The sequence below is a fragment of the Arachis ipaensis genome, chromosome B9, assembly GCF_059453495.1.
Source record: "Arachis ipaensis isolate K30076 ecotype BB chromosome B9, ASM5945349v1, whole genome shotgun sequence".
In the NCBI taxonomy this organism is placed as follows: domain Eukaryota; kingdom Viridiplantae; phylum Streptophyta; class Magnoliopsida; order Fabales; family Fabaceae; genus Arachis; species Arachis ipaensis.
This window is the reverse complement of record NC_142444.1, coordinates 95,227,587-95,299,675: the sequence shown is the minus strand read 5'-3', so window position 1 is coordinate 95,299,675 and position 72,089 is coordinate 95,227,587. Positions and strand designations below refer to the sequence as shown.

General features: G+C 40.1%; 2 non-coding genes across 2 annotated transcripts; one reads left to right on the top strand and one right to left on the bottom strand.

Annotated features, from left to right (window-relative positions):
- Positions 1-24,637: 24,637 nt before the first annotated feature.
- On the bottom strand, positions 24,638-24,741 carry LOC148545533 (small nucleolar RNA R71). Its single transcript, XR_015900573.1, has one exon. It is a non-coding gene; the product is annotated as a small nucleolar RNA R71 (small nucleolar RNA).
- Positions 24,742-35,997: 11,256 nt separating this feature from the next.
- LOC148545532 (small nucleolar RNA R71) lies at positions 35,998-36,105 on the top strand. Its single transcript, XR_015900389.1, has one exon. It is a non-coding gene; the product is annotated as a small nucleolar RNA R71 (small nucleolar RNA).
- Positions 36,106-72,089: the final 35,984 nt, after the last annotated feature.

Below are 72,089 nucleotides of genomic sequence, written 5' to 3'. Positions count from 1 at the left end.
TACGGGATGATTTGGAGATCCCGCCTCCTGCGAATCCTTCATTTATCATATGGACATGTCTTTCTAGCGTACGAGGTGATCGCTCAGCTTGTCTGACATCTTCATCTCTTCGTCTTTTTCTTTGCTCATCATCTCGGGTGGCCAGATACCGATTTAGTTTTCCTTCTCTTACTAATTTTTCTATGATATTTTTTAAGTCGAAGCATTCGTTGGTGGAATGCCCTCGGACCCGATGATATTCACAGTATTCGATCCAATTTCCTCCTCTTCTTTTGCCTTTGAGTGGTCGAGCTGGGGGTATCTTTTCTGTGTTACAGACTTCTTTGTAAATATCCACAAGGGACACCCGAAGAGGGGTGTAATTATGATACTTTTTTATTTTTTCACCCGTTTGATCTTCCTTCTTCTTAGATTCTTTATCTCGGTAGGTGAAACCAGATTTCGAGGCTTCTCCAAGTCGGGAATTTTCTTCCATGTTGATGTACTTCTCTGTCCGCTCTTGCACCTCGTCTTAAAGTTCCCTCTCGTAGGCCGTTGATGAGGCCCATGACGGCAGCCTCTGTTGGCAAGCTTTGTATGTCTAGGCATATTTTGTTGAATCTTTCCATGTAGTTGCGAAGACTTTCCCGATCTCATTGCTTGATACCCAGTAAACTGGGAGCGTGCTTAGCCTTGTCTTTTTGGATGGAGAATCTGGCCAGGAACTTTTTGGCCAGGTTGTCGAAGTTTGAGACGGACTTCGGAGGTAGGTTGTCGAACCATCTAATTGCTGTCTTTGTGAGAGTCGTTGGAAAAGCTTTGCAGCGAACGGCATCTGGAGCGTCGGTGAAGTACATTCTGCTTCTGAAGTTGCTGAGATGATGGTTGGGATCTGTGGTGCCATCATACAAAGTCATATCCGGAAGTTCAAAGTCTTTAGGGATTTTAGTCATCATGATTTCTGGTGCACGAATTGTAATTTACACTTTTCACAACTCGTACCACTAACCAGTAAGTGCACTGGGTCGTCCAAGTAATACCTTACGTGAGTAAGGGTCGATCCCACGGAGATTGTTGGCTTGAAGCAATCTATGGTTATCTTGTAACTCTTAGTCAGGAAAACAATAAAATAATTCACTTATCAAATTTGATTGCAAGGAATAAAAGGGCAGAACACAAATTATACTTGTATGCAGTGATGGAGAATATGTTGGAGTTTTGGAGATGCTTTGTCTTCTGAAATTCTACTTTCCTCTGTTTTCTGATTCACGCACGCACGTCCTTCTATGGCAAGTTGTGTGTTGGTGGATCACTGTTGTCAATGGCTACCATCCATCCTTCCAGTGAAAAGGGTACAGATGCGCTGTCACCACACGGCTAATCATCTGCAGGTTCTCAATCGTACCGGAATAAGATTTACTATCCTTTTGCGTCTGTCACTACGCCCAGCACTCGTGAGTTTGAAGCTCATCACAGTCATTCAATCCCTGAATCCTACTCGGAATACCACAGACAAGGTTTAGACTTTCTGGATTCTCTTGAATGCTGCCATCAATCTAGCTTATACCACGAAGATTCTGATTAAGAGATCTAAGAGATATTCATTCATTCTACGGTGGAACGTAAGTGGTTGTCAGGCACGCGTTCGTGGAGGAATGATGATGATTGTCACGTTCATCACATTCATATTGAAGTGCGAATGGATATCTTAGATAGGAACACGCATGTTTGACTGGAAAACAGAAATATTTGCATTAATTCATCGAGACACAGCAGAGCTCCTCACCCCCAACAATGGAGTTTAGAGACTCATGCCGTCAAAAGGTACAAAGTTCAGATCTAAAAATGTCATGAGGTGCGAAATAAACCTCTAAAAGTTGTTTAAATACTAAAATAGTAACCTAGGTTTACAGGAAATGAACAAACTATGATAGATGGTGCAGAAATCCACTTCTGGGGCCCACTTGGTGTGTGCTGGGGCTGAGACTTAAGCTAATCACGTGCATAGGGCTGTTTTGGGCGTTCAACGCCAGCTTTGGATCCCTTTCTGGCGTTGAACTCCAACTTGTAACTTGTTTCTGGCGCTGGACGCCAGGCAGCAATATGGAACTGGCGTTGAACGCCAGTTTACGTCATCTATCCTTGAGCAAAGTATGGACTATTATATATTTCTGGAAATCCCTGGATGTCTACTTTCCAACACAATTGGAATCGTGCCATTTGGAGTTCTGTAGCTCCAAAAAATCCACTTTGAGTGTAAGGAGGTCAGAATCCAACAGCATCAGCAGTCCTTTTTCAGCTTGAATCAGATTTTTGCTCAGCTCCCTCAATTTTAGCCAGAAAATACCTGAAATCACAGAAAAACACACAAACTCATATTAAAGTCCAGAAATATGAATTTTGCCTAAAAACTACTGAAAATAAACTAAAAACTAACTAAAACACACTAAAAACTATATGAATTTAACCCCAAAAAGCGTATAAAATATCCGCTCATCACAACACCAAACTTAAACTGTTGCTTGTCCTCAAGCAACTAGATAAATAAAATAGAATAAAAATAATTTTAAGAAGCAATAATATCTCAGAGTTTTTGAGTGAAGCTCAGATTCTAATTAGATGAGCGGGACTAGTAGCTTTTTGCTTCTGAATAGTTTTGGCATCTCACTTTATCCATTGAAGCTCGGAGTGATTGGCATCTATAGGAACTCATAATTCAGATAGTGATATTGATTCTCCTAGTTCAGTATGTTGATTCTTGAACACAGCTACTTTATGAGTTTTGGCCGTGGCCCTAAGCACTTTGTTTTCCTGTATTACCACCGGATACATAAATGCCACAGACACATAATTGGGTGAACCTTTTCAAATTGTGACTCAGCTTTGCTAAAGTCCCCAATTAGAGGTGTCCAGGGTTCTTAAGCACACTCTTCTCCTTGCTTTGGACCTTGACTTTAACCGCTCAGTCTCAAGTTTTCACTTGACACCTTCACGCCACAAGCACATGGTTAGGGACAGCTTGGTTTAGCCGCTTAGGCCAGGATTTTATTCCTTTAGGCCCTCCTATCCACTGATGCTCAAAGCCTTGGGATCCTTTTTATTACCCTTGCCTTTTGGTTTTAAGGGCTATTGGCTTTTTGCTCTTGCCTCTTAGTTTTAAGAGCTTTTGGCTTTTTCTGCTTGCTTTTTTTTTTTTTTTGCAAGCTTTGTTCTTTGCTGCTTTTTCTTGCTTCAAGAATCATTTTTATGATTTTTCAGATTATTAATAACATGTCTCATGTTCATCATTCTTTCAAGAGCCAACATATTTAACAGTCTTAAACATCAAATTCAAAAGACATATGCACTGTAGCATTCATTCAGAAGACAGAAAGCATTGCCACCACATGTAAATAATTAGAATTTATCTTATTAAAAACTCAAAAAATATTGCCTCTTATTCTAAAGAAATTCTTCTATTTTATTCATGTTCAATGATGATGATAAAATTAAATTATAGCTTAATTGGGGATAAAATCAAAAAATAAAGATACTAATTACTACTATATGACTCCTAAGGTAAAACTAAAATAAAAACAGTTATCACAGAGTTAAGGCTAAGATTGGAATTTAACAACCTTTGTTCTGGGAAGTGGATGTTCCTCTAATCTGCGGGGTTCTTGGTCCTTCAAGAGATAATTTCTGGCACTTTAATTCCCTTAAATCACGCCCTTGCTCCTCCTGTTCTTTAAGCAAATAGCAAAGAATGTTACTTTGTTCCTTCTGTTCTTTCTGTATTTGTTCCATAGCTTCTTGCATCTTGGTAATAGACATTTCAAGATACTCCCAGTATTCAGATTGAGGGATTTCTGGGAGAATTTCCTGTGTTCTCTTCTTGATGGGGTCATCCTGTGCTTGTTGTTTTTCCAGTGATGCTTTGGTGATTGGCCGCTCAACTGAGATATACTCAGTTATTCCCATCCTTACTCCAGCGTCCTTGCAGAGCATAGAAATCACGCTTGGATAAGCCAACCTGGCATCTTTGGAATTTTTGTTTGCAATTTTGTAGAATTCAGTTGAAATCAGTTGATAAACTTCCACTTCTTTTCCCATCATGATGCAATGGATCATCACTGCTCTTCTAATAGTGACTTCAGAACGGTTGCTTGTGGGCAGCAGAGAATGCCCAATGAAGTCCAGCCATCCTCTGGCGACTGGTTTGAGATCTTCTCTTTTGAGTTGAATTGGGACACCCTTCGCGCTGGTGGTCCACCTGGCTCCAGGGATGCATATATCCTCTAGAATCTTATCCAGGCCCTTGTCTGTTCTCATCATTCTCCTGTTGAAGGAGTCTGGATCATCTTTTAGCTGAGGTAGCTTTAAGATTTCCCTGATCTTGTCAGGGTGGGTATGAACAATCTTTCCTCTGATCAAGGTCCGATAGTCATAGATAGCAGATCCAGATAGTCTTTGCCTGTCTGTATGCCACATATTAGCATAGAACTCCTGGACCATATTCCTTCCCACTTTCGTTTCAGGATTGGCTAGGATCTCCCAGTTCCTGATTCGGATTTGCTCCTGGATCTCCGGATATTCGTCTTCTTTCAGATCGAATCTAACTTCCGGGATCACTGATCTTAGACCCATTATTTTGTAATAATGGTCTGAATGTTCTTTAGTTAAGAACTTCCCTTGATTCCAAAGTGGTTTTGGAACACTCTCTTTCTTGCCTCTTGGAGTGGGTTGTTTTCCTTTAGGAGCCATGATCTTAGTGATCACGGATAGGCACACCAAACTTAGAGGTTTGCTTGTCCTCAAGCAAAAAGAAAAGAAAGGAGAGGGAGAGAAGGAGAGCTAGGTGCAATTGTAGATGGGAGGGGAGGGAGGCCGAACCCATATTTAAAGGGAGGGGGGTGGGTGATTTCGAAAATACAAAGAAAGATAAGATAGAAGATATGATTTAAGATTAAAAAGATATGAAAGATATTTGAAAAAGATAGATTTGGATTTTTGAAAAAGATAGTATGGAGATTTGAAAAAGATATTGATTAGTTGAAAATATTTTTGAATGAAAAGAGATAGATTTGTTTTGAAAATTTTGAAAAAGAGTTGAATTGGATAAAAAAAAAAAGGATTTGTGCTTATGGATTAAGATATATTTGATATTTTTAAAATAGGGTTTTTAGAAATTAGGGATTTTAAAAATCGGGGTTCTTAACATGTTTATGCAAGAAATCATGAATTGAAATATGAAAATTAAATTTAGAATGAAAAATGTGAAGTAAAAAACGAATTCACCTCCTCCCTACCATCCTGGCATTTGAACGCCCAAACGCTGCATGTTTTGGGCGTTTAACGCCCAAATGCTGCCTCTCCTCGGCGTTCAATGCCCAGCTGCTGCTTCTTTCTGGCGTTGAACACCAGGAACTCCTTTGTCACTGGGCGTTTTTCTGAACGCCCAGGACGCTGTAAATCTGGCGTTAAACGCCCAGAAGGAGCTTCTTTCTGGCGTTCAACGCCCAGAAGATGCTTCTTTTTGGCGTTTAACGCCCAGATGGCTATCCTTACTGGCGTTCAACGCCCAGTGGATGCTTCTTTTGGGCGTTGAACGCCCAAAACAGACTTTTACTGGCGTTTTCTTACCAGTGAGCTCTTTTTCTCTGTTTTGTGTGCAGAATCCTTCTGTAACCCTGTGAACTTATGCAATTAACTCTTTACCTTAGTATCAGTAAACTTTATATAAACAAATAAAATCAAGAATAGGGCAAAATGCTTAGAGGAAGTGATGCCCCATGGCTGGGTTGCCTCCCAGCAAGCGCTTCTTTCTTGTCTTTAGCTGGACCTTGCTGAGCTTTTAATCTAGCTTCAGCCTTGAACACTCTTGCTCAACATTGCCTTCAAGATAGTGCTTGATTCTCTATCCATTAACAATGAACTTCTTATCAGAATCAATATCTTGAAGCTCTACATAACCATATGGTGATACACTTGTAATCACATATGGTCCCCTCCACCGGGACTTCAGTTTCCCGGGGAATAGCCTGAGCCTAGAGTTAAATAATAGAACCTTTTGTCCTGGTTCAAAGAATCTTGATGACAGCTTTCTATCATGCCACTTTTTTTATTTTTCTTTATAAAGCTTGGCATTTTCGAAAGCAGTGAATCTGAATTCCTCTAGCTCATTTAGCTAAAGCAATCTTTTTTCTCCAGCTAATTTGGCATCAAAGTTTAGAAATCTGGTTGCCCAGTAGGCTTTATGTTCCAGCTCCACGGACAGGTGGCATGCCTTACCATACACAAGTTGGTATGGAGAGGTCCCTATAGGAGTCTTGAATGCTGTTCTGTAAGCCCACAGAGCATCATCCAAGCTTCGTGCCCAATCCTTTCTACGGGTACTTACAGTCCATTCCAGGATTCTTTTTAGTTCTCTGTTAGAGACTTCAGCTTGCCCATTTGTCTGTGGGTGATACGGAGTCGCCACCTTGTGGCAAATCCTGTACCGGACCATGGCAGAGTCAAGTTATTTGTTGTAGAAGTGAGTGCCCCCATCACTGATTAGTACCCTGGGAACACCAAACCTGTTGAATATATGTTTCTGGAGGAACTTCAGCACTATTTTAGTATCATTGGTGGGTGTGGCAATGGCCTCAACCCATTTTGATACATAGTCAACTGCCACCAGAATATAAGTGTTTGAGTATGATGGTGGGAAAGGCCCCATGAAATTAATACCCCATACATCAAACAACTCAATCTCCAAGATTCCTTGTTGAGGCATGGCGTAACTGTGAGGCAAATTACCAGCTCTCTGGCAACTGTCACAGTTACGTACAAACTCTCGGGAATCTCTGTAGAGTGTAGGCCAGTAGAAACCACATTGGAGGACCTTGGTGGCTGTTCGCTCACCTTCGTAATGACCTCCATATTGTGACCCATGGCAGTGCCATAAGATCCTTTGTGCTTCTTCTTTAGGCATACACCTACGGATTATGCCATCTGCACATCTCTTAAAGAGATAGGGTTCATCCCACAAGTAGTACTTTGCATCAGTAATTAATTTTTTCTTTCGTTGCCTACTGTACTCCTTGGGAATGAACCTTGCAGCTTTGTAGTTTGCAATGTCTGCAAACCATGGTGTTTCCTGAATGGCAAACAAATGCTCATCCGGAAATGTCTCAGAGATTTCAAGAGAGGGGAATGACGTCCCTTCTATTGGCTCTATCCGGGACAGATGATCAGCCACTTGGTTCTCTGTCCCTTTTCTGTCTCTTATTTCTATATCAAACTCTTGCAGAAGTAACACCCATCTTATGAGTCTGGGTTTTGAATCCTGCTTTGTGAGTAGATATTTAAGAGCAGCATGATCTGTGTACACAATCACTTTTGATCCTACTAAGTATGATCTAAACTTGTCAATAGCATAAACCACTGCAAGCAATTCTTTTTCTGTGGTTGTGTAATTTTTCTGGGCATCATTCAAAACACGGCTAGCATAATAAATGACATGCAGAAGTTTGTCATGCCTCTGCCCCAGTACTGCACCAATGGCGTGATCACTGGCATCACACATTAGCTCAAATGGTAATGTCCAGTCTGGTGCAGAAATAACTGGTGCTGTGACCAGCTTGGCTTTCAGCGTTTCAAACGCCTGCAGACACTCTGTGTCAAACATAAATGGCGTGTCAGCAGCTAGCAGATTGCTCAGAGGTTTTGCGATTTTTGAAAAATCCTTTATAAACCTCCTATAGAATCCTGCATGCCCCAGAAAGCTTCTAATTGCCTTAACATTGGCAGGTGGTGGTAATCTTTCAATTACCTCTATTTTTGCTTGATCCACCTCTATTCCCTTGTTTGAAATTTTATGCCCAAGGACAATCCCTTCAGTCACCATAAAGTGACATTTTTTCCAGTTTAAAATTAGGTTGGTCTCTTGGCATCTTTTCAGAACTAGTTTCAGGTAATCAAGACAGGAGCTGAATGAGTCTCCATATACTGAGAAGTCATCCATGAAGACTTCCAGAAATATTTCCACCATATCAGAGAAAATAGAGAGCATGCATCTCTGGAAGGTTGCAGGCGCATTACACAGCCCAAATGGCATCCTTCTATAAGCAAACACTCTAGATGGACATGTGAATGCTGTTTTCTCTTGATCCTGGGGATCTACTGCAATCTGGTTATAGCCTGAGTAGCCATCCAGAAAGCAGTAATAATCATGACCTGCCAGTCTTTCTAGCATCTGGTCTATGAATGGTAAAGGAAAATGATCATTTCTGGTGGCTATATTGAGCCTTTTGTAGTTAATACACATGCGCCACCCTGTAACTGTTCTTGTAGGAACCAGTTCATTCTTTTCATTATGAACCACTGTCATGCCTCCCTTTTTGGGGACAACTTGGACAGGGCTCACCCAGGGGCTGTCAGAAATAGGATAAATAATCCCAGCCTCCAGTAATTTGGTGACCTCTTTCTACACCACTTCCTTCATGGCTGGATTTAGCCGCCTCTGTGGTTGAACCACTGGTTTAGCATTATCCTCCAATAAGATTTTGTGCATGCATCTAGCTGGGCTTATGCCCTTAAGGTCACCTATAGACCACCCAAGAGCTGTCTTGTGTGTCCTTTGCACTTGAATAAGTGCTTCCTCTTCCTGTGGATTTAAAGCAGAGCTTATGATCACTGGAAAAGTGTCACCTTCTCCCAGAAATGCATATTTCGGGGATGGTGGTAATGGTTTGAGCTCGGGTTTAGGAGGTTTTTCCTCTTCCAGAGGAAATTTCAGAGGCTCTTTCATTTCCTCTGAATCCTCCAAATCAGGCTGAGCATCTTTAAAGATGTCTTCCAACTCTGATTCGAGACTCACAGCCATGTTGATCTCTTCTACCAAAGAGTCAATAAGATCAACTTTCATGCAGTCTTTTGATGTGTCTGGATGCTGCATGGCTTTGACAGCATTCAACTTAAACTCATCATCATTGACTCTCAGGCTTATTTCCCCCTGTTGGACATCAACGAGAGTTCGTCCAGTTGCTAGGAATGGTCTTCCTAGAATGAGAGTGGCACTCTTGTGCTCCTCTATTTCCAGCACTACAAAGTCAGTGGGAAAGGCAAATGGCCCAACTCTGACAATCATGTCTTCAATCACGCCTGATGGGTATTTAATGGAGCCATCAGCAAGTTGGAGACATACCCGGGTTGGTCTAACTTCTTCAGTTAAACCAAGCTTTCTGATAGTGGATGCAGGTATTAGGTTGATGCTTGCCCCAAGATCACATAAAGCTGTCTTGGTGCAATTACCTTCTAATGTGCATGGTATCAGAAAACTCCCAAGGTCTTTAAGCTTTTCAGGAAAGCTTTTCAGAATGACTGCACTGCATTCTTCAGTGAGGAGAACTCTTTCAGTTTCTCTCCAATCCTTCTTATGACTCAAGATCTCTTTCATGAACTTGGCATAAGAAGGTATTTGCTCAAGTGCCTCTGCAAATGGAATCTTTATTTCAAGAGTCCTGAGATAATCTGCAAAGCGAGCAAATTGCTTATCCTGCTCCTCTTGGTGGAGTTTTTGAGGATAAGGTATCTTGGCTTTATATTCCTCAACCTTAGTTGCTGTAAGTTTATTTCCTACAGAAGTGGTTGAAGAAGCCTTTTTAGATGGGTTGTCATCAGCACATGTGTGTGTCTGATCCCTCACTGGCAATCGAGTGCCAGAGTTAGAAGCTGGAGTGACGTTAGACGCCAGCTCCTCCTCTGTTCCTGGCGTTTGAACGCCAGAACTGTGCTTCTTTTGGGTGTTCAACGCCAGATTCTTGCTTGTTTCTGGCGTTGAACGCCAGTCCTGAGCATGGTCTGGGCGTTCAGCGCCAGCCTTCCACCCATCTTATGGCGTTTTGGTGCCAGAATTATTTTTCCTTGGGTGGTTTGCTCATTTCTTCGTTTCCTGCTACCTTGAAGTGGGGTATTTAGTGCTTTCCCACTTCTTAATTGAACTGCTTGGCATTCTTCTGTTATTTGTTTTGACAACTGCTGCTTTGTTTGCTTTAATTGTACTTCCATGTTTATATTAGCCATCCTTGTCTCTTGTAGTTTATCCTTGAATTCAGCTAACTGCTTTGTTAGAAATCCAATTGCTGATTGAATTCAGTAGCTTGCTCTGTAGGACTGAGTTCAGCAGTCACTGTTTTAGCCTCTTCTTTCATGGAAGAGTCACTGCTTAGGTACAGATGCTGATTTCTAGCAACTGTATCAATGAGCTCTTGAGCTTCTTCAATTGTCTTTCTCATGTGGATAGATCCACCAGCTGAGTAATCTAAAGAGATTTGAGCTCTTTCTGTAAGCCCATAATAGAAGATATCTAACTGAACCCACTCTGAAAACATTTCAGAGGGGCATTTTTGTAGCATCTCTCTGTATCTCTCCCAAGCATCATAAAGAGATTCATTATCTCCTTGTTTAAAGCCTTGGATGTCCAGCCTTAGCTGTGTCATCCGTTTTGGAGGAAAGTATTGATTCAGGAATTTTTCTGTCAGCTGTTTCCATGTCCTTATGCTAGCCTTAGGTTGGTTATTTAACCACCTCTTGGCTTGGTCTTTTACGGCAAATGGAAACAGTAATAGTCTGTAGACATCCTGATCTACTTCCTTATCATGTACTGTGTCAGCAATTTGTAAAAACTGTGCCAAAAACTCTGTAGGTTCTTCCTATGGAAGACCAGAATACTGGCAGCTTTGCTGCTCCATGATAATGAACTGAGGATTCAACTCAAAGCTACTGACTCCAATGGAGGGTATGCAGATACTACTCCCATATGAAGCAGTAGAGGGGTTAGCATATGACCCCAGAGTCCTCCTGGACTGTTCATTTCCACTTAGATCCATAATGGAGAAAGGGAGATGATGCAAAATAAAAAAATTTATTTTTATTTATTTATCTATTTATTTAATTATTTCGAAAATAAAATAAATTAAAATAAAATAAATAAAAATAGGTGAAGATTTTCGAAAAATGAGGGGAGAGAAAGTGATCAGGAAGTTTTGAAAAAGGTATGATTTGAAAAAGATTTTAAATTTTAAAAAAAAAATCTGAATTTTAAAAATAATTTTCAAAAATTTTGTTTTTTTTTAAAAATAGAGAGAAAAGATATTTTTGAATTTAAAGAGAAAAGAGAGAAACAATAAGATAGCCCAAGATTTAAAATTTTTAGATCTATTGCTCCTTGTTTTCGAAAATTTTGGAGGAAAAACACCAAGGAACACCAAACTTAAAAATTTTAAGATCAAGACACAAGGAAAACTCAAGAACACTTTGAAGACTCACAAGAACACCAAACTTAAAATTTTTAGAAAACCAAAATAAATTTTCGAAAAATAAAGGAAAATCAACAAGAAAACACCAAACTTGAAGTTTGGCACGAGATTTAATAGAAAAAATATTTTTGAAAAATTTTTGAAAAGAAAATAAAAGACTCTGACCCAAAAGACAAAAATTTCCTAATCTAAGCAACAAGATTCACCGTTAGTTGTTCAAACTCAAACAATCCCCGGCAACGGCACCAAAAACTTGGTGCACGAATTGTAATTTACATTTTTCACAACTCGTACCACTAATCAGCAAGTGCACTGGGTCGTCCAAGTAATACCTTACGTGAGTAAGGGTCGATCCCACGGAGATTGTTGGCTTGAAGAAATCTATGGTTGTCTTGTAACTCTTAGTCAGGAAAACAATAAAATAATTCACTTATCAAATTTGATTGCAAGGAATAAAAGGGCAGAACACAAATTATACTTGTATGCAGTGATGGAGAATATGTTGGAGTTTTGGAGATGCTTTGTCTTCTGAAATTCTACTTTCCTCTGTTTTCTGATTCATGCACGCACGTCCTCCTATGGCAAGCTGTGTGTTGATGGATCAACGTTGTCAATGGCTACCATCCATCCTTCCAGTGAAAAGGGTCCAGATGCGCTGTCACCGCACGGCTAATCATCTGTAGGTTCTCAATCGTACCGGAATAGGATTTACTATCCTTTTGCGTCTGTCACTACGCCCAGCACTCGTGAGTTTGAAGCTCGTCACAGTCATTCAATCCCTGAATCCTACTCGGAATACCACAGACAAGGTTTAGACTTTCCGGATTCTCTTGAATGCTGCCATCAATCTAGCTTATACCATGAAGATTCTGATTAAGAGATCTAAGAGATATTCATTCATTCTACGGTGGAATGTAAGTGGTTGTCAGGCACGCGTTCGTGGAGGAATGATGATGATTGTCACGTTCATCACATTCATATTGAAGTGCGAATGGATATCTTAGATAGGAACACGCATGTTTGAATGGAAAACAGAAATACTTGCATTAATTCATCGAGACACAGCAGAGCTCCTCACCCCCAACAATGGAGTTTAGAGACTCATGCCGTCAAAAGGTACAAAGTTCAGATCTAAAAATGTCATGAGGTGCAAAATAAACTTCTAAAAGTTGTTTAAATACTAAACTAGTAACCTAGGTTTACAGAAAATGAACAAACTATGATAGATGGTGCATAAATCCACTTCTGGGGCCCACTTGGTGCATGCTGGGGCTGAGACTTAAGCTAATCACGTGCATAGGGCTGTTTTGGGCGTTCAACGCCAGCTTTGGATCATTTTCTGGCGTTGAACTCCAACTTGTAACTTGTTTCTGGCGCTGGACGCCAGGCAGCAACATAGAACTGGCGTTGAACGCCAGTTTATGTCATCTATACTTGAGAAAAGTATGGACTATTATATATTGCTGGAAAGCCCTGGATGTCTACTTTCGAACGCAATTAGAAGCGCGCCATTTGAAGTTCTGTAGCTCCAGAAAATCCACTTTGGGTGCAGGGAGGTCAGAATCCAACAGCATCAGCAGTCATTTTTCAGCTTGAATCAGATTTTTGCTCAGCTCCCTCAATTTCAGCAAGAAAATACCTAAAATCACAGAAAAAACATACAAACTCATAGTAAAGTCCAGAAATATGAATTTTGCCTAAAAACTACTGAAAATAAACTAAAAACTAACTAAAACACACTAAAAACTATATGAAATTAACCCCAAAAAGCGTATAAAATAGCCGCTCAACAATTTCCCTAGTGAATGGATCTTGATCCTTCCGAGAGTTGTCCTCAGGGGTGGTTCGAGTAGCCTTTGCTTTGAGATCTGCTTCAAGTTGTAGGAGTTTATCTTCTAATTTTCGACGTCGCCTTACCTCTCTTTGTAGATCCTTGCCAACTTCTTGCTGGTGCTGGCTTTCTTTTTCGAGTTGCTTTAGGCGATCTTGAAGTGCTTCTATTACTCCTGGATGTGATGAGTTTTTGTCTCTGTTAGATTCTGGAGTATCCTTTGGTGTGGCATCCGTATTTTTGTGCAGCGTTCTGTCCTCTAGATCTGAGTTGTGGTCGTTGTCATGGTCGTCCGCCATGGTGATGGGATGACTTCCAGGTTTCCCGGCAATGGCGCCAATGTTCCGAGGGTTACCTGAAACTGTAGGTCGATCTCGGATGAGATCTTCTGTACTGGTCGGAGATGACCTGTCCGGCTGGCTGGTTGCGGCCGGAGCTGTTGTGTTCGACTTGTTGGACTGACTGCACCTCTGATCCTTGGTCACCGGAGGGTGGGGGGTACCTGCAAGAGACTCTGATGCTTAAGTTAGCATGGGTATTAAACAGGTTTTTAGTAGAATCAGAGTATGAGTTATACCTATGTGCTCCAGTGTATTTATAATGGTGTGCTGTGACCTTTTTAGATAAGATAAGTTAGTTATCTTATCTTATCTTATCTTATCTTATCTTATCTTTGGTTAGGTCAGCTTATCTTCAAGGGAACCGCCCTTATCTCTGTAGGCTTGGACTGCTTGTGGATTTGGGTCGTGTTCCTCTATTTGGGCCCTTTATTGGGCTTTCCTATCGATTGGCCGAGCTCTTTAGAAGAAGAGGTCAGATAGTCTGACCTGAAGAGGTCGGTCGCTTTGTCGCCAATTATCCCGGGTCGGATAGCTCGACCCAGGGTATGAACACCGACCTTGTCGAAATCGGGCGATGAATTATGCTTTCATCTTTGCCGACTTTTATCGTGATCGGGCGGTGAATTTGGTTTTCACCCTGCCGACCTTGTCGTGATCAGGCAGTAAATTTTTGCGCTCAGATTAATGCATCGTGGAAGGAAATTTTTTGGGAAATCTGCAAACTTTATTTAGATAATAAAAGTAAGATATGAATAAGAGTGTGTGCACGTTAGTGCTTACCCTTCTAGGTCGGACAATCTTTTAGATCTCGGCCTGGCACCCTTCTTAGATTGTAGGCATGCCATGACCATGGTAGCTCTCGTCCCTCGAGGTCAGACACTTTGTGGTGACCTTTCCCCAGTACCTCTGAACACTTGGTATGGTTCTTTCCAGTTGGCTGCTAGCTTCCCTTCTCCTGACCGACCTGTTCCGATGTCATTTTGGATTAGGATGAGATCGTTGTTGGCGAAACTTTGCTAGATTACCTTCTGATTGTATCTTGAGGCCATTTGACGCTTTAACGCTTCCTCCCTAATCCGAGCTCTTTCTCGGGCTTCTGGAAGTAGGTCAAGTTCTTCCCTTTGGATTTGGGAGTTGACCTCTTTATTGTAGAGGATCATTCCAGGGGATCCTTCTTCGATCTCTACTGGGATCATTGCTTCCATTCCATAAGCCAATCGAAAGGTTGATTCCCCCGTGGTGAAGTGTAGAGTTGTCCGATATGCCCATAGGACTTGTGGGAGCTCTTCAGCCCAAGCTCCCTTTGCGTCCTGTAGTCTCCGTTTTAACCCAACTAGTATGACTTTGTTGGCAGCTTCTACTTGTCCATTGGCTTGTGGGTATTCTACGGATGTGAATTGGTGCTTTATTTTCAAGTCAGCCACCAACTTCTTGAAACTCGTTTCTGTGAATTGAGTGCCATTGTCTGTGGTGATAGAGTAAGGAACTCCAAACCTTGTAACAATATTTCTGTACAAGAATTTCCAACTTCTTTGAGCAGTGGCATTAGCTAGGGGCTCTGCCTCAATCCATTTTGTGAAGTAATCCACCCTTACAATGAGGAACATGACTTGTCCCGATCCTTGGGGAAATAGTCCGAGGAGGTCGAGTCCCCACTTTGCGAACGGCCAAGGTGATGTTACAATGATGAGCTCCTCGGGTGGGGCAATGTGGAAGTTAGCATGCTTTTGATGTAAAGCTTTGACTTTGTATTTGGATTTTTGCTCTGTTGTTGCCTCCAAAGGGTGCCCCTGGACATTCATGTGAGTCTTGGGGTTTCCCTTTTACTGCTGTATCTGACACCTGATGTTTTGCTGTTATTGTCCGAGTGGTTTCCTTATTTGCCTGAGTTATTTGGTAGTAACCCCATAGTTAACCTATGTCTTCTCGAAAAAACATTGCTGAGATGTCTACTAAGATCCCGGATGGTATGTCTGATTGGCTGGATTCCATAGTTTTAATGCGTGTTACTGTGGCTGACCCTGAGTACTGTGTGTGACATAGGAGGTTCCATAGAATTTGTAAGGATAGGGATGAGGAGAAGAATTATGAGTTGGTATCACCGGACGCTAAGGAGAGGGTTTGTTTTCCTTCCTTGACTTCGGGGGAACAACCATTTTTCTATGCTTATGACTACTTTTTCAGTCAGTTGAATATTACCATCCCTTATACCGCCTTCGAGATCGAATTGTTGTGGTCTTGTAACGTAGCCTGGATGAGGCTTCTGTTATTGCCCCCTGGTTTGGTGTTATCTAGTTTTGAAAATGCATCAGCTCGGGTATTCCGTTCCCGAGGTATATGTCGAACCTCATATCCCCCAAATTGTCCGAGCTGTTGGTGGTGTAACATCTCGGGCATTTTGTTTCTGAGGTATATGTCGGACCTCATATCCCCCAAATTTTCCGAGCTGTTCTCTGGTTTTGTCCAGGGTCCCCTGAATTATCCGAGCTGTTCTCTGGTTTTGTCCAGGTATTTTTTCATGGTGGGATCCTTAGCTTGGTAGCTCCCTTCTATTTGTGAGGTGACTACTTGTGAATTACTGAACACGGTAAGCTTTTGAACTCTTACCTCCTTAGCCAGCCTTAAACCAGCCAGTAGTGCCTCGTATTCAGGTTGGTTATTTGGCTCGATTTGGGTTCCCTGATCACTTTCTATAATTACACCTACACCACTCCCGATTTTGTTTGAAGAGTCGTCCACGTAGAGATTCCATTTTGTGGGAGTTCTCGGGGTGTCAGTGTACTTTGTGATGAAGTCGGCCAGATACTATGATTTGATGGCTGTCCGAGCTATATATCGAAGATCAAATTTGGATAACTCGACTGCTCACTATAGGATTCTTCCAGCTAAGTCTGTTTTTTGTAGGATGTATTTTATGGGCTAGTTGGTCCGAAATCTGATAGTGTGAGCTTAAAAGTATGGGTGGTGTCGTCGAGAAGTGAGTATAAGGGTATAGGCAAAATTTTTCTATCTTTTGATAGTTTAGTTCGGCGCCTTGTAGAGCTTTGCAGATGAAGTAGAGGGGTTGTTGTCCACTTTCGTCTTCTCTGACTAGTGCTAAGGCTATTGCCCAACTTCCCACTGCGAGGTATAATATGAGTTCTTCACTTTCCCGTGGTCTGGTAAGAATGGGTGGTTGCCCCAAGAATTTTTGAAATCTTGGAAGGCTTGTTCGCACTCCGTTGTCCTTTTCAAACCTCTCTTCCTTCCTTAATATACCTCTTTGAGGTGTCTTTTGCGAGATGATTTGGAGATCTCTCCTCCTACGAATCCTCCATTTATCATTTGAACATGTCTCTCAAGGGTGTGAGGTGGCCGTTCAACTCGCCCGACCTCTTCGGTGTGAGGTGGACGTTCAACTCGTCCGACCTCTTTGGTGTGAGGTGGATGTTCAACTCGTCCGACCTCTTCATCCCTTCTTCTTTTTCTTGGTTCATCCGCTTTATCGGCTAAGTACCGATCTAATCACCCTTCTCTTGCCAATTTCTCTATAACATTCTTTATGTCGAAGCACTCATCGGTAGGATGTCCGTAGATTCGATGGTACTCGCAGTATTCTGTCCTATTTCCTCCTCTTTTTTGCTTTTGATCAGGCGAGGTGGTGGAATCTTCTCCGTGTGGCATATTTCTCGGTAAACATCCACTAGAGACACCCGAAGAGGGGTGTAATTGTGGTATTTTCTAGGCTTCTCACCGGGTTGATCTTCTTTTTTCTTGGACTCTTTATCCTTATCCGTGGTGGGTTAGGAGAATTCGGTTTTTGAGCTCTTTCCTAGTCTAGAGTTCTCTTCCATGTTGATGTATTTCTTTGTCCGTTCCTGTACCTCGTTCAGAGATGTTGGGTGCTTCTTGGATATTGAGTGGCTAAAAGGTCCTTCTCGTAGGCTATTGATGAGACCCATGATAGCTGCTTCTGTTGGCAGACTTTGTATGTCCAGGCACGCTTTGTTGAATCTTTCCATGTAGTTGCGAAGACTTTCCCGATCTCCTTGCTTGATCCCTAGTAAGCTCGGGGAGTGTTTGGTTTTGTCCTTCTAGATGGAGAATAACAGATTGCATCTGAGGCCTCCATGAGATACATCCTGCTTCTGAAATTGCTAAGATGATGGCTTGGATCCGATGTGCCATCATACGGGGTTATGTCGGGAGCTTTGAAGTCCTTTGGGACTTTAGCTTTTATGATCTCTTTGGTGAATGGGTCTTGATCTTTGTGGGGGCTATCTTGATGACTAAATCGAGCGGTCTTGGTTTTGAGATCGGCTTCGAGCATTAAGAGCTTGTCCTCTAGCTTTCGACATCGTCTTGTTTCTTTCTGAAGGTCTCTTTCGGCTTCCCGTTGCTGTTCAGCTTCTTGTTCCAGCTATTTAAGGCGATTCTGTTGCTCACGGATGGCTTCCAAAATTTCTGTGTTTGGGGGTTGCTTATCTCCCCCGTTTTGAGGTGTGTCTTTGGAGGTGGCGTCCGTGTCTTTGTTTGGCGTTATGTCCACCAAACTAGAGTTGTGATCGTTGTCATGGTCGTCTGCCATGGTGATGGGATGACTTCCAGGTTCCCCGGCAATGGCACCAATGTTCCGAGGGTTACCTGAAACTGTAGGTCGATCTCGGATGAGATTTGTGGTGGTGGCCAGAGCTGTCGTGTCTGACCTGTTGGACTTGGTGGTGCTGCTGATCCTTTGTCACCAGAGGGTGGTGGTACCTGCAAGAGACTCCGATGCTTAAGTTAGCACGTGCTTTAGGCAGGTTTTTAGTAGAATCAGAGTATGAGTTATACCTGGGTGCTCCAGTGTATTTATAGTAGTGTGGAGTGACCTTTCTGGAGATAAGATAGTTATCTTATCTTATCTTATCTTTGAGTGAAGTCATCTTATCTTTAAGGGGAACCGCCTTTATCTTTCTAGGCTTTGGCTGCCTTTAGATTGGGCTGTGTCCCTTTGTTTGGGCCTGCTTGGGCTTCTTATGGCGATTTGGCTGAGCTCTTTGTGAAGAGGTCGGTAATGGGCCAACCTTCCAAGAGGTCGGTCATGGGCCAACCTTCTAAGAGGTCGGCCAACCCGGTCCTTTATAGCTCGAACCAATGTATGAACACTAACCATCTTGATTTCAGCTTCCCTAGGAAAAATTTGAGCCTTGAGTTGTATAAGAGAACCTTTTGGCCCTCTACAAACTCCCTTCTTGATAGCTTTTGATCATGCCATTTCTTTGTTTTCTTTTTATAAATCTTGGCATTTTCATAGGCTTGAATTCTGAATTCATCTAACTCATTGAGCTACAGCAACCTTCTTTCTCCCGTAGCTTGATTATCAAAGTTTAACATCTTTAGAGCCCAAAATGCTCTATGTTCAAGCTCCACTGGTGGATGACAAGCTTTTCCAAACACTAATTGGTATGGAGACATGCCAATAGGTGTCTTAAAAGCTATTCTATAGGCCCATAAAGCATCATCCAACTTCTTAGACCAATCTTTCCTTGAGTTCCCAACAGTCTTCTCAAGGGTCCTTTTGAGTTTGTGGATGGTATGGGGTGGCTAGCTTGTGCTTAACACCATATTTAAGGAGGAAGGTCTCTAGTTGCTTGTTGCAAAAGTTACTTCTCCTATCACTTATAAGAGCTCTTGGAACCCCAAACCGACTAAATATATTTTTTCTCAAGAAGTTGATCACTACTTTGTTGTCATTTGTTGATGTTGCTATGGCCTCTACCCATTTGGACACATAGTCCACAGCCACTAATATGTAATTGTTTGAGTATGAGGGTGGGAAAGGTCCCATGAAGTCAATCCCCCAAACATCAAATAATTCCAACTCCATGATGAATCTTTGTGGCATCTCATTCTTCTTGGGTAGGTTGCCAGCTTTTTGACACTCATTACACCTTGTCACAAACTCCTTTTCATCTTTGAATATAGTAGGCCAAAAGAATCCACACTGCAACACCTTGGCTGCAGTCCTTTCTCCACTAAAGTGCCCTCCATAAGTAGATCCATGGCAATGCCAAAGAACCTCTTGTCCTTTCTCATGAGAGATGCATCTTCTTAGCAGTCCATCAGCACACTTCTTGAAGAGGTAAGGGTCAACCCAAATAAAATGCTTGGCATCATTGATGAGCTTCCTTCTCAAGTGCTTATTGATGTTGGAAGGTAACTCTCCAATGGCCTTGAAATTGGCTATGTCTGCAAACCATGGAGCCTCTTGGAGCATCATCAATTGCTCATCTGGGAAGCTATCATTTACACCAGGGCTGTGTGCTTCATTGTCCATGTGTGGGATCCTTGATAGGTGATCTGCCACCTTATTTTCTGCTCCACTCCTATCGTTGATTTCAATGTTGAACTCTTGGAGTAATAGGATCCATCTGGTCAATCTAGGCTTGGACTGTTGTTTGGTTAGCAAGTATTTGAGAGCTGCATGGTCAGTAAACACAATTACTTTAGAACCAATAAGGTAGGATCTGAATTTATCAAAAGAAAAACTATAGCAAGGAGTTCCTTTTCTGTGGTGGTGCAGTTTCTTTGGGCTTCATTAAGAACCTTGCTAGCATAATAGATGATATGCACTAGCTTGTCTCTCCTTTGTCCTAATACAACACTAATCGCAAAATCTGATGCATCACACATCAGTTCAAAAGGCAAGTCCCAGCTTGGTGGTGCTATAATAGGAGCAAAGGAGAGCTTACTTTTAAGCTCATTAAAAGCTTGCATACATTCTCTATCAAACATGAATGGTACATTAGAGACAAGCAAGTTGCTTAAAGGTTTGGCAATTTTTGAAAAGTCTCTAATGAACCTTCTATAGAAACTAGCATGTCCCAAGAAACTCCTAACTGCTTTGACATTGCAAGGTGGGGGTAATTTTTCAATCACTTCCACCTTGGCTCTATCTACCTATATGCCTTTTTTAGAGATTTTGTGGCCAAGGACTACCCCTTCGGTAACCATAAAATGGCACTTTTCCCAGTTTAAAAATAGGTTAGTCCCTTGGCATCTCTTGAGCACCAAGGCAAGTTGGTGTAAGCAATTAGGAAAGGAGTCACCAAACACTAAAAAAACATCCATGAAAACCTCAGTAAATTTCTCAATCATATAAAAAAAATGGACAGCATACACCTTTGGAATGTGGCAGGTGCGTTGCACAAACCAAAGGGCATGCATCTGTATGCAAAAACACCATAAGGACAGGTGAAAGATGTCTTTTCTTGGTCCTTAGGATCCACTACAATCTGGTTGGGAGCTCCTCTCAAGGCGGCTTGTGCTTGAACTCATCTTGGAACTCCCACCAATGCTTGGTTCTCCATTGTGCCCCAAGATTTCTTATTTGTTGCACCAAGTGTTGATGGAGTTCTTCACAAGCTTGGGCTCCCAAAGTTGATCCTCGTCTTGTGATCTGGGATCCCACACTTTATTTTTACACCCGTCTTGAAGTTGATCATCATTATTAGTCCATCCGGGTGGTGAGTAAGGTGAATTCTCTATGAAGTGCCTAACAATCCTCCTAGACCCATCTAATTGAGCACTATTCCAACCTTGGTATCCAACTCTTGAAGTATCAACCATAATGAGCCTTGATTTGCAACGCCAACCACGAAACATCTTTCTTTTACGCTTCATCCCACAAAGCATCCTAAGTTGACCATCCGTTTCAAGCAAGCCATACACAAGTGGGACAATAAAGCTAATAGAAATGAATTTTACCCACTCAAGTGAAGGAGTAGATGGCAACCTAGGTAAAGAAGCTTCTAAGGGTCTTGACAAAGCGTAACCAACCCCCGTTCTTCTATTTCTAAGGATCTCCACCTCCTCACAAGATCTCTTAATCTCAATCCTTTGCTCAACAATTTTATCTAAGCTTTTTCCCTTACTCAAATCACAAATGGGAGGGTGAGAAAATGTTACCTCCACAACGCTTTCAAATCCAACGGGAGAAGGTTCTTCATGCTCAAAAGATTCTTCACCACTAAGCTTTGATGCTTGGTCTTCATCACCTAGGGAACTCAATTCTTGCTCTATCCCATCCAATTCTTCATATGGAATGTGATGCCAGGGCATCTTGGCCAGTTTCACTGACCTTTTCTTTACTGTTTTTAGGGTAGTTTCATGCATTTCTTTAGGAAATAAGCTAGTTTTGGGTAGATATTCACCTACACCTTGATTCAAGCATACATTGTGCATTTTACATTATTTCATGAGGATTTTGCATGAATATAGTGACAAATTGTATGCTGCATTACCCATGACTTGGACTAGAACTTTGATGCACTCTGTTGCTTAATTTCAGGACAAAAGGAAGCAAGGAAAGGGAGGTAACTTGCAAGGTTAATGAGAAAAGTGATTGCCAATAACACTCTCAAAGCCATCATTGCCCACGTTAAGAGTCACGTTAACTAAGTTAACGTGCACTCTAACGTGGAGAAGGGAAGTTGAGCCAACATTAGTGACACTTAACATTGTGACTAACGTTGGCAAACACTCATGAGTGGCCACGTTAGAGCCCACGTTAACCTAGTTAACGTGACCTCTAACGTTAAAGGGGGAAGAGAAGCCAACGTTAGTGACATTCAACATTGTCACTAACGTTGGCCTAAGGATGCAACACACCACGTTAACTCCCACGTTAACTTGGTTAACGTGGGAGCTAACGTGAGAAGTGAGAGTTGTCGACAACGTTAGTGACACTCAACATTGTCACTAACGTTGGAAGCAATCACACAACCCCCCAAGGAGCCACGGTAACCTCCACATTAACTTAGTTAACGTGGAAGCTAACGATGAGGAATGAATGATGAGCCAACGTTAGTGACACTCAACATTGTCACTAACGTTGGGATGGCTAAGAATGGCCACGTTAACCTAGTTAACGTGGACTCTAACGTGAGATCTAGGGGTACATTGGAACGTTAGTGAAAATGTTAAGTGTCACTAACGTTCTCAAAGTTTGGCAAGGCCACATTAACCTAGTTCAAATAGGGGCACACTGGAACGTTAGTGACAATGTTGAGTGTCACTAATGTTCTCGAAGTTTGGCAAGGCCACGTTAGAAGCCACGTTAACCTAGTTAACGTGGGCTCTAACGTGAGGCAAAGGGGTACATTGGAACGTTAGTGAAAATGTTGAGTGTCACTAACGTTCTCGAACTTATACTTTCACTAAATGTTAACACCCCTAATGCCCTGAGCTAAAGTCTCTGCCCACTTAGCACTTTCTCTCTGCAAGTAAAGCCAAGCCCAAATGAAGAAAAGAACTGCTTCAAACTCAAGATCCAAAGGCCCAAGACTTGAAGAGCAAACTAGAAGCTAAGAAGAGTAGTATATATAGGAGTAGCTTTGAATTGAAAGGGAGTTCTAAAAGTTGGAAAAAGAGAATTACTCTCTGTATTTTACTTTTCTCTGCAATTTCTAGTTCTATGATGTATTCTCCATCTTTATTTTCATTTTCAAGAGCTATGAACAACTAAACCCCTTTCATTGGGTTAAGGAGCTCTGTTGTAATTTGATGGATCAATACTAATTTTCATTATTCTTCTTCTATCTTTTCTCTTGATTTTACTTGAAAGCTTTCGATCTTCATCCCATTGAGTAGTTATCTTGGAAGAGAAGCTATTCAAACTTGGATCTCTTTTGAACCTTGAAAGAGGAATGAAGAGATCAAGCTAGAAATGCTTTCTCATGCTGGACCAAATTGGGTTTGGATGGGTATGTGACTATAACCCTCTCAATACTTGATTTGGGAAATGCATGTGGTATAATCAGTGACCATACTTCATCTCTTCTCATGAGCAATTGACCAAGGAATTGGCTATTGATCAAGATTTGAGAGATTGAATTGCAAGAAATTGTAATTCAATCACTTAAGATTGCCAAGGGGATCAATGAGTGCATTGATTGAGGAAGAGATGAAAATGAACTTGATCCGGAGAATTGCAACATCTCCTAAGCCCAATGAACTCCCCATCTCTGATCTTACCCATTCTCTTTAATTTCTGCCATTTACTTTTATGAGCAAATCCCCCATTCCCATTTATAATTTTGCAATTTATTTTCAGTCATTTACTTCCAGTCCTTTAATTCTAGCATTTACTTTTCTGTTATTTACATTCCCGCCATTTTATTTTCTGCAACTCTCAACCCAAATTCTAGATTCGCTCAACTAGAACATTCTTCTAATTAAAGTTGCTTGATCAATCAATCCCTGAGTGATTCGACCTCACTCTATTGTGAGTTTTTACTTGACGACAAATTCGGTACACTTGCCGAAAGGAGATTTGTTGAGAGACAAGTTTTCCGTGCATCAAGTTTATGGTGCCATTGCCGGGGATTGATTGTGCATCAACAATGATTAAATTGGAAGATCACTAGATTGAGCATTTTTATTTTTGTGAATTTCATTTTCTGTTTGAGTAATTTACTTTTTGTTTTCGTTAAACTTCTTCCCTTCCCCCTCTACTCTGTTGTTTTACTTTGTTATTTTCAATTCTGTTTGCTAACCCACTAACTGTTCGATATATTGCATCACCCACAACTAACAGTAATTCTGACACAAATACTTTCTGCACCTATCTTTTCTTGCTTGCACTTGATGGTTGTATGACAGGGAGAAGAACCGGGGCTTCAACTTCCTTCGATTCTGAACCTGAGAGGACCTTCCTTAGATTAAGGAGGGAGGCAAGAGGAAAGAAAGTGGTTGGTGCTGAGGAAGAAGAGGAATTCTTTGAAACAAACATGGAAGACAACATGGAAAACCATCATGAAGAAGAGGATCACAACCATGGGGGAGGAGGTAGAGCAAATCATGCTGGAGAGGATAGAAGAGTTTTGGGCTCTTACATCAATCCAAACCCAGGCAATTGTGGAAGTAGCATCCAAAAGCCAACAATCCATGCCAACAACTTTGAACTTAAACCACAGCTCATCACCCTTGTTCAGAACAACTGCTCGTTTGGAGGAGGTGTTCAAGAAGATCCCAATCAACATTTGACCACCTTCCTGAGAATATGTGACACAGTAAAGTCTAATGGTGTTCACCCTGACGCCTATAGACTGCTCCTATTTCCATTCTCACTTAGGGACAAAGCAGCCAAGTGGCTGGAATCCTTCCCAAGGGAAAGCTTGACAACTTGGGAAGACGTGGTGAACAAATTTTTAGCAAGATTTTACCCTCCTCAACGAATCAATAGGCTGAGAGCTGAGGTCCAAACTTTCAGGCAACAAGATGGTGAGACTCTATATGAAGCATGGGAGACGTTCAAGGACTTAACAAGGAGGTGTCCACCTGACATGTTCAACGAATGGGTGCAGCTACACATTTTCTATGAAGGACTCTCTTATGAGTCAAAGAAGGCCGTAGACCATTCATCCGGAGGATCTTTGAACAAGAAGAAGACTATTGAGGAAGCCATAGATGTTATTGAAACAGTAGCAGAGAACGACTACTTCTATGCTTCCGAAAGAGGGAACACAAGAGGAGTAATGGAGCTAAACAATGTAGATGCTCTGTTGGCCCAAAACAAGCTCATTACCCAGCAGCTGGCTGGCCTCACCAAGAAGATGGAGATGAACCAAGTAGCAGCAATCTCCACTTCATCAACAACCCGAGAAGGAGTGAATGAAGAAGCAGAGGGGAGTCAGGAGCAAGCCAACTACATTGGGAATTCACCAAGAAAAAACTATGATCCATACTCCAAGACCTACAACCCTGGATGGAGAAACCACCCAAACTTTGGGTGGGAAAGTGAGCAAGATCAAAACCAAGACCAGAGACGTTACAACTCCAACAACAGCACTTCTCCACACGCCTATCAAAACCAAAACAGCATATCTGCCATGAATCACCCATCAATTGATGACAAGCTCTCTAAGATCGAAACCTTAATTGAAGGAGTATGCAAAGACATTCGAAACAGTAAAGCATTCAGAGAGGAAGTGCAGTCAAACATGCAGAATCAAAATGCTGCCATCAAGAAACTGGAGACACAAATCAGCTATCTGTTTAAGCAGCTTCCTAACCACAACTTTTGCTGTGATGCCCATTCAAGAAAAAGGGAGGAGTGTCAAGCTATCACACTTAGGAGTGGGAAGGAACTGAAGGAATGTCCCCAAAAACCACAAGAAGAAGGCTCAAATGAAAAGGGAGAAAAGCAAGATGGAGTTCAACCTCCCACGCCAAGTCTGCAGAAAGTAAAAGGGATACCACAACTGAACATCTCAAGAGCTCCATATCCCCAACAATTGAAGAAAAGGGAAGATGACAACCAGTTCTTGAGATTTTTGGAAATCTTCAAGAAGCTATAAATCAACATACCCTTTGCTGAAGCCATAGAACAAATGCCACTCTATGCCAAGTTTTTGAAGGAGCTAATGACTAAGAAGAGAAGCTGGAAGAACAATGAGACTGTGATATTAACCGAAGAGTGTAGTGCTATCATTCAACATAAACTACCGCAGAAACTGAATGATCCTGGGAGTTTTCAGATCCCTTGTATTGTAGGAGAAATCACAGTGGAGAAGGCTCTTTGTGACTTAGGGGCCAGCATCAATTTGATGTCAGTAGCTATGATGAGAAAGATGAAAATTGAGGAGGCTAAACCAACAAAAATGGCCCTACAACTGGCAGACCGATCGTTCAAATTCCCTCATGGGATAGTAGAGGATTTGCTGGTAAAAGTGGGAGATTTCATATTTCCAGCAGATTTTGTGGTGCTGGACATGCAGGAGGACGCCAAGACCTCCATCATCTTGAGAAGGCCATTCTTGGCCACTGCTGGAGCTGTCATTGATGTTCAGAAGGGTGACCTCACCCTGAGATTACACAATGAAAAATGACATTCAATGTGTTCAAGGCCATGAGTTACCCACCCGAACAATTGGGGGAATGCATGAGGTTAGATGCACTTGAGGATGAAGTGCAGGAGAATTTTAAAGAAGAAGAACCTGAAGAGGACGAGAGATTGGTGGAGGAAGAATCTGAATCAAGTGAAGAGGTGGCCACAGCAGAAATACCTATACCAGATGCACCAAAGAAAAGGAACGAAAAGTTAGAAGCACCCAAACTTGAACTCAAAGCACTGCCACCCACTCTCAAATATGCATATCTAGGAGAAAATGAAAACTACCCAGTAATCATAAATTCATCCCTCAGTCAAGATCAAGAGGATGAGCTACTCAAGGTGCTGTGGGAGCATAAGGATGCCATTGGATGGACCCTTGCTGACTTGAAGGGAATCAGTTCAGCCATATGCATGCATAAAATACTGTTGGAAGATGATGCCAAGTCATCCATTCAATCCCAAAGAAGGCTGAACCCAATCATGAAGGAAGTGGTACAGAAAGAGGTTATGAAGCTTTGGCAAGGAGGGGTCATATACCCAATTTCGAACAGCCCTTAGGTTAGCCCCATACATGTTGTGCCTAAGATGGGAGGAATCACTGTGGTTACCAATGAGAAGAACGAGCTCATACCTACAAGGACTGTCACAGGATGGCGGATGTGCATAGACTACAGAAAACTCAATGAGGCTACACGAAAGGACCATTTTCCCCTTCCATTCATGGATCAGATGTTGAAAAGACTTGCAGGGCACGCATATTATTGTTTTCTCGACGGTTATTCAGGATATAACCAAATAGTGGTTGATCCGAGAGACCAAGAGAAAACCTCATTTACTTGTCCGTATGGAGTGTTTGCCTATAGGCGCATGCCATTTGGGTTATGTAATGCTCCTGTAACTTTCCAACGCTGCATGCTTTCTATCTTTTTAGATATGATAGAAAAATTTATTGAAGTTTTTATGGATGATTTCTCGGTATTCGGAGATTCCTTTCCTAGTTGCCTACATCACCTCGCCTTGGTATTGAAAAGATGCCAAGAGACCAATTTGGTATTGAACTGGGAAAAATGCCACTTCATGGTGACAGGAGGAATAGTCCTTGGTCACAAGGTCTCTCACCAAGGCATTGAGGTGGATAGAGCTAAAGTAGAACTTATTGAAAAATTACCCCCACCCAGTGATGTCAAGGCAATTAGGAGTTTTTTAGGGCATGCTGGTTTTTACAGAAGGTTCACTAAAGATTTTTCAAAGATAGCCAAGCCCTTAAGCAATCTCCTTGTATCTGATACACCATTTATCTTTGATGAAACATGCATGCTAGCATTTGCACATTTGAAAATGAGGTTATCCTCTGCTCCTATCATCTCCCCACCTGATTGGAACTTACCATTTGAATTGATGTGTGATGCATCTGATTTTGCAGTTGGGGCAGTGTTAGGACAAAGGAAAGATAACTTAGTTCGTGTGATATACTATGCTAACAAAGTCCTTAATGAAACTCAAAGAAATTATACCACAACTGAAAAGGAGTTGCTAGCAATAGTTTTTGCATTTGACAAATTTAGATCATACCTCATTGGTGCTAAAGTGATTGTCTTTACAGATCACAGAACACTTAAATATTTGTTTGCCAAGCAAGAATCAAAACCAAGACTAATAAGATGGATCTTATTGTTACAGGAATTCAATATTGAAATCAGAGACAAGAAAGGAGTGGAGAACAAGGTGGCAGATCACCTATCCAGAATCCCTCATGATCAAGGTGGAGGAAATAATACAAATGTGAACGAGCTCTTCCCAGATGAGCAGTTAATGACAGTTCAAAAAGCACCATGGTTTGCAAATATTGCAAATTTCAAGGCAACTGGGGCATTACCTCCAGGGATCAATAAACATCAAAAAAGGAAGCTCATGAATGATGCAAAATACTTTGTCTGGGATGAGCCATATCTCTTCAAGAAATGTTCGGATGGAATCCTTAGAAGATGTGTTTCGGAAGAAGAAGGAAGAGAAGTTCTGTGGAATTGCCACGGTTCATGTTATGGCGGGCACTTTGGAGGGGACAGAACTGCCGCAAAGGTGTTACAAAGCGGATTCTTTTGGCCCACCCTTTTCAAGGATGCCAAGGAACTAGTAAAAAGCTGCAATGAATGCCAAAGATCTGGAAACCTGCCCAAAAGAAACGCCATGCCACAAAATTTCATCTTGGAACTGGAACTGTTTGATGTGTGGGGAATAGATTTCATGGGACCATTCCCAACCTCATATGCAAACAAGTACATCCTGGTAGCAGTGGATTATGTTTCCAAATGGGTAAAGGCTATTGCAACCCCAACTAATGATAACAAGGTAGTCATGAACTTCCTCAGGAAAAAATATCTTTAGCCGGTTTGGAGTCCCAAGATGCCTCATCAGTGACGGAGGGAGCCACTTTTGTAACAAACCACTAGAAGCTCTCCTCCTACGATATGGGGTAAAACACAAAGTACCCACACCTTACCATCCTCAAATAAGTGGACAAACTGAGATATCCAACAGAGAGCTGAAGAGGATCCTGGAAAAGACTGTGGGTGCATCTAGAAAGGATTGGTCGAAGAAGCTGGATGATGCTCTTTGGGCATACAGAACAGCATTCAAAACTCCACTTGGAATGTCTCCATATCAACTGGTCTATGGGAAGGCTTGTCATTTACCACTGGAGCTGGAGCACAAAGCTCTCTGGACTATCAAGATACTAAATTTTGACAGCATTGCTGCTGGTGCAAAAAGGATCTTGCAGTTGCAAGAGATGGAGGAATTCAGGTCACAAGCCTATGAAAACACTAAGATGTATAAAGAAAAGGCAAAGAGAAAACATGACATGCATCTTGCGCCCAGAAGTTTTGAAAAGGGGCAGCGAGTACTCCTTTACAATTCTAAATTAAGGCTGTTCCCAGAAAAACTCAAGTCAAGGTGGTCCGGACCTTTCATGGTTACGAAAGTATCACCATATGGCCACATCGAAATCACGGATGAAGGTTCAGAGAGGAATTTTACAGTGAATGGACAAAGACTTAAGCATTATCTGGGCAACATGGGGGAAAACCCCAGAGTAAAGTACCATCTCAAGTAATTAAGGATTCGTCGAGTGGTATGCGAAATTGCTACTCAGGTTGTGAATTGTTGTTCGAAATTGATTCCCTGGCAATGGCACCAAAAACGGATGCACAGGACCATGGTCTAGACATATCTTCACAACTTTGCATAACTAACCAGCAAGTGCACTGGGTCGTCCAAGTAATACCTTACGTGAGTAAGGGTCGAATCCCACGGAGATTGTTGGTATGAAGCAAGCTATAGTCACCTTGTAAATCTCAGTCAGGCGGATATCAAATGGTTATGGAGTTTTCGAAAGTAATTAATAAAATAGGGATAGAAATACTTGTGTAAATCATTGGTGAGAGTTTCAGATAAGCGAATAGAGATGCTTTCATTCCTCTGAACCTCTGCTTTCCTGCTATCTTCATCCAATCAGTCTTACTCCTTTCCATGGCTGGCTTTATGTGATACATCACCACTGTCAATGGCTACTTTCGGTCATCTCTCGAGAAAATGATCCAATGCCCTGTCACGGCACGGCTAATCGTCTGGAGGCATCACCCTTGTCAATGGCTTCATCTTATCCTCTCAGTGAAAATGGTCAACGCACCCTGTCACGGCACGGCTATTCATCTGTCGGTTCTCGATCATGCTGGAATAGGATTTACTATCCTTTTGCGTCCGTCACTAACGCCCTGCAATCGCGAGTTTGGAGCTCGTCACAGTCATTCATTCATTGAATCCTACTCGGAATACCAGAGACAAGGTTTAGACCTTCCGGATTCTCTTGAATGCTGCCATCATTCTAGCTTACACCACGAAGATTCTGGTTAGGAGATCTAAGAGATACTCATTCAGTGTAAGGTATAACGGAAGTGGTTGTCAGGCACGCGTTCATAGGGAATGATGATGATTGTCATGTTCATCACATTCAGATTGAAGTACGAATGAATATCTTAGAAGCGAAACAAGATGAATTGAATAGAAAACAGTAGTACTTTGCATTAATCTTTGAGGAACAGCAGAGCTCCACACCTTAATCTATGGAGTGTAGAAACTCTACCGTTGAAAATACATAAGTGAGAGTCCAGGCATGGCCGAGAGGCCAGCTTTCAAATGTGATCTAAGATAGCATACAACTGATCAAAGATACCTAATACAATAGTAAAAGGTCCTATTTATAATCAACTAGCTACTAGGGTTTACAGAAGTAAGTAATTGATGCATAAATCCACTTCCGGGGCCCACTTTGTGTGTGCTTGGGCTGAGCTTGAGTGTTGCACGTGTAGAGGTCCTTCTTGGAGTTGAACGCCAGTTTTTGTGCCAGTTTGGGCGTTCAACTCTGGTTTTGGCTCCTTTTCTGGCGCTGGATGCCAGATTTGGGCAGAGAGCTGGCGTTGAACGCCAGTTTGCGTCGTCTAAACTTGGCCAAAGTATGGACTATTATATATTGCTGGAAAGCCCTGGATGTCTACTTTTCAATGCAATTGGAAGCGCGCCATTTTGATTTCTGTAGCTCCAGAAAATCCATTTTGAGTGCAGGGAGGTCAGAAAATACCTGAAATCACAGAAAAACACACAAACTCATAGTAAAGTCTAGAAATGTGAATTTAACGTAAAAACTAATGAAAACATCCCTAAAAGTAACTAGATTCTACTAAAAACATACTAAAAATAATGCCAAAAAGCGTATAAATTATCCGCTCATCACAACACCAAACTTAAATTGTTGCTTGTCCCCAAGCAACTGAAAATCAAATAGGATAAAAAGAAGAGAATATACTATAAATTCCAAACTATCAATGAAACATAGCTTCAATTATATGAGCGGGACTTATAGCTTTTTGCCTCTTGAATAGTTTTGGCATCTCACTTTATCCATTGAAGTTTAGAATGATTGGCATCTATAGGAACTCAGAGTTCAGATAGTGTCATTGACTCTCCTAGTTCAGTATGATGATTCTTGAACACAGCTTCTTTATGAGTCTTGGCCATGGCCCTAAGCACTTTGTTTTCCAGTATTACTACCGGATACATAAATGCCACAGACACATAATTTGGGTGAACCTTTTCAGATTGTGACTCAGCTTTGCTAAAGTCCCCAATTAGAGGTGTCCAGGGTTCTTAAGCACACTCTTTTTTTTGCTTTGGACCTTGACTTTAACCGCTCAGTCTCAAGTTTTCACTTGACACCTATACGCCACAAGCAGATGGTTAGGGACAGCTTGGTTTAGCCGCTTAGACCAGGATTTTATTCCTTCAGGCCCTCCTATCCACTGATGCTCAAAGCCTTGGGATCCTTTTTATTTGCCCTTGCCTTTTGGTTTTAAGGGTTATTGGCTTTTTGCTCTTGCCTCTTGGTTTTAATAGCTTTTGGCTTTTTCTGCTTGCTTTTTCTTTCTATTTTTTTTCGCCTATTTTTTTTCTCTCTTCTTTTTTTTTTTTCTGCAAGCTTTGTTCTTTGCTGCTTTTTCTTGCTTCAAGAATCATTTTTATGATTTTTCAGATTATCAAATAACATGTCTCCTAGTCATCATTCTTTCAAGAGCCAACATATTTAACATTCTTAAACAACAGCTTCAAAAGACATATGCACTGTTCAAGCATTCATTCAGAAAACAAGAAGCATTGTCACCACATCAATATAATTAAACTAAGTTCAAGGTTAAATTCAAAACTCATGTACTTCTTGTTCTTTTGAATTAAAACATTTTTTTATTTAAGAGAGGTGATGGATTCATAGGACATTCATAACTTTTAGACAGAGTTACTAACTACTAATGATCATGTAATGAAGACACAAACATAGATAAGCACATAACATAGAAAACGAAAAACAGAAGAGATAAGAACAAGGAATGAATCCACCTTAGTGATGGTGGCGTTTCCTTCTTGAGGAACCAATGATGTCCTTGAGCTCTTCTATGTCTCTTCCTTGTCTTTGTTGCTCCTCCCTCATTGCTTTTTGATCTTCTCTTATTTCATGAAGCATGATGGAGTGCTCTTGATTTTCCACCCTTAGTTGTCCCATATTGGAACCCAATTCTCCTAGGGAGGTGTTGATTTGCTCCCAATAGTTTTGTGGAGGAAAGTGCATTTGAGGCATCTCCGGGATCTCATGGTGATGAGCTTCATATGCCTCTTGAGCTCCATGAGTGGGCTCTCTTGCTTGCTCCATCTTTTTCTTAGTGATGGGCTTGTCCTCTTTGATGAGGATATCTCCCTCTATGTCAATCCCAGCCGAATTGCATAGGTGGCAAATGAGGTGAGGAAAGGCTAACCTTGCCATAGTAGAGGACTTGTCAGCCACCTTGTAGAGTTCTTGAGGTATAATCTCATGAACTTCCACCTCTTCTCCAATCATGATGCTATGGATCATGATGGCCCAGTCTATAGTAACTTCAGACCGGTTGCTAGTGGGAATGATTGAGCATTGAATGAACTCCAACCATCCTCTAGCTATAGGCTTGAGGTCCAATCTTCTTAGTTGAACCGGCTTGCCTTTGGAGTCAATCTTCCATTGAGCTCCTTCTACACATATGTCTATAAGGACTTGGTCCAACTTTTGATTAAAGTTGACCCTTCTAGTGTAGGGGCGTTCATCTCCTTGCATCATGGGCAAGTTAAACGCCAACTTCACATTCTCCAGACTAAAATCTAAGTATTTCCCCCGAACCATTGTAACATAGTTCTTTGGATCCGGGTTCTTACTTTGATCATGGTTCCTGGTGATCCATGCATTGGCATAGAACTCTTGAACCATTAGGATGCCGACTTGTTGGATGGGATTTGTTAGAACTTCCCAACCTCTTCTTTGAATTTCATGTCGGATCTCCGGATACTCATTTCTTTTGAGTTTGAAAGGGACCTCAGGGATCACCTTCTTCTTGGCCACAACATCATAGAAGTGGTCTTGATGGGCTTTGGAGATGAACCTTTCCATCTCCCATGACTCGGAGGTGGAAGCTTTTATCTTTCCTTTCCCCTTTCTAGAGGATTCTCCGGTCTTAGGTGCCATCAATGGTAATGGAAAAAAAAAGCTTATGCTTTTACCACACCAAACTTAAGAATTTTTCTCGCCCTCGAGCAAGAGAAGAAAGAATAGATGAAGAAGAAGAAGAAATGAAGGAGAGGGAGAAGGTGATGTGGTTCGGCCAAGAAAGGGATAGAGGGGTTGTGTTGTGTGAATTTGAAGAAGAATGGAGGGCTTTATATAGGGAAGGGAGGGGGGGAAAGGTTTCGGCCATATGGGTGGGTTTGGGTGGTAAATTGGTTTTGAATTTTGAAGGTAGGTGGGGTTTATGAGGTAGGTTTATGGGGAAGAGTGGATGGATGTGAGTGGTGAAGAGGTGATGGGGAAGAGAGATTGAGGTGATTGGTGAAGAGTTTTGGGGAAGAGTGTTTATGGGATTGTGTGAAAGAGGGGTGAGAAGAAGTGAGTGGAGGTAGGTGGGGATCCTGTGGGGTCCACAGATCCTGAGATGATCCTGTGGGGTCCACAGATCCTGAGGTGTCAAGGATTTACATCCCTGTACCCATTAGGCATGTAAAATGCCTTTGCACACAACTCTGGGCGTTCAGCGCCAGGTTGGTGCCCATTTTGGGCGTTCAATGCCCATTTGTTGCCATTTCTGGCATTGAACGCCAGAACCATGCTTGTTCTGGGCGTTCAGCGCCAGAATGCTGCCCATTTTGGGCGTTCAGCGCCAGAACCATGCTCCGTTCTGGCGTTGAACGCCAGGCAGATGCTTCCTCCAGGGTGTGATTTTTCTTCTGCTGTTTTTGATTCCGTTTTCAATTTTTATATTTATTTTGTGACTCCACATGATCATGAACCTAATAAAACATGAAAAACAAAAACAAAATTAGATAAATAAACATTGGGTTGCCTCCCAACAAGCGCTTCTTTAATGTCAATAGCTTGACAGTGGGCTCTCATGGAGCCTCACAGATGTTCAGAGCATTGTTGAAACTCTCCAACACCAAACTTAGAGTTTGGATATGGGAGTTCAACACCAAACTTAGAGTTTGGTTGTGGCCTTCCAACACCAAACTTAGAGTTTGACTGTGGGGGCTTGGGTTGACTCTGCTTTGAGAGAAGCTTTTCATGCTTCCTCTCCATGGTTGCAGAGGGAGATCCTTGAGTTTTAAACACAAGGGAGTCCTCATTCCATTGAAAGACTAGTTCACCTCTGTCAACATCAATCACAGCTCTTGCTGTGGCCAGGAAAGGTTTTCCTAGGATGATGGATTCATCCTCTTCCTTTCCAGTATCCAGGACTATGAAATCAGCAGGGATGTAAAGGCCTTCAACCTTTACTAACACGTCCTCTACTTGTCCATAAGCCTGTTTTCTTGAACTGTCTGCCATCTCTTATGAGATTTTAGCAGCTTGCACCCCATAGATTCCCAGTTTCTCTATTACAGAGAGGGGCATGAGGTTTATTCCTGAACCAAGGTCACACAGAGCCTTGAAGATCATGGTGCCTATGGTGCAGGGTATTATGAACTTTCCAGGATCCTGTCTCTTCTGAGGCAATGTCAGTTGATCCAGATCACTTAGTTCATTGATGAACAAGGGAGGTTCAACTTCCCAAGTATCAATGCCAAATAATTTGGCATTCAGCTTCATGATTGCACCAAGAAACTTGGCAGTTTGCTCTTCAGTGACATCCTCATTCTCTTCAGAAGAGGAATACTCATCAGAGCTCATGAAGGGCATAAGAAGGTTCAGTGGAATCTCTATAGTCTCTGGATGAGCCTCAGAGTCCTTTGGTTCCTCAGAGGGAAGCTCCTTATTGACCACTGGACGTCCCAGGAGGTCTTCCTCCTTGGGATTCACGTCCTCCTCTCCTTCTTTGGGTTCGGCCATGGTGCTTATGTCAATGGCCTTGCACTCTCCTTTTGGATTCTCTTCTGTATTGCTTGGGAGAGTACTAGGAGGGATTTCAGTGATCCTTTTACTCAGCTGGCCCATTTGTTCTTCCAGATTTCTAATGGAAGATCTTGTTTCATTCATGAAACTTACAGTGGCCTTAGATAGATCAGAGACTAAGTTTGCTAAATTAGAAGTATTTTGTTCAGAGTTCTCTGTCTGTTGCTGAGTGGATGATGGAAAAGGTTTATTATTGTTAAACCTATTTCTTCCACCATTATTAAAGCCTTGTTGAGGCTTTTGATCCTTCCATGAGAAATTTGGATGATTTCTCCATGATGAGTTATAGGTGTTTCCATAAGGTTCACCTAAGTAATTCACCTCTGCTATTGCAAGGTTCTCAGGATCATAAGCTTCTTCTTCAGAAGATGCCTCTTGAGTACTGTTGGATGCAGCTTGCATTCCATTCAGACTCTGAGAAATCATATTGACTTGCTGAGTCAATATTTTATTCTGAGCCAATATGGCATTCAGAGTATCAATCTCAAGAACTCCCTTCTTCATAGGCGTCCCATTATACACAGGATTCCTTTCAGAAGTGTACATGAACTGGTTATTAGCAACATGTCAATGAGTTCTTGAGCTTCTGCAGGCGTTTTCTTTAAGTGAATGGATCCACCTGCAGAAGTGTCCAGTGATATCTTTGATAGCTCAGATAAACCATCATAGAATATATCCAGGATGGTCCATTCTGAAAGCATGTCAGAAGGACACTTTTTGGTCAACTGTTTGTATCTTTCCCAAGCTTCATAGAGGGATTCACCTTCTTTCTGTTTGAAAGTTTGAACATCCACTCTAAGCTTGCTCAGCTTTTGAGGAGGAAAGAACTTGGCTAAGAAAGTCGTGACCAGCTTATCCCAAGAGTTCAGGCTATCTTTAGGTTGAGAGTCCAACCATATTCTAGCTCTGTCTCTTACATCAAAAGGGAAAAGCATGAGCCTGTAGACTTCAGGATCTACTCCATTAGTCTTAACAGTATCACATATCTGCAAGAATTCAGTTAAGAACTGAAAAGGATCTTCAGATGGAAGTCCATGAAACTTGCAGTTCTGCTGCATCAGAGAAACTAATTGAGGTTTCAGCTCAAAGTTGTTTGCTCCAATGGCAGGAATGGAGATGCTTCTTCCATGTAAATTGGAATTAGGTGCAATAAAGTCACCAAGAATCCTCCTTGTATTATTATTATTTTCGGCTGCTATCTCCTCTTCCTGTTCGAAAATTTCTGAAAGGTTATCTCTGGATTGTTGTAATTTAGCTTCTCTTAATTTTCTCTTCAGAGTCCTTTCAGGTTTTGGATCTGCTTCAACAAGAATATTCTTGTCCTTGCTCCTACTCATATGACAAAGAAGAGGGCACAGAAAAATAATAATAATAGAGATCCTTTATACCACAGTATAGGAATCCCTTTGTGAGTGGAAGAAAAGAGGGAGACAAAGAATGTAATGTAATGGAAGAAACACAACTGTGAGGAGGGTATAGATGTGAGATGAGATGTTAGTAGATGAATAAATAAATAGAATAAGATGGGAGAGGGAGAATTTTCGAAAATAATTTTTGAAAAAGGGTTAGTGATTTTCGAAAATAGTTTTTGAAAAAGGTTAGTAATTTTCAAAAAATTTTGAAATCAAAAATAAAAATAATTAATTAATTAAAAAGAAATTTTTGAAAAAGAGGGAAGATATTTTCGAAATTTAGAGAGAGAGAGAGTTAGTTAGGTAGTTTTGAAAAAGTTAGGAATCAAACAAAAAGTTAGTTAGTTAGTTGAGACAAATTTTGAAAAGATAAGAAGTTAGGAAGTTAGAGAAGATATTTTGAAATCAAATTTTTAAAAAAGATAAGATAAGATGATATTTTTGAAAAGATATGATTTAAATTAGTTTTGAAAAAGATTTGATTTTTAAAATCACAATTAATGACTTGATTCACAAGAAATCACAAGATATGATTCTAGAACTTAAAGTTTGAATCTTTCTTAACAAGTAAGTAACAAACTTGAAATTTTTGAATCAAAACATTAATTGTTATTGTTATTTTCGAAAATTTGATATAAAAATAAGAAAAAGATTTTTGAAAAAGATTTTTGGAATTTTCGAAAATAACTAAGAAATTTGAAAAAGATTTGATTTTTGAAAAAGATTTTGAAAAAGATAAGATTTTCAAATTGAAAATTTGATTTGACTCATAAAAATAACTAAATTTTAAAAATTTTGAAAAAGTCAATTCAAATTTTCGAATTTGATGAGGAGAAAAAAAGGGAAAGATATATTATTTTTTTGATTTTTGAAAATTTTTATGAAAAACATGAAAATGATGCAATGCATGAGAATTTTAGATCAAAACATGTGATGCATGCAAGAATGCTATGAGTGTCAAGATGAACACCAAGAACACTATGAAGATCATGATGAACATCAAGAACACATTTTTGAAAAAATTTTTAATGCAAAGAAAACATGTAAGACACCAAACTTAGAAATCTTTCATGTTTAGACTCTAACAAATGAAAAATGCACATGAAAAACAACTAAATATGCAAAACAAGAAAACATCAAGATCAAACAAGAAGACTTACCAAGAACAACTTGAAGATCATGAAGAACACTATGAATGCATGAATTTTCGAAAAAAATGCAAGATGCATATGCAATTGACACCAAACTTATAACATGACTCAAGACTCAAACAAGAAACACAAAATATTTTTTATTTTTTTTATGATTTTCTAATTTTTTTTTTGTATTTTTTTTGAAAATTATTATGCAAAAGAAAAATAAGGATTCCAAAATTTTTAATATGAATTCCAGGAATCTTGCATTCTTAGTCTAAAGCTTCAGTCCAGGAATTAGACATGGCTCACTAGCTAGCCAAGCTTTCAATGAAAGCTCCGGTCCAAAACACTAGACATGGCCAATGGCCAGCCAAGCTTCAGCAAGATATCAGAATATACTGCTCATTACTTATCAAATATGTAACTTGCCTGTATTTTGATGGTTTGGAAGCCTCAGTCCAAAAGAATTTAGACATGGCTTTACAGCCAGCCAGGCTTCACATGCTTCATGAAACACTAGAATTCATTCTTAAAAATTTTGAATAAAAATATATTTTTGAAAACATTTTTATTTTTTTTTTCGAAAACAAAAGAAAAATTTTTGAAAGATTTTTTTTTTTTGAAAACCTTTTGAAAACAAAACAAAAAGAAAATTACCTAATCTGAGCAACAGGATGAACCGTCAGTTGTCCAAACTCGAACAATCCCCGGCAACGGTGCCAAAAACATGGTATGCGAAATTGCTACTCAGGTTGTGAATTGTTGTTCGAAATTGATTCCCTGGCAATGGCACCAAAAACGGATGCACAGGACCATGGTCTAAACATATCTTCACAACTTCGCATAACTAACCAGCAAGTGCACTAGGTTGTCCAAGTAATACCTTACGTGAGTAAGGGTCGAATCCCATGGAGATTGTTGGTATGAAGCAAGCTATAGTCACCTTGTAAATCTCAGTCAGGCGGATATCAAATGGTTATGGAGTTTTCGAAAGTAATTAATAAAATAGGGATAGAAATACTTATGTAAATCATTGGTGAGAGATTCAGATAAGCGAATAGAGATGCTTTCGTTCCTCTGAACCTCTGCTTTCCTGCTATCTTCATCCAATCAGTCTTACTCCTTTCCATGGCTGGCTTTATGTGATACATCAGCACTGTCAATGGCTACTTTCGGTCATCTCTCGGGAAAATGATCCAATGCCCTGTCATGGCACGGCTAATCGTCTGGAGGCATCACCCTTGTCAATGGCTTCATCTTATCCTCTCAGTGAAAATGGTCAACGCACCCTGTCACGGCACGGCTATTCATCTGTCGGTTCTCAATCATGCTGGAATAGGATTTACTATCCTTTTGCGTCTGTCACTAACGCCCCGCAATCGCGAGTTTAGAGCTCGTCACAGTCATTCATTCATTGAATCCTACTCGGAATACCAGAGACAAGGTTTAGACCTTCCGGATTCTCTTGAATGCCGCCATCATTCTAGCTTACACCACGAAGATTCTGGTTAGGAGATCTAAGAGATACTCATTTAGTCTAAGGTAGAACGGAAGTGGTTGTCAGGCACGCGTTCATAGGGAATGATGATGATTGTCACGTTCATCACATTCAGATTGAAGTACGAATGAATATCTTAGAAGCGAAACAAGATGAATTGAATAGAAAACAGTAGTACTTTGCATTAATCTTTGAGGAACAGCAGAGCTCCACACCTTAATCTATGGAGTGTAGAAACTCTACCGTTGAAAATACATAAGTGAGAGTCCAGGCATGGCCGAGAGGCCAGCCCTCAAACGTGATCTAAGATAGCATACAACTGATCAAAGATACCTAATACAATAGTAAAAGGTCCTATTTATAATAAACTAGCTACTAGGGTTTTCAGAAGTAAGTAATTGATGCATAAATCCACTTCCGGGGCCCACTTGATATGTGCTTGGACTAAGCTTGAGTTTTGCACGTGTAGAGGTCCTTCTTGGAGTTGAATGCCAGTTTTTGTGCCAGTTTGGGCGTTCAACTCTGGTTTTGGCTCCTTTTCTGGCGCTGGACGCCAGATTTGGGCAGAGAGCTGGTGTTGAACGCCGGTTTGCGTCGTCTAAACTTGGCCAAAGTATGGACTATTATATATTGCTGGAAAGCCCTGGATGTCTACTTTCCAATGCAATTGGAAGCGCGCCATTTTGAGTACTGTAGCTCCAGAAAATCCATTTTGAGTGCAGGGAGGTCAGATACCAACAGCATCAGCAGTCCTTCTTCAACCTCTGAATCTGATTTTTGCTCAAGTCCCTCAATTTCAGCCAGAAAATACCTGAAATCATAGAAAAACACACAAACTCATAGTAAAGTCCATAAATGTGAATTTAACATAAAAACTAATGAAAACATCCCTAAAAGTAACTAGATCATACTAAAAACATACTAAAAACAATGCCAAAAAGCGTATAAATTATCCGCTCATCATCGAGCTAGCGACGATAAAAGAGCGCTCTGTTGGGAGGCAACCCAACCTCAGGTAGTTTCACTTTCATCTTTATTTCAATAAAAAAATTTCACAAGTCGTTTCTCCTGTATTGTAAGGAGCTAAGTTTGGTGTTCCACACCAGAACAATCCAAGAGTGATGGTATAATTCTAAGTTTGGTGTTCCACCAAAGCACATTGGTTAGAATTACACTCCACTCCAGAGGAACATTGCTAGCTCCATCCAATCAAGAGAAACCACTTAGATGTAGTTAGACTATAGGTTATCATTGCTTTGTTGACAACAAGATATGGGGTTCTCTGCATATGTGCAATGTTTGGACTGGGCAAGGAACTAAGTTTGGTGTTCACACACCAAATTGAGTTCAAAAAGCACCAGCATACATGCAAGCTAACTATGTCTCAAGTGCTTTGGGAACAAGCAACTTCCAATAACCTTGCAGGAACCTTATGAGGAAATGGTGCACCTCAACCCAAAGAAGCTAGGCAGCAAAAACTAGGATGATTACAAAGAGAGAGGGCAACCAAAAATCATCACCCAAAGGTTGTATTGTTACTTAATTCTATTGTACTCAGAATTGTTGAAAGTTGGAAGTCCGAATGCACTTTTGATTTGTAGTTACTCGTAGTTGAACCCTTTTTTAAATTCTGTCCTTTAAGTTCTGAATAGGTTTATGTGTGCTAGTCTTTATGTCACTGCATCCTCCTTAACTTACTTGTAAGCTTGTCCATTTTAAATCAAATGAAGAAGAGAATGTTTATGTTTTTTTTAAAAAGACCAGAGTAGAGTTCATAATGTGGAAGTGCATTCATGAATCTTTGGGGTAGACATAAGTTAGCTAAGTTGGTTCAACCACAAGGCTAGGAGGACAACTATCTATCCTGAATACTTGACTTTGGATATACCCATGAGACTAAGTTAATAACAAGATCCTAAAAAGAAAAAAGGGAAAGAACAATGGAAGTGAAAAAAACAAAAGAAAAAGAGTAAGCAATAAGGCTAGGCACCAATGGTTTAGACCTTGAGACAAGTGTCTGTGGTGCTCCTGTGTGAGGGATCTACTTGAATGAATAAGCTCTCAGGGGTGCTTTATCACTTGGTAACTTGGGTTAACTAACCCGGGATTATCAGCTGAAAATCCATTATCAAGAGTAACCCTCACTACAAAACATTTAGTAACCCAAAGAGGTGCTGGACACCAAGGTCTCAAGAAAAGAAAATAAATGAACTATATGCCTGTGGTGTGTATGTATGGGGGAGAGACTTGAGGGAGTAAGTCCTTAGGGGTGCTTCAACACCTAGCACCTTGAACCAACTGGTTCGGGAGTGTTGGCTGAAAGCTTATCTTAAAGAGTTGCCCCCTTACAGAGCACTTAGCCTAAATAACACAAATAACCCTTGAAATTACAATAAAAGGATCAATAAATAAAAGTCTCATGGGAAATAAACAAAGTAAGTGTTTAGGGACATGATAAAAGTCTGAAAGCCAGTAATGGAATGAACCTAAGTTGCTATGTATGAAACCACCATAAAATCAGTAACATGACTTCCACAAGAATGACTCATTCCTCTGGATATTCCATTCATCATTCTCTTGTTCCAGTACTTGCTTAGGGACAAGCAAGCTTTAAGTTTGGTGTTGTGATGCCAGGGCATCTTGGCCAGTTTCACTGACCTTTTCTTTACTGTTTTTAGGGTAGTTTCATGCATTTCTTTAGGAAATAAGCTAGTTTTGGGTAGATATTCACCTACACCTTGATTCAAGCATACATTGTGCATTTTACATTATTTCATGAGGATTTTGCATGAATTTAGTGACAAATTGTATGCTGCATTACCCATGACTTGGACTAGAACTTTGATGCACTCTGTTGCTTAGTTCCAGGACCAAAGGAAGCAAGAAAAGGGAGGTAACTTGCAAGGTTAATGAGAAAAGTGATTGCCAATAACACTCTCAAAGCCATCATTGCCCACGTTAAGAGTCACGTTAACTAAGTTAACGTGCACTCTAATGTGGAGAAGGGAAGTTGAGCCAACGTTAGTGACACTTAACATTGTCACTAACATTGGCAAACACTCATGAGTGGCCACGTTAGAGCCCACGTTAACCTAGTTAACGTGACCTCTAACGTTAAAGGGGGAAGAGAAGCCAACGTTAGTGACATTCAACATTGTCACTAACGTTGGCCTAAGGATGCAAAACACCACGTTAACTCCCACGTTAACTTGGTTAACGTGGGAGCTAACGTGAGAAGTGAGAGTTGTCGACAACGTTAGTGACACTCAACATTGTCACTAACGTTGGAAGCAACCACACAACCCCCCAAGGAGCCACGTTAACCTCCAGGTTAACTTAGTTAACGTGGAAGCTAACGATGAGGAATGAATGATGAGCCAACGTTAGTGACACTCAACATTGTCACTAACGTTGGGATGGCTAAGAATGGCCATGTTAACCTAGTTAACGTGGACTCTAACGTGAGATCTAGGGGCACATTGGAACGTTAGTGAAAATGTTAAGTGTCACTAACATTCTCGAAGTTTGGCAAGGCCACGTTAGAAGCCACGTTAACCTAGTTAACGTGGGCTTTAATGTGAAGCAAATAGGGGCACACTGGAACGTTAGTGACAATGTTGAGTGTCACTAACGTTCTCGAAGTTTGGCAAGGCCACGTTAGAAGCCACGTTAACCTAGTTAACGTGGGCTCTAACGTGATGCAAAGGGGTACATTGGAACGTTAGTGAAAATGTTGAGTGTCACTAACGTTCTTGAACTTATACTTTCACTAAATGTTAACACCCCTAACGCCCTGAGCTAAAGTCTCTGCCCACTTAGCACTTTCTCTCTGCAAGTAAAGCCAAGCCCAAATGAAGAAAAGAACTGCTTCAAACTCAAGATCCAAAGGCCCAAGACTTGAAGAGCAAACTAGAAGCTAAGAAGAGTAGTATATATAGGAGTAGCTTTGAATTGAAAGGGAGTTCTAAAAGTTGGAAAAAGAGAATTACTCTCTGTATTTTACTTTTCTCTGCAATTTCTAGTTCTATGATGTATTCTCCATCTTTATTTTCATTTTCAAGAGCTATGAACAACTAAACCCCTTTCATTGGGTTAGGGAGCTCTGTTGTAATTTGATGGATCAATACTAATTTTCATTATTCTTCTTCTATCTTTTCTCTTGATTTTACTTGAAAGCTTTCGATCTTCATCCCATTGAGTAGTTATCTTGGAAGAGAAGCTATTCAAACTTGGATCTCTTTTGAACCTTGAAAGAGAAATGAAGAGATCAAGCTAGAAATGCTTTCTCATGCTGGACCAAATTGGGTTTGGATGGGTATGTGACTATAACCCTCTCAATACTTGATTTGGGAAATGCATGTGGTATAATCAGTGACCATACTTCATCTCTTCTTATGAGCAATTGACCAAGAAATTGGCTATTGATCAAGATTTGAGAGATTGAATTGCAAGAAATTGTAATTCAATCACTTAAGATTTCCAAGGAGATCAATGAGTGCATTGATTGAGGAAGAGATGAAAATGAACTTGATCCGGAGAATTGCAACATCTCCTAAACCCAATGAACTCCCCATCTCTGATCTTATCCATTCTCTTTAATTTCTGCCATTTACTTTTATGAGCAAATCCCCCATTCCCATTTACAATTCTGCAATTTATTTTCAGTCATTTACTTCCAGTCTTTTAATTCTAGCATTTACTTTTCTATTATTTACATTCTCGCCATTTTATTTTCTGCAACTCTCAACCCAAATTCTGGATTCGCTCAACTAGAACATTCTTCTAATTAAAGTTGCTTGATCAATCAATCTCTATGGGATTCGACCTCACTCTATTGTGAGTTTTTACTTGACAACAAATTCGGTACACTTGTCGAAAGGAGATTTGTTGAGAGACAAGTTTTCTGTGCATCAGAATATGCTTTCGAGGTTGTGCACATTCCTCCTTAGCATCAAATTCATTCTTCTTGGAGGGGGTTTCTTCAACTCTATGTTCCCAAGGAGGTTCTGCATCTCCTAAGTCTTCAACCACCTCTTTCTCTTCTTTAACAATTGTAGCTTCCTCCAATTGTTCCAATACAAAGCAACTTCCCTCATTCTCCACCAATCTCTCCTTCATGTTATGCTCTTCATTTGATCGTCCACATGTGGCCACGGGAGTTCCTTGAGTGTCCAAGGCGGCCGTGAATTGTTCCACATCCCTTTTCATCTCCTCTTGTCCTTGAACAAGAACATCAAGGATGTCATCCATTGGAGGTTGCGGTGGATGGAAGGATTCATGATATTGGGGGAAGGATTCATAGTAAGGAGGTGGTTTCTCTTGGTAGAGTTGTGGTGGTTCAATAATTTCTACTCTTTCCACTTGTTGCGCAACACGCTCCATGGTTGCTTGAAATTGATCTAATATTTCCTTGAGATGATCCCTTGACTCTTGTTCCTCTTGGATATCATTATTAGGATCATATGGCTCTTGGATCGATGGACATGAATATTTTTTCATGGGAGGTTATGGTGGAAAGTAGAATTCATCTTGTGGTTGTTAATCTTGGTAATTGTATGGAGGGGGTGGTTCTTGAAAGTATTGATGTTAGGATGGTGGTGGCTCATATGGCTCATATGGTTGTTGGAATGGTGGATATAGATTAGGGTCATATGAAGGTGGTTGGTAAGAAGGGGCTTGTGAGTATGGTTGAGGGTTATGTTGAGGATATGACTCATGGGCATATGGTGGTGGTTCTTGAAAGTTACAAGGGGACTCACCATAACCATTGGATTGGTATGTATCATAGAATGGTTCTTGTTCATAGTGCATTGGTGGAGGTTGTTGCCATGAAGATTGACCATATGCATATGGCTCCTCCCACCTTTAATTATCCCATCCTTGATACACATCTTCATTGTAGCTCCCATTTCCTACAACATAGTTGTAATCACACTCATAGCCAAAGTGAGAATTCATAGTGAAAAGAGAAAATAAAATTCAAAAGCTAATAGAAAAATAATGAAACAAAGTCCTAAACTAGCAAAGACTAACAAGCAATCCAAAAATAAAGCTATTCACAATATTCACATATGTACAATAACCAATAACACAACACCATTGCAACTCCCTGGCAACGGTGCCATTTTGATGATTAAACTTTTGTGTGGTTTAGAATTCACAATTGAAGTCTCGTTGCAAGTATAGTTTCTAAACCAAACAATAATCCTTTTATACAAAAATTTGTTTGTCACAAGTACAAACCCCTAAATTCTATAAACCGGAGTATTTAAACCTCAGGTCATTCTCCCTAGGAATTGCAACAAAGTGTCCTTGTTATTGGTTATGAGTTGTATATTTTGGGGTTTTGAGATGAGAAACATGAAAAGTAAATGCTAAAGGAAATCAAATGACAAAAAGGCCTTGGCAAGGGTTGGTGGTCAAGGATCTCTATCCTAATCACTAACCACAACATGAGAATTGGCAAGGATCAACCCCATTAAGTCATCCTCTAACTAGTAGTAAAGGAAAGTCAAATGAGCTATGTCAATCCAGGTCCATAGTTCTCTACCAATTCAATTAGTGAGATCTAGAGTTAATGGCTCCCAATCGTCAATCACTTGGATATTAGCAACTCAAGAGTTCCTAAGTTACCTTCCCTAGCCAAGAGAACTAAAATCTATTCTAAAATCCAACCAAGTATTTTATCAAACACTTGGAAGGCTAAAGAATAAAGCATAGTAAATCAATCAACAAGAATAAAATCTAACAACAATTGAATATTGATGACAAGTCATCTTAGCCTAGTTTCACTAGCCTTTTTTCTTTTGTTTTCATTTGAATTATGCACTTTCTTGAGCCATAAGCAAGCCAATTGGGTAGATTTTCATGTTTCCTTTGATTTAATCAACCATGTATGAATTCATGCTATTTCATGAGGTTTTATGCTATAATTGTCACATATTATGAAAGAATGAATGTCTCATGATTTTGAGCATAGCTTTGATGTGTTTGGTTGATTAATGATAGGTGAAGAAAGCTTGGAGAAAGGTTGATGCAAGAAGGAATGGCTAGGAGGAAGAGAGGACAAAAAGTTTGAGCAAAAGTTTGCCTCAAACTTTAGCTCAAACTTTTGGATTAATTGAAAATGAACCAGGAAGCAAAAAGCTGGACCAAAAGTTAGCCTCAAACTTTTTGGCTAACTTTTGGCATCACAAATCAACACCCTGGAGAGCAAAAGTTTGCGCCAACGTTAGCCCCTAACTATTTGGCTAACGTTGGCGCATGAAAAACACTCCCTGGATGAGTAAAAGTTTGCGCCAACGTTAGCCCCTAACTTTTTGGCTAACGTTGGCGCCATGAGTATGCAAGGGGAGGCCAACGTTGGAGCAAAAGTTAGACCCCTAACTTTTGCCCCAATGTTGGTATCAGCAAAGAAGGGTGGCTGATGTGAAAAGTTGGAGTAAAAGTTAGCCTCAAACTTTTACTCCAACTTTTACTCAAGCTTTCATGATTACAACCCGGTTCAATTCGGTTCTTCTCCAAACTCCAAGAGCAATCAACCAAAGCCTCTATCAACCCAATTCCATCAAGAGCAAAGGCCCAATTGAATGCTTGAAGACCATTTGAAGAAAGTGTATAAATAGCATAGGATTTAAGTTTTTAAGAGAGCTTTTTCTTGGAGTTTTGAGAGAGAGTTTTCGGAGAGTTTTGGGGATTGAGTGAATTTGAAATTTCTAAGTCTTGGGGAAGGAGAATTGAATTCCCTTCCTCTTAATTTTCATGCTTTCAATTTCAATTACAATTGTCTTGGATCTTGGGTGGAGAATTGAAGAACTTCTGTTTCAATCTCACCTTGGGATCTTGTTAAATTTTCTGCTTAATTGAATTTCAGTTTCGGTTAATTGCTTTTCATTTACTTTCTTTGCAATCTACATTTCCTTTGCAATTGTTCTTGTTGGATCTAGGAAGGCATTGAGATCTAGACTTGGTTTTCTAGTCTCTTGGGTCCTGAGATCCAGATTTCCCATTTCCCATTCCCTGTTTACTGTTTTCATGCTCATTTACAATTCTGTTTTTAGATCCGGTTCAATCCAAGTCTTCTTCTATTTCTCTGCTTGTTGCAATTTTACGTTTCCTTGTTTAATTTCTGCAAATCCAATTCCCAATTCCCTTTACAATTCAAGCCATTTACATTTCTTGCACTTTAAGATTCTGCAATTTACATTTCTTGCGTTCTAAGTTTCTGTCATTTATTTTCTTGTTCTTTAAGATTCAGCACATTTACCTTCTCTGCTCTTTACTTTCATGCGATTTACCCATTCCCTTTAATTTCCATGCAATTTAAATTCTGCAAATTACAAATCACCCAACCAAATCTTGATTCGCTTGACTAAATCAACCACTAAGCTAAAATTGCTCAATCCTTCAATCCCTGTGGCATCGACCTCACTCCCGTGAGTTATTATTACTTGATACGACCCGGTGCACTTGCCGGTTAGTTCTGGGTGTTTTGGAAAAATTCGTTTTTCCACAAAAATATCTCATCAAGTTTTTGGCGCCGTTGTCGGGGATTGATTAGGTTGACAATGATTAAGTGAGGTGGTGATCTAGATCTAGCATTTTTATTTTATGTTTCTCTAACTTTCAATTAACCCGCTAACTGTTTGAATTTTTGCTTAAGCTAACTAAAACTTCATTCTAGCAATAGATTGAAGTGTCACTGGTTTGTGTGTTTCTTATGTTCTGCGTGTATGTCAGGTACAAGAAGAACCACACCCATCTTTCATGAACAAGACGAAAGAACTCTCAGAAGGTTAAGAAGAGCTGAAAGAGGGAAAAATATTGTTGGAGAAGAGGAATCAGAAGAAGAATTCCAGGATATGGAGGAACATTCAACCAATCCACCTGGTGGAGCTGACAACAACAATAACAACCCACCCCAGAGGAGAGTTTTGGCCTCCTATACCTTTGCAAATGCTAGACATTGTGGAAGCAGCATTCTCACCCCTAATGTCAATGCAAATAACTTTGAATTGAAGCCACAACTCATTACATTGGTCCAAAACAACTGCTCGTTTGGGGAGGACCATTGGAGGATCCAAATCAACATCTATCTACCTTCTTAAGGATTTGTGACACTGTCAAGTCTAATGGCGTGAATCCTGAGACCTACAAGCTTCTGATGTTCCCGTTCTCATTAAGGGACAAGGCTGCACAATGGCTTGAAACTTTTCCTCAAGGAAGCATCACTAGCTGGGATGATTTGGTGACTAAATTTCTAGCCAAATTCTATCCACCTCAAAGAGTTATCAAGCTGAAAACTGAGGTACAAACATTCACACAATTGGATGCTGAAAATCTGTATGAAGCATGGGAGAGATACAAGGCTCTGTTGAGGAAATGTCCACCAGAAATGTTCACTGAGTGGGACAAGCTACAGAAATTCTATGAAGGACTCATTCTAAAGGCTCAAGAATCACTTGACCACTCAGCTGGAGGATCATTGCAACTGATGAAAACAGCAGAAGAAGCTCAAAATCTTATTGGCATGGTGGCCAACAATTAATATTTCTTTGCTCACCAAAGAAATCGCCAACCATCACAAAGGAGAGGAGTAATGGAGCTAGAAGGAGTGGATTCAATCTTGGCTCAAAACAAGATAATGCAGCAGCAAATTCAACAACAATTTGAGCAAATGGCCAAGAGGATTGATAGCCTCCAAGTTGCAGCAGTTAACACAAGCCAACCATCATCCACATGGGGGCAAAATGAAGAAACTCAAGAAGAACAACAACAAGAGCAAGTACAGTATATGCACAACCAAGGACCAAATGAAGTGTATGGTGATACATACAATCCATCCTGGAAGAACCACCCAAACCTCAGATGGGGAGATAATCATACCCAAAGCCAACAACCATGGCAGAGAAACTCAAACCAAAACAACCCAAGAAGCAACCAAAACCACAACCAGCAGCAAACTAACCAGAACCCCTACAGAAAACCTCAAAACAACTACCCCAACCCCAACCAGTACCAATCCAATAACCAACTTGATGAGTATTTTGGTGAAAAATAAATTTCTCCCAAAACACACAAATCTAACCGGCAAGTGTACCGGGTCGTATCAAGTAATAAAAACTCACGGGAGTGAGGTCGATCCCACAGCGATTGAAGGATTGAGCAATTTTAGCTTAGTGGTTAATTTAGTCAAGCGAATCAAGATTTGGTTGAGTGTTTTGTGATTTGCAGAAATTAAATTGCATGGAAGTAAAGAGAACAGGGAATTAAAGTGCTGAATCTTAAAGAACAAGAAATTAAATAGCAGAAACTTAGAATGCAAGAAATGTAAATTGCGGAATCTTAAAATGCAAGAAATGTAAACGGCTGGAATTATAAAGGGAACTGGGGATTGGATTTGCAGAATTTAAACAAGGAAAAGTAAATTGCATCAAGCAGAGAAGTAGAAGAGGTGTGGGATCAAATTGGATCTCAGAGCAGAAAAGTAAATGAACATGGAAAACAGTAACAGAGAATGTAAAATTGGGAAATTAGATCTCAGGACCCAGAGACTAGAAAACCAAGTCTAGATCTCAATGCCTTCCTAGATCCAACAAGAAATTGCAATTCAAATTCAAAGAAAGTGGATGAAGAGCAATTAACAGAAATTGAAATCCAATCAAGCAGTAAATAAAGCAGTGAGATCCAAGGTTGAGATTGAAACAGAATTTCTTCAATTCTCCAACCCAAAATCCAAGACAATTGTAATTGAATTTGAAAATAATAAAACTGAGAGGAAGAGAAGTGAATTCTCCTTCCCCAAGACAAAGAAATTAAAGATCACTCAATATCCAAAGCTCTCCGAAAACTATTATGAAAATTCCAAAAGAAAGCTCCTCGAAGAACTTGAATTCTATCCCATTTATACACTTTCTTCCAATGATCTTCGAGCCTTGAGTTGGGCCTTTGCTCTTGGTGGAATTGGGTTGAAAGAGGCCTTGGTTGATTGCTCTTGGAGTTTGAAGAGGAACCAAAATGAACCAATTGAACCGGGTTTGAGTTTTGCAAAAGTTGGACCAAAAGTTTGAGCAAAAGTTAGGGGCTAACTTTTGCCCAAACTTTTCATATCAGCACCCATATCCAGCTGATACCAACGTTGGTGCCAAAGTTAGGGGTCTAACTTTGGCCCCAACGTTGGCCTTACCTTGTGCACTTGTGGCGCCAACGTTAGCCACCAAGTTAGGGGCTAACGTTGGCGCAAACTTTTGCTCCTCCCCTTGTGATTTTCATGTGCCAACGTTAGCCACCAAGTTAGGGGCTAACGTTGGCGCAAACTTTTGGTGTCCAGGGAGGTTTTCTTCATGCCAACGTTAGCCTCAAAGTTAGGGGCTAACGTTGGCGCAAACTTTTGGTGCCCAGGGGTGATTTTCATGTGCCAACGTTAGCCTCAAAGTTAGGGGCTAACGTTGGCGCAAACTTTTGGTACCAAGGGAGTGATTTTCAAGTTCCAACGTTAGCCTCTAAGTTAGGGGCTAACGTTGAGGCTAACTTTTCACCCAAAAGTTTGTGCAAAAGTTTGAGGCTAACTTTAGGTCCAACTTTTTGCTTCCTGGTTCAATTTCACTTATTCCATTGTCTTCTCTTTACTCCTAGCTATTCTTTCTTGCTTCAACCTTTCTCCAAGCTTTCTTCACCTATCATTAATCAACCAAACACATCAAAGCTATGCTTAAAATCATGAGATATTCATTCTTTCATAATATGTGATAATTATAGTATAAAACCTCATGAAATAGCATGAATTCATACATGGTTGATTAAATCAAAGGAAACCTGAAAATCTACCTAGTTGGCTTGCTTGTAGCTCAAGAAAGTGCATAATTCTAATGAAAACAAAAGAAAAAGACTAGTTAAAATAGGCTAAGATGACTTGTCATCACAACACCAAACTTAAAGCTTGCTTGTCCCCAAGCAAGAAAAGATTTATTGAGAAGAAAGAATGAAATGGAAGAGGATGTTCATGCTAGCAGAGTATTGATAGTTCATGGGATTTTGTGTGGATATGTAAATACTCACTTCTTATTGACTCCTAGGCCTAGAAAGTCTCCTTCAAGCTTCAAGTAACATACTGCTATGACCTCTCATTATTCCTTTATCCTTGGCTATTACTTTGTTTATAAGCTTTATTTGAGTGTCATGTGTAGCAAGTTCATTTTCTTTTCTTTATACTTGACACATTATTCACCATAGACACTTGGCTCACATTCCTTCTTAAAACATTGATGCCCAGCACCTCTTTGGGTTACTAAATGCCTTGTAGTTAGGTTGCTCTTGATAGTGGACTTTTAGCTGATGATCCCGGATTAGTTAACCCAAGTCACCGAGTGTTGATGCACTCCTAAGAGCTTACTAATCCAAGCAGATCCTAGTACAAAGACACCACAGGCATATATTTTAAAGTTAAAGCTATTGGTGTCCAGCTTTGTTTCTTTTTGTTTCCTTTTGTTCTGCCACTTTTTGGCTATCTCTTTTCTTTCCTTCTTTTTGTTTTTCTTTCTAACCAAGGAATTTTTTTTTTATTTGAGATTCATAGACAGTAGGCCACTCTTTACTTAGAATGAGATATCCTAGCTCTTTATTCACTAAAAGTGAGCTATTATACAACCACACACATACCACCATTTACTTTTATTCTACTTCTATCTAACAGAGACTATCTTGCTTCACATTCAAACTTTTCTCTTATTGAACTTAAAGATGCAGGGGACAACACATGCTTCTTGTCAAGCGAAAGTAAACACACAAGCACACACTTAAACTAGCTTACTTATTTAAAAAAAGAAATTTGAATCTATTTGAACTAAATGAACACTTTAACAAGACATCAATCAAAAGTATTTCTCAACAGCAAAGGTTAAGTATAGATACAACCTATTGGTTTACATTTCTTTTGTTTTTCTTTCTGCTGTGCCCCTTTTTGAGTCTTGATGCATAGTATCTTCAATTGATGGTTAACCCCCAGACTTAATTCCTTGCTACTTCTTCTGATTCAACAGGTTAACTCTGGGCAAACTTTTGTGTCCTTGCTAAAGGTTATGAAGTTGAGACTAAACAAAAATAGTTAAGTTGTTTGAATAATCTGTTTGATTGCTTGGAACTAGCAATGTGCAGGAAGTTAGAATGTAATTTTAAATGAAGTTTTGGTGGAACACCAAACTTAGCATCCTACATTCTCCCTTCGATTGTTTTTGGTGTGCAACACCAAACTTAGCTTCTTGCAATACATAGCAGTTATCCAACACTCTTATTGAAAAAGTTATGAAAAGAAAACTACCTCAGGTTGGGTTGCCTCCCAACAAGCGCTCTTTTATTGTCACTAGCTTGACATCTTTCAATTCTTTTTAAGAGGGCTGTAGGTGTTGAACCTCTTTTTCCTTATCCCATTGTCCTCCCAAATATGGCTTTGCTCTGTGACCATTTGCTGTGAATTGATTCTTTGTTGCCTCATCTAGCAGTTCAATATTCCCATAGGGAAAAATCTTTGTCACCAAGTATGGGCCAGTCCACTTAGACTTCAGTTTGCCAGGGAAAATTTTAAGCTTCGAATTATACAGGAGCACTTGTTGTCCTGGCTTGAATTCCTTCTTTGTGATCTTCTTGTCATGCCACTTCTTAGCTCTCTCCTTGTATATCTTGGCACTTTCATAAGCTTCTAGTCTAAATTCATCCAACTCATTCAGTTGTAACAACCTTTTTTCTCCTGCAGCTCGGGGATCAAGGTTGAGGAGTTTAGTGGCCCAAAAAGCTCTGTGTTCAAGCTCTACAGGGAGATGGCAGGATTTTCCATACAATAGCTGAAAAGGTGACTTGCCAATAGGAGTTTTAAAAGCTGTCCTATACGCCCACAATGCATCCTCTAGCTTTCTAGCCCAATCTTTTCTTATGATTCCTACTGTTTTTTCTAGGATCTTCTTTAATTCCCTATTTGCAAGTTCAGCTTGGCCGTTAGTCTGAGGATGGTAAGGTGTGGCTACTTTGTGAATTACTCCATATTTGTGGAGGAGTTTCTCCATCTGTTTGTTGCAAAAGTGACTACCACCATCGCTAACAAGACCCTTGGGCACTCCATACCTAGTGAAAATGTGCTTTTTAAGGAATTGGAGGATAATCTGTGCATCACAGGTGGTTGTGGCTATGGCTTCCACCCACTTTGAGACATACTCCACTGCTACCAAGATGTATCTAAAAGAATAAGAAGGAGGAAAAGGCCCCATGAAATCAATTCCCCATAGATCGAACAATTCTAATTCTAAGATGAAGTTTTGAGGCATCTCATTCCTTTTTGTTAATCCTCCTGCTTTCTGGCATTCATTACATTGGTGTACATATTCTCGGGCATCCTTGAAGATAGTTGGCCAATAGAAGCCACTCTGCAGTACTTTTGCAGCTGTTTTTTTCTGGGCCAAAGTGTCCACCATAAGTTGAACCATGACAATGCCACAAGATGTCCCTCACTTCATTTTCAGGAGCACACCTTCTGATCACTCCATCAGAGCATCTCTTGAACAAGAAGGGTTCATCCCATGAAAATTTCCTTGCTTCATTAATCAACTTCTTCACTTGTTGCTTAGAGAACTCTTGCGGTATCTTCCTTCCCACTTTGTAATTTGCTATGTCAGCAAACCAAGGTGCTTGCTGGATCTGCAGAAGGTGCTCATCTGGGAAGCTTTCATTTATGGGCTGGGATGCTTTTTGACTTGTTTCATGTGGTAGCCTTGACAGATGATCAGCGACCTGATTTTCAGTGCCCTTCCTATCTCTTATCTCAATGTCAAATTCTTGTAGGAGCAGTATCCACCTGATGAGTCTTGGTTTAGCATCCTGCTTTGACATCAAATACTTAAGTGCAGCATGATCAGTGTAAACCACAACTTTGGATCCTATCAGATATGATCTAAACTTATCAAATGCATAGACTACAGCTAGCAACTCTTTTTCTGTTGTGGTGTAATTTCTTTGGGCCTCATTCAACACTTTACTTGCATAATATATGACATGATGCAAATTTCCCTTCTTTTGCCCAAGTACAGCACCAATTGCAAGGTCACTTGCATCACACATGAGTTCAAAAGGTAATTCCCAATCTGGAGGTGTGATGATTGGTGCTGTTGTGAGTCTATTTTTTAAAGTTTCAAAGGCATGCTGGCAGTTTTCATCAAAAACAAAAGGGTTATCAAGCATTAACAGATTACTCAAAGGTTTGGCTATTTTTGAAAAGTCCTTGATAAACCTTCTGTAAAATCCGGCATGCCCCAAGAAACTTCTAACAGATTTCACATTAATTGGTGGAGGGAGTTTTTCTATGATCTCAACCTTTGCCTTATCAACCTCTATCCCTTTTCTTGAAACTTTATGGCCAAGAACAATCCCTTCGGGTACCATGAAATGGCATTTCTCCCAGTTTAAAACCAAATTAGTTTCTTGGCACCGTTTCAAGACAAGGGTTAAATGATTTAGACAAGCATTAAAATTATCACCAAAAACAGAGAAATCATCCATGAAGACTTCTAGAAACTTTTCGACCATATCAGAGAAGATGGATAGCATACACCTTTGAAATGTGGTAGGGGCGTTGCAAAGCCCAAAGGGCATCCTTCGGTATGCGAAGACTCCAAATGGACATGTAAAGGCAGTCTTCTCTTGATCCTTGGGGTCCACCACGATTTGATTATACCCAGAATATCCATCCAAAAAGCAATAATACGCATGGCCGGCCAACCTTTCCAGCATTTGATCAATGAACGGGAGAGGGAAGTGGTCCTTTCTGGTCGCATCATTCAACCTTCTATAGTCTATGCACATCCTCCATCCAGTCACTGTTCTAGTAGGAATCAACTCATTCTTCTCATTAGTGATGACCGTCATTCCTCCCTTTTTTGGTACAACTTGAACCGGGCTCACCCATGGGCTGTCAGATATTGGGAAGATTATCCCTGCATTCCACAACTTCATTACTTCCTTTTGGACAACTTCCTTCATTGTGGGATTTAGTCTCCTTTGAGGTTGAACCACTGGTTTGGAATTGTCTTCCAAGAGGATTTTATGCATACATACTGCAGGGCTGATACCTTTCAGGTCATCAATGGTCCATCCCAAAGCATCTTTGTGGGCTTTGAGTACATCAAGAAGTTCTCCCTCTTCCTTCTTTGTCAGGGATGAATTTATGATCACTGGGAAGCTTTCCGATGTGCCAAGGAATGCATATTTGAGATGGGTTGGTAAAGGTTTCAGTTCTTATTTTCGTACATCTTCCTTCTTGTCTTGTCTTTCATCTGGCTCAGTAGTGATCTCAGTCACTTGTTCCTCTGTTGCCCCTTGATTTCCTTCTTGCTCTTGAAAATTTTCTTCCAATATTTCTTCCACCAAACTGTCTATCATATCCACTCTTACGTATTCCTCTTGCTCAGGAACGTGTTGCATTGATTTGAATACATTTATGACCATTTGTTCATTATGGACCCTGAAGATCATTTCTCCTTTCTCTACATCAATGATGGCCCTTGCTGTGTGTAGAAATGGCCTTCCCAGAATGATTGAGTCGTTTCCTTCTTCTTCAGTATCCAAAATTACAAAATCTGCTGGGAAAATAAACTCCCCAACCTTCACTAACAGATTCTCCACAATTCCACTGGGTGTCTTGATTGATCTGTCAGCCATGACTAGTGACATCCTGGTGGGTTTAAGCTCTTCTATTGCAAGTTTTCTCATCATTGAGAGAGGCATTAAATTGATGCTGGCACCCAGGTCACAGAGAGCCTTGTTGAGAATTATCTTGCCAATAGTGCATGAGACTACAAAGCTTCCCAGATCCTTAAGTTTTGGTGGAATACCCCGTTGAATCACAACACTGCATTCCTCGGTGAGTAATACGGTTTCCTTCTCAAGCCAACTTCTTTTCTTGTTGATAAGATCCTTCAGAAACTTGGAATACAGAGGCATTTGCTCAAGTGCTTCAGCTAAGGGAATATTGATTTCCAACTTCTTAAAAATCTCAAGGAATTTGTGAAAATGCTGGTCTTTAACCTCTTTGTTGAACCTCTGGAGATAAGGCAGTGGAGGTGTGATGCTCTTTCCTATTTGCTGCTGTCCCTGAGCCACTTTCTTTGAGCTATGTAGCTGGTTGTCCTTCTCCTTGGGTTTCTCAGTGTTTTTGTTTGGCATCACAACTTGCTCCCTAGCTTCATCGTCCTTTGCTTGCTTCTCATCTTCTGTTGGTTCTTTGATGCTCTCTGCTTGCTTCTGTGTAGTGTCATTGTTGCTTATCAATGTTCTCCCGCTCCTTAATTGTATTACCTTGCATTCCTCCTTGGGAGTTGGGATTGTGTCACTGGGCAGTGAGTTTGAAGGTCTCTCAACAGATACTTGCTTGGAGAGTTGCCCAATCTGCCTCTCTAGGCTCTTTAATGATGCTTCATGGTTTTTGTTTGTTATTTCCTGGTGTTTCATCATTTTTTCTATCAAGGTCTCTAAGTTGGTGAGTCTTTGAGGTTCAGGTGGTGCTTGTGGTGGGTTGTGAGATGTGGGTGATGGGTGGTAACCATTTTGGTTGGTGGAATGGTTGTTGGATTGGTACTGGTTGAGATTAGGGTAGTTGTTTTGAGGTTTTCTGTATGTGTTTTGGTTAGTCTGCTGATGGTTGTAGTTTTGGTTGTTTCTTGGGTTGTTTTGATTTGAATTCCTCTGCCATGGGTGTTGGTTTTGGTTGTGAGTGTCTCTCCATCTGAGGTTGGGGTGATTTTTCCATGAGGGGTTGTAGGTATCACCATAGAATTCATTTGGATTTGCATGCATGTATTGGACTTGTTCCTGCTGTTGCTCCTCTTGGATTTCTTCATTTTGCCCCCATGTGGCTGATGGTTGGCTGGTGTTAACTGCTGCAACTTGGAGGCCATCAATCCTCTTGGTCATTTGCTCAAATTGTTGTTGAATTTACTACTGCATTAATTTGTTTTGAGCCAGGATTGAATCCACTCCTTCTAGTTCCATTACTCCTTTCCTTTGTGATGGTTGGCGGCCTCTTTGATGAGCAAAGAAATATTGGTTGTTGGCCACCATGTCAATGAGTTCTTGAGCCTCCTCTGCAGTTTTCATGAGTTGCAAGGAACCTCCAGCTGAATGATCCAAAGCTTCTTGGGATTTCAGTGTTAAGCCTTCATAGAAGTTCTGCAGCTTCTCCCACTCATTAAACATGGCAGGGGGACATTTCCTGATTAGAGCCTTGTACCTCTCCCATGCCTCATAGATGGGTTCAGCCTCCATTTGTGTAAATGTTTGTACCTCAGCTTTCAACCTTATAATCCTCTGAGGTGGGTAAAACTTGGCAAGAAACTTGGTTACCAAATCATCCCAGTTGTTGATGCTGTCCCTTGGAAAAGATTCCAACCATTGAGTGGCCTTGTCCCTGAGAGAAAATGGGAATAGCATCAGCTTGTAACTGTCAGGAGGCACACCATTAGTTTTGACAGTGTTGTATATCCTCAAGAAAGTGGACAAATGTTGGTGTGGGTCCTCAAGTGGTCCTCCACCAAAAGAGCAATTGTTCTGAACCAAAGTGATGAGTTTTGGCTTGAGTTCAAAATTGTTAGCATTGACATTTGGAGCCAAGATGCTGCTCCCACAATGTCTAGGATTTGCAAAGGTATAGGAAGCCAAAACACTCCTCTGGGGTGGGCTGTCATTGTTGTTGTCTGCTCCACCTGGTGGATTGGTTGAATGTTCCTCCATCTCTTGGAATTCGTCGTCTGATTCCTCTTCTCCAACAATATTTTTCCCTCTTTCAGCTCTTCTTAACCTCCTGAGAGTTCTTTCGTCTTGTTCATGAAAATTGGGTATGGTTCTTCTTGTACCTGATATACAAGCAGAGCATGAGAAATGCACAAAACCAGTGACACTTCAATCTACTTCTAGATTGAAGTGTTAGTTAGTTTAAGCAAAAAATCAAACAGTTAGTGGGTTAATCAAAATTAAAGAAAAAGTGCTTGATCTAGATTACCACCTCACTTAATCATTGTCAATCTAATCAATCCCCGGCAACGGCGCCAAAAACTTGATGAGTATTTTGGTGAAAAATAAATTTCTCCCAAAACACACAAATCTAACCGGCAAGTGTACCAGGTCGTATCAAGTAATAAAAACTCACGGGAGTGAGGTCGATCCCACAGGGATTGAAGGATTGAGCAATTTTAGCTTAGTGGTTAATTTAGTCAAGCGAATCAAGATTTGGTTGAGTGTTTTGTGATTTGCAGAAATTAAATTGCATGGAAGTAAAGAGAACAGGGAATTAAAGTGCTGAATCTTAAAGAACAAGAAATTAAATAACAGAAACTTAGAATGCAAGAAATGTAAATTGCGGAATCTTAAAATGCAAGAAATGTAAACGGCTGGAATTGTAAAGGAAATTGGGGATTGGATTTGCAGAATTTAAACAAGGAAAAGTAAATTGCATCAAGCAGAGAAGTAGAAGAGGTGTGGGATCAAATTGGATCTCAGAGCAGAAAAGTAAATGAACATGAAAAACAGTAACAGAGAATGTAAAATTGGGAAATTAGATCTCAGGACCCAGAGACTAGAAAACCAAGTCTAGATCTCAATGCCTTCCTAGATCCAACAAGAAATTGCAATTGAAATTCAAAGAAAGTGGATGAAGAGCAATTAACAGAAATTGAAATCCAATCAAGCAGTAAATAAAGCAATGAGATCCAAGGTTGAGATTGAAACAGAATTTCTTCAATTCTCCAACCCAAAATCCAAGAAAATTGTAATTGAATTTGAAAATAATAAAACTGAGAGGAAGAGAAGTGAATTCTCCTTCCCCAAGACAAAGAAATTAAAGATCACTCAATATCCAAAGCTCTCCGAAAACTATTATGAAAATTCCAAAAGAAAGCTCCTCGAAGAACTTGAATTCTATCCCATTTATACACTTTCTTCCAATGATCTTCGAGCCTTGAGTTGGGCCTTTGCTCTTGGTGGAATTGGGTTGATAGAGGCCTTGGTTGATTGCTCTTGGAGTTTGAAGAGGAACCAAAACGAACCAATTGAACCGGGTTTGAGTTTTGCAAAAGTTGGACCAAAAATTTGAGGAAAAGTTAGGGGCTAACTTTTGCCCAAACTTTTCATATCAGCACCCATATCCAGCTGATACCAACGTTGGTGCCAAAGTTAGGGGTCTAACTTTGGCCCCAACGTTGGCCTTACCTTGTGCACTTGTGGCGCCAACGTTAGCCACCAAGTTAGGGGCTAACGTTGGCGCAAACGTTGAATCAAACAGTACATTGAGAAAATTAGTTCTGTTGCTGTCATTGGCGTTTGACTCAACATTGGAGGGCCAATGTTCTGCTTTTCACGCATACGCGTGACCTACGCGTATGCGTGAATGGTCAAATTTGCCATTTCATGCGTGCGCGTGGTTGGCTAAAAAAGTATGTTTACGCGTACGCGTCGATGCAAAATTTTCAACTCCCATTTCTGAAATTTTATCGCAGATGTTGGAGGCTAACGTTTGAGGTAACGTTGGACCTCCAACGTTCGCACATCCACGCGTGCGCGTCACCTACGCGTGCGCGTGGATGCCAAATTTTCAAGTTCCACGCTGAATGTTGCAAATCAAGCTTTGGGACGTCACTTTGTCCTCTTGTCAACGTTGTAAATTTCATGCCCACTATAGACTATTATATATGGTTGGAAAGCTCTGAATGTCAGCTTTCTAACTCAACTAGAATCATTTCAATTGCACATCTCCAGCTCAAGTTATGCTCCTTTGAAGGGGACAGGGTCGCTGGCAACGGAGTGCAACATTGGACCTCCAATGTTTGCGCCAACGTTGGGAACATTGCCAGATTCAGAAGCTCAAACGTGCTGTCCACCCCATACTATTATATATTTTTGGAAAGCCCTTAATGTCTACTTTCCAATGCCGTTGGAAGCGCATCATTTGGAGCTCCACAGCTCGAGTTATACTCCATCGAAGGTGCAAAGGTCAGCTGTCCTTACTACACGTTGGTACCATGTTCGTTTATGCACTTTTTGGGGCAGTTTTCTCTCTCAATTTTAGTGTCAACCATGTAGTGCTATATATTCCTACTTTCCAATGCTTTTAGAATCACCTCTTTTTGAGCTTTGTAGCTCAAGTTATTCTTGTTGGAAGTATACCCCTTCAGGCTATGGGGAGTGACGTTTCCAGCAACGTTGGAGCACCAACTTTGGCTCCAACGTTGCTTCCCTTTGCCTCCTTTCATGGCTTTCTTGTTGCCTCTTTGCTTTTCCTTTTCTTAGCTTCCTTTCCACCTATTATCAACCAAATAAATACATCAAAGCTTTTCTATAGTCACAAGAATTTGCCTCATTCTTAACACACACGTAATTATGGCATAAATCTCATGAAAATGCACAAAATTAACAATGTTTGATTGAATCAAGACAAGTATGAATTTCTTATCCAAATACTTACTTATTGCCTAAGAAATGCATGAAACTACTCTAAAACAAACTAAAAATGGCTTGTGAAACTAGCCAAGATGCCCTGGCATCACAACACCAAACTTAAATCTTGCTTGTCCTCAATCAAGTGATAAAACATGAAAATACAAGAGATACAAGTCCTTATTCAGAGAATTCAAATCCTTGGTTCATGGAGTTTCATGCATGGCAACTTAGGTTTATGTTCATGCTGGTTTCTAAGCTCTCATATGCTCTTGAACTCTCACTCTATTGCCTTTTTATGAGACTCTTTGATCCTTAACTTCTCTGTTTTTGTTTTCTTTTCTTCTTTAGAGCTTATTGCTTTCTGTAGCTAAATATTCTGTGTTGAGGCAACTCTTTAGGATAGGTTTTCAGCCAACACTCTTGAACCAGTTGGTTCAAGGTGCTATGTATTGAAACACCGCTAAGGACTTAATCACCCAAGTCTCTCCTCAGCACATACACACCACAGGCACATGGTTTGTTATTCATTCCTTAGACCTTGGTGTCCAGCACCTCTTTGGGTTGCTAAATGCCTTGTGACAAGGTTGCTCTTGATAGTGGACTTTCAGTTGACAATCCCGGGTTAGTTAACCCAAGTTATCAAGTGATGAAGCACTCCTAAGAACTTACTCATCCAAGCAGATCCTTTGCACAAAAACACCACAGACACATACCTCAAGGTTCAAACTATTGGTGCCCAGCTTTAATTTGTGCTCTTTTCTTTCTTCTTTATTTTCTTTTTCTCTTTTTAGGATCTTTATTAATTCATTTAAGTCTCATAGAATGCACTTCAAACTCATAATTCAAGAGATATCTTAGCCTTGTACCTTATTGATGAACCAACTTAGCTAACAAATACCACCACAACACTAGGACTTTATTTTGCACATTAGATTTCACTCTTGTTTTTCACAGCAAATTCTCATAAACTCTTTTATTGAGCTCGAAGACACAGCATACAATTCAAGCAGGATGACAATGAAGTAGGCACTTAGACTAGTAGCCCCGAAATGTAAATAAAGAGAAACAAGCAGAATATGAATGTTCATGAGAACAAGATTAACTCATACTTCCAATTTAAGCACTACAAATCAGAGACAGTTAAGTACAATACAACCTCTTGGTGTCTTTTTGTTTCTTCCTTGTCATCATCATCCATAGTTTTTGCATCCTTCTTTGTCTCCTTGGATGATGGTGTATAGTTATTCCAGGAGATTGATTGGATTCCTGTAAAATGATTGGAAGTTGCTTGTTCTCCAAGCACTTGAAAAACAGTTAGAATGCATGTATGCTTTTGAATTCCTGAACTTAATTTGGTGTGTGAACACCAAACTTAGTTCCTTGCCTAATACAGCAAATTGAATACATGAAGAAACCTCATGTGCTTTTATTAAGAAAACAACTATGATCTAGAAAAATAAACTTTGAATCTAGAAATTAAACTATTGTTAAGTAGTTTCCCTGATTGGTTGGAGCTAGTGACTAGTCATGCTGAGGGTTACACTGTGTTCTTTAATGAAATCTTTGGTGGAACACCAGTTTGTTAAGAGGAATGACCTCCAGTGAAAAAAGGAGCCAGTTGATGCCCCTTGTTGTGAGTGCTTTCTTCCAGCAAGCTTTCTTTTGTGATTGGCCTGAGTGAACTTGTTTGTTGGATCAGGAGTTGGATTGTTCTTTGACCTTCTCTTCTTCATGGATATGGTCCCTTGTTTCTCGGTCACAATCCTCATTTTGGTGCTTGTTTCTACTGCCTTCACATCTTTGATCTCAGAACTTGGGTGTTGTTGGATAGTTAGAGCTTCCTCTTCATCAAGAGCTTCTTGAATTGGTGGTTCACTGAACTCACCCTCTATGCAACTCTCTGTTTCATTGGAGTGTGAACTCCCTTGATTGACTTCCTCTCCTTCTTCTACATGAAGTTGCATTGAGTCTTTTGGGAGTGAATTTTCATGTTCTTTTGTCACCCCTAGTAGCCTCTGTGGGTATGGAGCCTTAGGCTTATATACTCTCACAACCTCCTCCTTCTTCATAGGAATCTCACTTGATACGAATTCCTCTTTTTCTTGTTCATCTGATTCCTCCCCTGTAACCTCCATTTGATCATCATCCTCCTTGCTAGGCATCTCTTCAAAGTATTTTGAACTTGCTTCGATGTTTCTGGAGGTATTGTCTTGTTCTTTTCTCTTTGCTCTGGACCATTGAATGAACTCCTCTGTTGCTATTTTGTCCTTTTTCATTATCTTTGTCATTTTTTAAGGAGGAGTTCCATCCTAGCAAGTCGATCGTCTTTTCTCTTTCTTCTGAGTTCTTCAAGGATGAGTTCTGCCTCAGCAAGTCTATCTACAGGAGATTGTGATGGTTGGTGATGCACCACTGTTTCATGGTACATCTTGTGCTTAATTGAGTGAATTTTATCCACTATTCTCACATTTATTCATGTAATTGCATGTTTTACATTGTCCTTCCTAATTTTGTGCTGTGATTGAAAACATGTTTCATGGGCCCTTAAATTTGCTATGTTTAATCCTCTCTTATCACCATTCGATGCCTTGATATATGTGTTAAGTAATTTCATGGTTTATAGGGTAGGAATGGCTTAGAAGATGGAAAGGAAGCATGCAAAAGTAGAAGGAATACAAGAAACTGAAGGAATTGCTAAAGCTGTCCAGCCTGACATCTTGGTACTAAATCGACCATAACATGAGCTACAGAGGTCCGAATGAGACAGTTCCAGTTGCGTTGAAAAGATAACATCCGGGGATTTGCAACGATATATAATTTGCCATTGTTTCCTTGAAAATAAGTGACGCGAACGCGTGGATTATGTGTACACGTGACCTGGAGAAAAATCAATCCACGCGTACGCGTGACTTTGCCGCGTGCTGGACGTATCAGAAATCGCTGGGGTTGATTTTGGGCATTTTTGACCCCGTTTTCGGCCCAAAAAACACATATTAGAGGCTATAAAGTGGGAGAATCCATTCATTCAAAAAGACAACATTTATTATACATAATTTTAGGTTTTAGATGTAGTTTCTAGAGAGAGAGGCTCTCTCCTCTCTCTTAGGTTTTAGGATTAGGATTTCATTGTTTTCTTCATTCCAGGTTCAATGTTCCTTTAAATTTGTTTCTCTCTTTTACTTTTATTTGTTCTAATACTTTGGTTTCTCTATTTCACTTGCTAATTACTTATGTTGCCAAATTGGCTTATGAATTCCTATGTTTAATTTGATTTCCTATTTAATACAATTCGAGGTATTTCAGATTTATGGTTACTTTCTTCTATTTATGATATAAATAATTTAGATTTATCCCCCTTTGCTTTGGTTGAGTAATTGGTGACACTTGAGTTATCAAACTCAGCTGTTGATAGAAAATTGGAATTTGCTGATTGATTTGGATCCCTCTAAAGCTAGTCTTTCCACAGGAGTTGACTAGGACTTGAGGAATCAAATTAATTAGTCCACTTGACTTTCTTTTATTTAGTAAGGGTTAACTAAGTGGGAGCAATAAACAATTCTCATCACACCTGATAAGGATAACTAGGATGGGATTTCCAGTTCTTATACCTTGCAAGGGTTTTCATGATAATTAATTTACTTTCTTGCAATTTACTTTTCTTGTTCCTTATTCAAAAACCCCAAAAAGATAATTTTCCATAACCAATAATAAATTATACTTCCCTATAATTCCTTGAGAGATGACTCGAGGTTTAAAGACTTTGGTTATAAATTTTATTGGATTTGCTTAAGTGACAACCAAAACTTTTGCATGAAAGGATTCTTTGTCGGTCTAGAAGCTATACTTGCAACAAGAATATTATTTGTGAAATTCTTTACCGATAGAAAATCTGATTCGTCAAAAATGGTGTCGTTGCCGGGAAATTGCAAATGTGTGCCTTATTATTGGTTATTGTAAATATTTGCTTTTTCGTTTCTTTGTTAGTGTTTCTAATTTTAGGAGTTTATTTTCATTAATTTCTATTAGTTTTTATTTCTTTTGCTACTATGGATTCTCACCCCTTTGGCTTTAAGTTTGTTTCCAATGTTGTTGTAAGGAATGGAAGCTATAATGAGAACATGCATCAAGGTTGGAAGAATCGAAGATGGGAGGAGCCACAAGGATTTGATCAACCCTCTTGGCAACAATCCCCTCCATTGCGCTATAACCAACAACCATTCTATGATGCATACCAAGACAATAGTTATGGTGGACCTCTTTGTGACAACCAACCGTCACCAAATTACTATGGTCAAGAACCATTCCAGGGTGCATATCAAGACAATAGATACGGTGGACCCCCTTGTAGTTACCAACAAGCCCTACCATATGCTTATGAACCACCTCCCCAACATACCTTTGAAACACCAGACTCACAAGCCCCTTTACACCATTCACCTCCATATGACCCTAACCCATATCCACCATACCAACCACGCTATGAACCGTATTAACCATATATAGAGCCATCCCAATTCCAACCCAATTACTCCCAAGAACCACCACCTCCTTATACACCATGTCCATATCCATCAATCCAAGAGCACTATGATCCTACTTATGATAGCCGAGAACAACAAGAATCAAAGGATCGTCTCAAGGAGACAGTGGATCAATTTCATGCAACCCTTCATCAACTATAGCAAGCGATAAATCAATTAGCTTCCCGACGTTTGGACACTCAAGGAACCCCCATGGCTTCATGTGGAGAATCTAATGAAGAACATAGCATGAAGGAGACACTAGAAACTCCGGTAGACAGTAAGGAGCATGACTTTGTACTGGAACAAGTGGAGGAAGCCGTAATCGTTGAAGAGGAAGAAGTGGTCGAAGACTTAGGAGATGCGGAACGTCCATGGGAAAGCCCAGTCATAGAGCCCCCTTCTAAGGAGTTTGAATTTGATGTTGAGGATGGTGTACAACATCCAAGGCATATCATGGTTGAAGACTTTGAAGGGGATGATCAAGAGATGGATTCAATCATTGATGAATTTTTATCTACATTTGAATCCTCTCCCATTGGACTTGACATAGAGATTAAAGAAGAAGAAGCACAACCTCCCATGCCCTTGGTGAACAATTTAGAAGAAATCGAATTGGAAGAAAGTTACCAAGAGGAAGAGGTTGATATTGAAGAAGCTTGCAAAGAGGTGGAAATTGTCAAAGAAGAGCCCAAGGGAATGGAGCTGGAAATCACCTTGCCAAGGTTGTTGGAGACCTCTCCCCCAAAGCCATCACCATCCATCCCTTCATTCAAGTGGGTAAATCTCTCATCTCTAAGCTTAATTAGCCCGCTTAAATATGTTTTGCTTGAGACGGATGGGCAACTTAGAGCTCTTTGTGGCTATAAGAGTAAAAGGGAGATGTGTAGTAGTTGGCAACACAATCCTAGGTTCATTGTGGTAGGAAGCTCACGGCTGAATTATCATGGTTAGAAGAATACTAAATTGTATGGGTCTAGGAAGCTGTTTGGATGCCTCAGTGAGAATTTCGATTCCTTACCATCCAGTTGGAACAAAGATGGTCAACAAGAAGACGGGTGCAAAAGCAAGGTTTGGGATCTCGGAATTCATTCAACCAATCAACACTCACGGGGCCTTGTCACTTGCTTTAACTTGCTTGAAGGCTTTAGGTAACTAGTGTGGGATCCCGGAGGCTATTGGAATTGCAAACATTGGTGAGAATTCCTGGATGAGTTCAAGCACAAGCCTCTATGACAAGGAGCTCACCAAACGTCCAACTTAAGGACTTAAACCAAAAGTGCTAGGTGGGAGACAACCCACCATGGTATAATCGTTCCTTTTTATTCTTAGTCTTATTTCATTTTATTTTTATTAGTGTTCATTCACAATTTCTGCATATTCATATGCATGCTACATTTTGCATTGTACATAAAAAAAAAAGAAGAAAAAGGATTGACGCGCAAGCGCCTATGACGCGGACGAGTCGTTCATGTATGCGCACCTGGACAGAGAGTTGCGCGAGAGACGTGCGCGAGGGGTGTGTGAAGCACAAGACACCCCACGTGTACGCGTACCTCACGCGTACGCGGCCCCTACAGAAAGTCCAACCCACGCGTAAGCGTCAGCGACGCATACGCGTGGTGATGAAAATCGGCGTAAAGAGCACATTGAACGGAGAGTTGTGCTGCGCTTGCGATGGAACTGAGCTAGAGGCACAAAATGACCCACGTGTACGCGTCCCTGACATGTGCGTGTCATTTCGCTCTCAAGCAACCCATGCGTACGCGTGGGCGACGCTTACGCATCGAATGGCCGTCTCCGTTTTCACGCTCACGCGTGGCCGGCACGCGCGCGTCACGTCCCGTTTTTCATTCGTTTATCCTTTCTTCTCTCTTTTCTCCTTCTTTCTTCCTCCTTTCTTACTTTCTTCTTCATTACTTCTCATCCTTATTCTCTTTCAGTCTATTTTTCCTATTGCATTTGCATACTTTTCTTCCTTGCATTTTAATTTTGTTCATGTTTTTATTTTCTTTTCAAAGTCTATTATTTTTCCATTGGTGTTAAATGTCCTTATTCAACTGTTGCATCTTTTCTTGTATTATTTTGGTGCTTAGTGACTTGTTTTACATTGATTGGGTGATATTATTTATTTGTCAAATGCCAATTTTTATGATACATGTGTTCCTTTTGCATTGACATGAATTTATACTTCCTTTTCCCCATTGTTGCAACTTTTGCACTCTTGATATGCCATTTGCTTTTACTATTTTCTCACTTGTATATTGTAGCTACCATGTAATTGAGACACTCATTATTTGGCATTAACCCACTCATACTTTATTTCTTTTCTTATCTTTAATTATGGGTTACTTTTCTTCTCTTTCCTCTTCTTTCACGCTGGCCACCGAGAAGGAAAGGGAAGAACTTCTCAATGGGGCGACAGACAAGTCCATTTGCACATTCTTTGGAGAAAAAGCGTCAGTTGTAGCATCCCATCCACTTGTACATCTTAGCATGCACCGAGGATGGTGCAATCTTTAAGTGTGGAGTGGTCGATACCAACTTTCGTGGGTTAGTTATTTTCCTTCTCAATACCAATGTTTTATTTTCTTTGTTAGTTCATTGTTGCATTTGCATGATTGATTGCATATTTGTTTGATTTTGTGCATATTTTACCACCACTTGGTTAAGGTAATATTTTCTTTTTCAAGAAACTTTTTATATCATTTCACTAATTTGATTTAAAATTTTTGATAAACTTGTTTGAAGGAATATTATACTGGAACATGGTTTAGAGCTCGAACACACAAAACCTGTGAGATTTTTGAGCTGATTTGAATTGGTTGCATTTTATCAACCAATATTTTATTTTTGGTGTGTGTTGTTCTCTCTAAAATTGTGATCTTTGTCTTGCTTAATTCTATATTTACATGGTTTGATGTATGCATGCACTTATATGATTGAGGCCTTTGTTTCACTGAGCTTACATACCCATATGGCCTTAACCTTTTTCATTATCCATTGCAAACCAATGTTGAGCCTATTTTACCCCTTTGTTCTTTACTTTAGCTCATCACTAACTCTAAGCGGAAAATAATAATGTCCTTAATTTGAATCCTTGATTAGCTTAGACTAGAGAGAGTGCTCATGAATTAAGTGTGGGGAAAGTGGGTTTGGAAATAGTTGGTTTAAGAATTGGGTGTTGTGTATCTTTATGAAAATGTAAAGAAATGTTTATTACATGTTCATGCATTCAATAATTTAATCATATTAATTGGGAAAATATATATATATATATATATATATATATATATATATATATATATAATAATAATAATAATAATAAATAAATAAATAAATAAAAATATAAAAATAAAACAAAAAAGAGAAAAAGAAAAGAAAAAGAGCAAACAATAAAAAGGGGACAAAATGCCCCAAAGTAAATGATAGCAATGCATAGGAGCTGTACTCAAAATCGAATGCATGAATATGTGGTAAACATAGTAAATGGGTAGTTAGATTTTGTATTGTGATTACATGGATTGTCTTAAGTTAGGTGGAAAAAGTTTAAGTTAATTAAGGATTCAGATTTTAGTCCACTTGACCAAATACATTCCTACCTTGACCTTAACCCCATTACAACCCTTAAAATACCTCTTGATTTGTGTATTTGTGCATTAAATTTTTGTTGATTGGTAGATGAAGAGCAAGCCTTAGAAAGCAAGATTAGTAGAGAATTGAGAGATCGAATCTTAAACACCTGAGCGATTAGAGTGCATACATTTCCGGTAAAGGTTCGATGCTCGACTCTTTGTTCTGGCTTTCACAAGCTATTTTCTTTTGAAAGTTTACTTATACCTAATTTTATGATTTGAATTAGTTAAATCCAGTTCATATTTATTCTTGAAAGATTTATTTACTTTTCACCAAGTAGGTAAAAGCATTTTTGCATTTAGTTGCATTCATATAGATAGGTTGCATTTCATACATTCTACCATTCCCCTTTACTCTTATAGCTTCTCTTGAGCTAAGCACGAGGACATGCTAGTATTTAAGTGTGGGGAGATTTGATGCACCACTATTTTGTGGTACATCTTGTGCTTAATTGAGTGGATTTTATCCACTATTCTCACATTTATTCATGTAATTGCATGTTTTACATTGTCCTTCCTAATTTTGTGCTGTGATTGAAAACATGTTTCATGGGCCCTTAAATTTGCTATGTTTAATCCTCTCTTATCACCATTCGATGCCTTGATATGTGTGTTAATTGATTTTAGGGTTTGTAGGGTACGAATGGCTTAGAGGATGGAAAGGAAGCATGCAAAAGTGGAAGGAATACAAGAAACTGAAGGAATTGCTAAAGTTGTCCAGCCTGACCTCCTGGTACTAAATCGACCATAACTTGAGCTATAGATGTCCAAATGAGGCGGTTCCAGTTGCGTTGGAAAGCAAATATCCGGGGCTTCATAAAGATATATAATTTGTCATAGCTGCTCTAAAGATAGGTGACACGCACGCGTGGATCACGCGTATACGTGACTTGGAAAAAAATCAATCCACGCGTACGCGTGACTTTGCCGCGTGCTGGACATATCAGAAATCGCTAGGGGCGATTTCTAGGCTATTTTTGACCCAGTTTTCGCCCCAGAAAACACAGATTAGAGGCTATAAAGTGGGGAATCCATTCATTCAAAAAGACAACATTCATTATACATAATTTTAGGTTTTAGATGTAGTTTCTAGAGAGAGAGGCTCTCTCCTCTCTCTTAGGTTTTAGGATTAGGATATCTTCATTTTCTTCATTCCAGGTTCAATGTTCCTTTAAATTAGTTTCTCTCTTTTACTTTTATTTGTTCTAATACTTTGGTTTCTCTATTTCACTTGCTAATTACTTATGTTGCCAAATTGGCTTATGAATTCCTATGTTTAATTTGATTTCCTATTTAATACAATACGAGGTATTTCAGATTTATGGTTGTTTTCTTCTATTTATGATATAAATAATTTAGATTTTTCTCCCTTTGCTTTGGTTGAGTAATTGGTGACACTTGAGTTATCAAACTCAGCTGCTGATTGAAAATTAGAATTTGCTGATTAATTTGGATCCCTCTAAAGCTAGTCTTTACACAGGAGTTGACTAGGACTTGAGGAATCAAATTATTTAGTCCACTTGACTTTCCTTTATTTAGTAAGGGTTAACTAAGTGGGAGTAATAAACAATTCTCATCACACCTGATAAGGATAAGTAGGATGAAATTTCCAGTTCTTATACCTTGCAAGGGTTTTCATGATAATTAATTTACTTTCTTGCAATTTACTTTTCTTGTTCCTTATTCAAAAACCCCAAAAAGATAATTTTCCATAACCAATAATAAATCATACTTCCCTGCAATTCCTTGAGAGACGACCCGAGGTTTAAATACTTCGGTTATAAATTTTATTGGGTTTGCTTAAGTGACAACCAAAACTTTTGCACGAAATGATTCTTTGTCGGTCTAGAAGCTATACTTGCAACGAGAATATATTTGTGAAATTCTTTACCGATAAAAAATCCGATTCGTAAAAAAATGGCGCCGTTGCCGGGGAATTGCAAACGTGTGCCTTATTATTGGTTATTGTAAATATTTGCTTTTTCATTTCTTTGTTAGTGTTTCTAGTTTTAGGAGTTTATTTTCATTAATTTCTATTAGTTTTTATTTCTTTTGCTACTACGAATTCTCACCCCTTTGCTTTAAGTTTGGTTCTACTGTTGTTGTAAGGAATGGAAGCTATAATGAGAACAGGCATCAAGATTGGAAGAATCAAAGACGGGGGAAGCCACAAGGATTTGATTAACCCTCTTGGCAACAACCCCCTCCAATGCGCTATAACCAACAACCATTCTATGATGCATACCAAGACAATAGTTATGATGGACCTCTTCATGACAACCAACCTCCACCAAATTACTATGGTCAAGAACCATTCCAGAGTGCATATCAAGACAATAGATACGGTGGACCCCCTTGTAGTTACTAACAAGCCCCACCATATGCTTATGAACCACCTCCCCAACATACCTTTGAACCACCAGACTCACAAGCCCCTTTACACCATTCACCTCCATATGACCCTAACCCATATCTACCATACCAACCACGCTATGAACCGTATGAACTATACATAGAGCCACCCCAATTCTAACCCAATTACTCCCAAGAACTACCACCTCCTTATACACCATCTCTATATCCATCAATCCAAGAGAACTATGATCCTACTTATGATAGCCGAGCGCAACAAGAATCAAAGGATCGTCTCAAGGAGACATTGGATCAATTTTATGCAACCCTTCATCAACTGGAGCAAGCGATAAATCAATTAGGTTCCCGATGTTCGGACATTCAAGGAACCCCATGGCTTCATGTGGAGAATCTAATGAAGAACGTAGCATGAAGGAGACACTAGTAACTCAGGTGGACAGTAAAGAGCATGACTTTGTACTGGAACAAGTGGAGGAAGTCGTAATCATTGAAGAGGAAGAAGTGGTCGATGACTTAGGAGATGCGAAACGTCCATGTCAAAGCCGAGTCATAGAGCCCCCTTCTAAGGAGTTTAAATTTGATGTTGAGGAGGGTGTACAACCTCCAAGGCATATCATGGTTGAAGACCTTGAAGGGGATGATCAAGAGATGGATTCAATCATTGATGAATTCTTATCTACATTTGAATCCTCTCCCATTAGACTTGACATGGAGATTAAAGAAGAAGAAGCACAACCACGCATGCCCT